This window comes from Lactuca saligna, chromosome 4 (assembly GCF_052625555.1).
Source record: "Lactuca saligna cultivar CGN05327 chromosome 4, ASM5262555v1, whole genome shotgun sequence".
NCBI lineage: Eukaryota > Viridiplantae > Streptophyta > Magnoliopsida > Asterales > Asteraceae > Lactuca > Lactuca saligna.
The window spans coordinates 81,253,489-81,325,577 of NC_136420.1; the positions used below are offsets into that span (position 1 = coordinate 81,253,489).

Here is a 72,089-nt window from a genome sequence, read left to right on the forward strand (position 1 = left end):
ACAGACCGGGACAGGATAATCCGTTAAAAATTCATAACTTCTTCATCCGACGTCCGTTTTGGTCAGTCTTTTTACCGTTGTACTACTATTGACGAGAGCTTCGATTCTCGTTTAGGTTGTGTCGGCTAAATTTCGCTTGGTCTTAAATTCGAGTATTTTGGCTGTCTACTGCTAAGCTAAAACATAGAAAAATCATAACTTCCTCATACGAAGTCAGATTTGGGCGTTCTTTTTATCGAACTTCTCGGTTTAATGAATACTACGACTTTAGTTTAGATTGTTAAGGCTAAAAAGAACTTTATCGTAATATTTACTTTTTACACTTCCCGGTGCCGTGTCGGTTTTGTCACGAAACTTCGACAGGTCATAACTTCTTCGTTATAACTCGGATTTCGACGTTCTTTATATCTTCGGAATCCTTGTTTCAGCCACTACAACATTCTTAAAAGATATCGGCTTTTTGTAATATTTATTTTAAATGCTTATTATTATTAATTAATTAATTAAATCACAATAATTAAGCAAATAAGCATATAATTCACATAATATTCACATAATTCCTCTTTATTAATTCAAAATGAGTTACAAAGGTTGACCTAGACTATTAAAACTTTATTAATGCTTTTAGCCCAGAAACACGGACGTTACAATTCTCTCCCCTTTAGGATGATTCCGTCCTCGGAATCACACATCAGCAAACAAATACGGGTAGCGACTCATCATGTCACTCTCCGTTTCCCATGTAAGATTTGGCCCATTCGTATGTTTCCATTGCACAAGCACTAAATCGACCATCTTGCATCGCAACTTTTTAGTCTTACGGTCAACGATTGCCTCTGGTTCTTCGATTAACCTCTTGCTTTCATCCAATCTTAACTCAGATATTGGAATTATGTCGGGAATATCTCCTGTGAACTTCCTTAAATAACACACGTGGAAAGTGTTATGAATACCATCTAGTTCTTCTGGTAGTTCTAGCTTGTAAACTTGATTCCCAATCCTATGAAGAACTTTAAATGGTCCAATAAACCTTGGACTCAACTTTCCCCTTTTACCAAATCTTATAAGTCCCTTCCACAGTGATACTTTAAGCAAAACCAAATCACCAACTTTGAATGTTATCGGTTTTCTTTTCTTGTCAGCATAGCTCTTTTGACGATCCTGACCTGCTAACATCCTTTCCCTAATCATTTTTAATTTTTCAGCAGTCTGATGGACTATCTCAGGTCCCATAAACTGCTTTTCTCCAGCTTCAAGCCAACAAGACGGCGTACGACACTTCTGTCCATACAAAGCTTGATAAGGTGCCATCTTTATGCTCGAGTGGAAACTATTGTTGTAGGAAAATTCTACTAAAGGTAAATGTTCATCCCAGTTACCTTGGAATTCCAGGGTACATACTCTCAGCATATCTTCAAGTGTTTGTAATGTTCTTTCGCTCTGACCATCAGTTTGTGGATGGTAAGCTGTACTTAAACACAACTTGGTACCCATTTCCTCTTGTAGACTTTTCCAAAATCGTGACGTGAAACGACTATCACGATCTGATACAATTGTTAGAGGAACACCGTGAAGTCTCACAATTTCCTTCACGTAAGCATTTGCAAGCTTATCCATAGACCATTTTTCATTGGCTGCTATGAAGTGTGCACTCTTGGTGAAACGATCCACGACCACCCAAATCATGTCGTGACCGTTCTTTGTTCTGGGTAGTTTAGTCACCAAATCCATGGTGATGTCTTCCCATTTACCCATGGGTACAGGTAAAGGTTCTAAACTCCCATATGGTTTCTAATGTTGTGCCTTAACTCTTGCACATGTCACACATTCGGCCACATACTTAGCAACATCGAGCTTCATCGTTGGCCACCAGTAATAGGGTTTTAAATCCCTATACATTTTCGTACTTCCGGGATGAATCGAGTACATGGTCTTGTGAGCTTCTTCCATCAAAACATCTCTTACTCCTCCTGTCTTAGGTACCCAAATCCTATCTTGGAATACCTTCAACCCTTGGTTGTTTATACCGAATACTAATGTTTTGCCCAAACGTTCTTCTTTTCGGTCATTCTTCCCTAAAGCTTCTTCCTGAGCTTTCTTTATACTGTCCACAATTGTTGACACAACCTCAATTCTCAACGCTCTTGGCCTTTTCTTTTCAAGGTTCACTTTCCGATTGAGAGCATCAGCAACAACATTTGCTTTACCAGGGTGATAAAGTATCTCACAGTCGTAGTCTTTGAGTAATTCCAGCCAGCGTCATTGCCTCATATTCAGTTCCTTCTGATTAAAGAGATACTAGAGACTCTTATGATCAGTGAAAAGTTTGCACTTCGTACCATAGAGGTAATGTCTCCATATTTTTAAAGCGAAAACTACCGCTGCCAAATCCAAATCATGAGGAGGGTAGTTCTTTTCATGCTCCTTCAGTTGTCTTGATGCATATGCTATCAATTTATCTCGCTGGGTCAGAACACAACCTAACCCAACTCCAGATGCATCACTATAGACTACAAAGTCTTCAACTCCTTCGGGTAAAGAAAGAATTGGTGCTTCACATAATTTCTTCTTCAACTTCTCAAAGGCTTCCTTATGCTTTTCACTCCAAGTATAAGTAGCTCCTTTGTGGGTCAAGGCTGTCAATCGAGCGGCTATCAAAGAAAAGCCTTGGATAAATCTTCGGTAATTTCCAGCTAATCCTAAAAAGCTTCGAATCTCCGTAGGACTTTTTGGTTGTTCCCACTTTATTACAGCTTCAATCTTTGCTGGATCAACCATTATTCCTTCTTGGTTAATCACATGACCTAAGAATTGGACTTCTTGAATACAAAATTCACATTTGGAGAACTTTTCATACAACTTCTCCATTTTCAGAACTTCTATCACTTCACGTAGATGCTTTTCATGCTCCTCTTTGTTTTTCGAGTAGATGAGAATGTCGTCGATGAACACTATCACAGATTTATCGAGGAATGGTTTACAAACCCTATTCATCAAATCCATGAATGCTGCAGGAGCATTAGTTAGCCCAAATAACATAACCAAAAACTCATAGTGTCCATATCTCATTCTGAATGCAGTCTTTTCGATATCCTGCTCTCTCACCTTTAGTTGATGGTATCCCGACCTAAGATTGATATTCGAGAAATAGCTCGAACCCTGTAACTGGTCGAACAGGTCATCGATCCTTGGCAACGGGTACATGTTCTTTATCGTTTCTTTCTTCAGCTCTCTGTAATCAATACACATTCTCATGCTTCCGTCTTTCTTCTTTACGAATAACACCGGAGCTCCCCAGGGCGATGAACTAGGTCGAATGAAACTGCTGTCCAACAGCTCCTGAAGTTGCGTCATGAGCTCCTTCATCTCCGTTGGTGCTAATCGGTAAGGTGCCTTTGCTATCGGTGTTGTTCCTGGTAACAAGTCTATACGAAACTTCACTTGCCTATCAGGTGGTAATTCGGGAAGAAATCCGGGAAAGATTCTTCTGGATAATCACATACAACCGATATATTCTGCACCTCTTTCTTCTCCTTCTTAGCATCAATTACGAATGCCAAGTATGATGCACATCCTTTGGATAAACATTTCCTGGCTTTTATCAGGGAGATAATTCCAGAATTCACTCTGCGTTTGTCCCCGTACACCATAAATGATTCGCTTTCGGGTGGGTTCACCCTTCCAATCTTCTTTTTGCAAAGAATCTCAGCATCGTTGGCGCTAAGCCAATCCATACCCAAAACGATGTCGAAACCGTTTAACTCTATGGGTAATAGCTCTTCGTGGAATTGGTTTCCGTTTAGGTCAATGACGATGTTCCCAATATGATTACTAACAGGTACGAATTTGCCACTGGCAACTTCTACAATCAGGGCATTATCAAGTTTTTCTACAGGTAATGCTAATTTCCCACCAAATTTATGTGACACAAAGGAGTAGTTGGCTCCAGAATCAAATAGTATGTTTGCAGGCAAACCATTTACAAGAAAGGTACCTGAAGCGACGTCTGCTGCCTCCTTTGCAGCCTCAAGCGTCATCTGGAAGGCTCTCGCCTTCGGTTTTGGTGGTATGTTGGGTCTTCCTACCTCCTTCTTCTTTGGGCAATCTTTTGAAATGTGCCCCTCCTCGTTGCACTCATAACAGACCTTCTTAGTGAATTTGCATTCGTTGGCATAGTGCCTAGGCTTTCCACATTTGAAACAAGTGACCCCTCCATCACACTTCCCAGAGTGCTTCTTCTTACACTTGTCACACCACTTCGCTTCTGATCCTCCTCCTCTCGAACCAGACTTCGAGAATCTACTCTTCTTGTTGGACTTCGAGGATCCATCGAACTTCCGTTTTTCACCAACCTCAGCCCTTTCTAGACCTCTTTCCTTTTGTTGGGTCTCCACATTCTTAGCTGCTCGAACGGCTAATTTCAGAGTGGTTGCCATCTTGACTGTTAGGCCAAAGTCAGCCGGCAGTCCGTTTGCGAACTTCTCAACTTTGGAAAGTTCGGTTGGCACTAGGTATGGAAACAACTTCATCTTTTCCGTGAATGCAACAGCATAGTCATCGATGCTCATTTTCCCCTTTTTCAAATTTTGGAACTCATTGTTCAGATCAATGAGATCTATCTCTGAACAGTAGTGCGCCTTCAGTTGTTCCAAGAACTTATCCCACGACATTTTCAGAGCTTCTCCTCGCGGCATTGTATCTGCCAATAGCTTCCACCAGCTCAAGACTCCAGTTTTCAATTGTCTCACAGCGAAGACAGTCTTCTGCTTCTCACTACAGTCGCAACTTTCAAACACCATTTCCATCTCGGAGATCCAGTCCATGATCTCAACAGGCTTTGGGCTTCCTGAGAGACTTGGTGGTTTCGCACCCAAGAAATTTTTGTACATCCGCCCATCCTTGTTGTTTCTCCCTTCTGGGCCATCCCTTTGCTCACCTTGAGTCCCTATTTGACTCACTTGGCGGTTGTAGTTCCATTCCTCGGATTGCTCGGGAATTGGCTCCATCGGTTCAACATGTATGGTAGATTCGTCCCTATTCTCGTGGAGAATTCGTCTCATTTCTTCCCTTTGTTCAGCTAGCATAGCTTGAATTACGGCTTGAACTCCAGCCATGGTGACTGGCTCAGGTGCAACTTCTTCAACAACAGGTATTTGCTGAACCACTGGGGGTTGGTTCCTATCTCCATTTGCGTTTACGTTTCTGCTACGGTTCTTTGCAATCTTGATCTATACACCGAATAAGGTGAATTTAGATCTTTATTCACTATAGACTCTGAAACGTTTACATGCTAGTTCTAATATCGTAATCATACGCTTAGAATTCTAAGTTTAAGTCTATGAATCCTACAAATTCCTAGTTCGCTTAAACTAATGCTCTGATACCAACTGTGACATCCCCAATTTCACGGCCAGAAAAGACCGGTTTTGTTTATACTTTATTTCAAAATCAGAGTAACCTTTTAATAAAAGAATTGCGGAATTTGTCCCAAAACAATAATATGATAAAGATTTATCAAAAGCATTTCCTTAGAAATGTATTTCATTAAAAGACTTGGGATGTCATGTTCGATACAGTACATAAGTATAAACAGTACATTATAAGCCTTACAACTGTTATTTACAACTAATGGCCTATAATCCAAAAGTCCCTCATCATCATCATAATTATGCTCCGAGTCCACTACCTGTAAAACAGTTTGCTGAGTGGGTCAGGCTTGGGAGCCTGGTGAGCATATAGGGTTTTCAACCCACAAATAATAATAAATTTATTAATTTCATCGATCAACAATAAATTTATTAATTTCATCAACCAACAATAACCCTGATTACCCATTCCCGTTATCCTGACTTTACGTCCCTAAACACCTATACAAGGGACCTAGTCTAAGGATTTAATCATCGGGATGGACACTACTGCTAAGAGGGTTCCTCAACAATAAATGTCCTAAAGGCAACCATGAGGGGGATGGAGTACACCGGTGAACACATCGTTCACAACACCTACAGGTTGCGAGCCTGCTAGCGTTCCACTGGACTGTCTAGAAGAGTCCGTGGTCGTCATCCATACTCCGCTAGATGACTGGAACAACAACAACATCGAGGCCTCTCATCATTTTAACACACATCAACTATTTTGTCTACCCATGTTCTACCCAACATATTTGTAGATAAAATACATATACAGTTTATTACTTGTATAAAACATTGTATTCAACAATCATCTCAAATAAACAATCAATATAATTACACATAACACGTATTTTATAGAATACTTCGTATCTATGTGTAAGATGAAAGTGACTATACACTCACCTGATTTGATGATAATCGGGCATCAATTCGTTCCTTAAAATGATCGTTTCTTATAAAGCCGAGAGTTTTATTGAGAAACTGGGCTCTGCGAGAGTTGGAGCTTCAAAACCGAAAAGATAAAATTTTCCGGGTTTTCGGGCACTTCGGGATGTATTCCGGGCTTTAAAAATGATATCGGGGCTTCGGGGAAAGTCAAAATAGTCAAAATATAAGTTTAGGGGTGTAAAATGACAATTTTTCAAAAGTAGTCGGGAGATCTCGCAGCCCCCCTATTTATAGGGTGCGAGGCCGAGGTCTCCGTGGTTGAGAAGCTTCCACGTAGCTCCTGCGAAGCTCGGATACGAAGGGAGGCGTGGCTGCGAGGGAGCGAGGCATGGAGGCAAGGCGCGTCGGAAGAGGATAGGTCGTGAGGCTGGTCGAATCCGGAAGCAACACGCGTCGGATGCAACGAAGGCCAGCGAGGCTCGGATGCGAAGGGCGCGTCGGAGGATGCGAAGGCGAGACGTGGCTGCTTCGGATTCTTCCACGGAGGTGACACGCGCTTGATTCCGGCTGGACCTCGGCTTCGGCCTATCAGAAGCTGGCACGCGTCGATCTCGGATTCGGTCACGACTCGGCGACGCAGTAGCTTCGGCCTCGATGACGTGTCCGGTTACTGTTCGTGCGAAAATTTTCGAATTTTGAGCCCCGTATTTCTAAAATACATAACTTCCGCATGTGAGCTCCATTTTTGACGTTCTTTATATGCACGCGTAGCTAAAATCATGCTCTACAACTTTCGTTTAGACTTCGTCGGCTAATTTTGACTTTATTTTAATATTATTATTTTTAACAGACCGGGACAGGATAATCCGTTAAAAATTCATAACTTCTTCATCCGACGTCCGTTTTGGTCAGTCTTTTTACCGTTGTACTACTATTGACGAGAGCTTCGATTCTCGTTTAGGTTGTGTCGGCTAAATTTCGCTTGGCCTTAAATTCGAGTATTTTGGGTGTCTACTGCTAAGCTAAAACATAGAAAAATCATAACTTCCTCATACGAAGTCAGATTTGGGCGTTCTTTTTATCGAACTTCTCGGTTTAATGAATACTACGACTTTAGTTTAGATTGTTAAGGCTAAAAAGAACTTTATCGTAATATTTACTTTTTACGCTTCCCGGTGCCGTGTCGGTTTTGTCACGAAACTTCGACAGGTCATAACTTCTTCGTTATAACTTGGATTTCGACGTTCTTTATATCTTCGGAATCCTTGTTTCGGCCACTACAACATTCTTAAAAGATATCGGCTTTTTGTAATATTTATTTTAAATGCTTATTATTATTAATTAATTAATTAAATCACAATAATTAAGCAAATAAACATATAATTCACATAATATTCACATAATTCCTCTTTATTAATTCAAAATGAGTTACAAAGGTTGACCTAGACTATTAAAACTTTATTAATGCTTTTAGCCCAGAAACACAGACGTTACAATTCTCTCCCCCTTAGGATGATTCCGTCCTCGGAATCACACATCAGCAAACAAATACGGGTAGCGACTCATCATGTCACTCTCCGTTTCCCATGTGAGATTTGGCCCATTCGTATGTTTCCATTGCACAAGCACTAAATCGAACATCTTGCATCGCAAATTTTTAGTCTTACGGTCAACGATTGCCTCTGGTTCTTCGATTAACCTCTTGCTTTCATCCAATCTTAACTCAGATATTGGAATTATGTCGGGAATATCTCCTGTGAACTTCCTTAAATAACACACGTGGAAAGTGTTATGAATACCATCTAGTTCTTCTGGTAGTTCTAGCTTGTAAACTTGATTCCCAATCCTATGAAGAACTTTAAATGGTCCAATAAACCTTGGACTCAACTTTCCCCTTTTACCGAATCTTATAAGTCCCTTCCACAGTGATACTTTAAGCAAAACCAAATCACCAACTTCGAATGTTATCGGTTTTCTTTTCTTGTCAGCATAGCTCTTTTGACGATCCTGAGCTGCTAACATCCTTTCCCTAATCATTTTTAATTTTTCAGCAGTCTGATGGACTATCTCAGGTCCCATAAACTGCTTTTCTCCAGCTTCAAGCCAACAAGACGGCATACGACACTTCTGTCCATACAAAGCTTGATAAGGTGCCATCTTTATGCTCGAGTGGAAACTATTGTTGTAGGAAAATTCTACTAAAGGTAAATGTTCATCCCAGTTACCTTGGAATTCCAGGGTACATGCTCTCAGCATATCTTCAAGTGTTTGTAATGTTCTTTCGCTCTGACCATCAGTTTGTGGATGGTAAGCTGTACTTAAACACAACTTGGTACCCATTTCCTCTTGTAGACTTTTCCAAAATCGTGACGTGAAACGACTATCACGATCTGATACAATTGTTAGAGGAACACCGTGAAGTCTCACAATTTCCTTCACGTAAGCATTTGCAAGCTTATCCATAGACCATTTTTCATTGGCTGCTATGAAGTGTGCACTCTTGGTGAAACGATCCACGACCACCCAAATCATGTCGTGACCGCTCTTTGTTCTGGGTAGTTTAGTCACCAAATCCATGGTGATGTCTTCCCATTTACCCATGGGTATAGGTAAAGGTTCTAAACTCCCATATGGTTTCTGATGTTGTGCCTTAACTCTTGCACATGTCACACATTCGGCCACATACTTAGCAACATCGAGCTTCATCGTTGGCCACCAGTAATAGGGTTTTAAATACCTATACATTTTCGTACTTCCGGGATGAATCGAGTACATGGTCTTGTGAGCTTCTTCCATCAGAACATCTCTTACTCCTCCTGTCTTAGGTACCCAAATCCTATCTTGGAATACCTTCAACCCTTGGTTGTTTATACCGAATACTAATGTTTTTCCCAAACGTTCTTCTTTTCGGTCATTCTTCCCTAAAGCTTCTTCCTGAGCTTTCTTTATACTCTCCACAATTGTTGACACAACCTCAATTCTCAACGCTCTTGACCTTTTCTTTTCAAGGTTCACTTTCCGATTGAGAGAATCAGCAACAACATTTGCTTTACCAGGGTAATAAAGTATCTCACAGTCGTAGTCTTTGAGTAATTCCAGCCAGCGTCATTGCCTCATATTCAGTTCCTTCTGATTAAAGAGATACTGGAGACTCTTATGATCAGTGAAAAGTTTGCACTTCGTACCATAGAGGTAATGTCTCCATATTTTTAAAGCGAAAACTACCGCTGCCAAATCCAAATCATGAGGAGGGTAGTTCTTTTCATGCTCCTTCAGTTGTCTTGATGCATATGCTATCAATTTATCTCGCTGGGTCAGAACACAACCTAACCCAACTCCAGATGCATCACTATAGACTACAAAGTCTTCAACTCCTTCGGGTAAAGAAAGAATTGGTGCTTCACATAATTTATTCTTCAACTTCTCAAAGGCTTCCTTATGCTTTTCACTCCAAGTATAAGTAGCTCCTTTGTGGGTCAAGGCTGTCAATGGAGCGGCTATCGAAGAAAAGCCTTGGATAAATCTTCGGTAATTTCCAGCTAATCCTAAAAAGCTTCGAATCTCCGTAGGACTTTTTGGTTGTTCCCACTTCATTACAGCTTCAATCTTTGCTGGATCAACCATTATTCCTTCTTGGTTAATCACATGACCTAAGAATTGGACTTCTTGAATACAAAATTCACATTTGGAGAACTTTTCATACAACTTCTCCATTTCAGAACTTCTAGCACTTCACGTAGATGCTTTTCATGCTCCTCTTTGTTTTTCGAGTAGATGAGAATGTCGTCGACGAACACTATCACAGATTTATCGAGGAATGGTTTACAAACCATGTTCATCAAATCCATGAATGCTGCAGGAGCATTAGTTAGCCCAAATAACATAACCAAAAACTCATAGTGTCCATATCTCATTCTGAATGCAGTCTTTTCGATATCCTGCTCTCTCACCTTTAGTTGATGGTATCCCGACCTAAAATTGATATTCGAGAAATAGCTCAAACCCTGTAACTGGTCGAACAGGTCATCGATCCTTGGCAACGGGTACTTGTTCTTTATCGTTTCTTTCTTCAGCTCTCTGTAATCAATACACATTCTCATGCTTCCGTCTTTCTTCTTTACGAATAACACCGGAGCTCCCCAGGGCGATGAACTAGGTCGAATGAAACTGCTGTCCAATAGCTCCTGAAGTTGCGTCATGAGCTCCTTCATCTCCGTTGGTGCTAATCGGTAAGGTGCCTTTGCTATCGGTGTTGTTCCTAGTAACAAGTCTATACAAAACTTCACTTGCCTATCAGGTGGTAATTCGGGAAGATCTTCGGGAAAGATTCTTCTGGATAATCACATACAACCGGTATATTCTGCACCTCTTTCTTCTCCTTCTTAGCATCAATTACGAATGCCAAGTATGATGCACATCCTTTGGATAAACATTTACTGGCTTTTATCAGGGAGATAATTCCAGAATTCACTCTGTGTTTGTCCCCGTACACCATAAATGATTCGCTTTCGGGTGGGTTCACCCTTCCAATCTTCTTTTTGCAAAGAATCTCAGCATCGTTGGTGCTAAGCCAATCCATACCCAAAACGATGTCGAAACCGTTTAACTCTATGGGTAATAGCTCTTCGTGGAATTGGTTTCCGTTTAGGTCAATGACGATGTTCCCAATATGATTACTAACAGGTACGAATTTGCCACTGGCAACTTTTACAATCAGGGCATTATCAAGTTTTTCTACAGGTAATGCTAATTTCCCACCAAATTTATGTGACACAAAGGAGTAGTTGGCTCCGGAATCAAATAGTATGTTTGCAGGCAAACCATTTACAAGAAAGGTACCTGAAGCGACGTCTGCTGCCTCCTTTGTAGCCTCAAGCGTCATCTGGAAGGCTCTCGCCTTCGGTTTTGGTGGTATGTTGGGTCTTCCTACCTCCTTCTTCTTTGGGCAATCTTTTGAAATGTGCCCCTCCTCGTTGCACTCATAACAGACCTTCTTAGTGAATGTGCATTCGTTGGCATAGTGCCCAGGCTTTCCACATTTGAAACAAGTGACCCCTCCATCACACTTCCCAGAGTGCTTCTTCTTACACTTGTCACACCACTTCGCTTCTGATCCTCCTCCCTTCGAACCAGACTTCGAGAATCTACTCTTCTTGTTGGACTTCGAGGATCCATCGAACTTCCGTTTTTCACCAACCTCAGCCCTTTCTAGACCTCTTTCCTTTTGTTGGGTCTCCACATTCTTAGCTGCTCGAACGGCTAATTTCAGAGTGGTTGCCATCTTGACTGTTGGGCCAAAGTCAGCCGGCAGTCCGTTTGCGAACTTCTCAACTTTGGAAAGTTCGGTTGGCACTAGGTATGGAAACAACTTCATCTTTTCCGTGAATGCAACAACATAGTCATCGATGCTCATTTTCCCCTTTTTCAAATTTTGGAACTCATTGTTCAGATCAATGAGATCTATCTCTGAACAGTAGTGCGCCTTCAGTTGTTCCAAGAACTTATCCCACGACATTTTCAGAGCTTCTCCTCGCGGCATTGTATCTGCCAATAGCTTCCACCAGCTCAAGACTCCAGTTTTCAATTGTCTCACAGCGAAGACAGTCTTCTGCTTCTCACTACAGTCGCAACTTTCAAACACCATTTCCATCTCGGAGATCCAGTCCATGATCTCAACAGGCTTTGGGCTTCCTGAGAGACTTGGTGGTTTCGCACCCAAGAAATTTTTGTACATCCGCCCATCCTTGTTGTTTCTCCCTTCTGGGCCATCCCTTTGCTCACCTTGAGTCCCTATTTGACTCACTTGGCGGTTGTAGTTCCCTTCCTCGGATTGCTCGGGAATTGGCTCCATCGGTTCAACATGTATGGTAGATTCGTCCCTATTCTCGTGGAGAATTCGTCTCATTTCTTCCCTTTGTTCAGCTAGCATAGCTTGAATTACGGCTTGAACTCCAGCCATGGTGACTGGCTCAGGTGCAACTTCTTCAACAACAGGTATTTGCTGAACCACTGGGGGTTGGTTCCTATCTCCATTTGCGTTTACGTTTCTGCTACGGTTCTTTGCAATCTTGATCTATACACCGAATAAGGTGAATTTAGATCTTTATTCACTATAGACTCTGAAACGTTTACATGCTAGTTCTAATATCGTAATCATACGCTTAGAATTCTAAGTTTAAGTCTATGAATCCTACAAATTCCTAGTTCGCTTAAACTAATGCTCTGATACCAACTGTGACATCCCCAATTTCACGGCCAGAAAAGACCGGTTTTGTTTATACTTTATTTCAAAATCAGAGTAACCTTTTAATAAAAGAATTGCGGAATTTGTCCCAAAACAATAATATGATAAAGATTTATCAAAAGCATTTCCTTAGAAATGTATTTCATTAAAAGACTTGGGATGTCATGTTCGATACAGTACATAAGTATAAACAGTACATTATAAGCCTTACAACTGTTATTTACAACTAATGGCCTATAATCCAAAAGTCCCTCATCATCATCATAATTATGCTCTGAGTCCACTACCTGTAAAACAGTTTGCTGAGTGGGTCAGGCTTGGGAGCCTGGTGAGCATATAGGGTTTTCAACCCACAAATAATAATAAATTTATTAATTTCATCGATCAACAATAAATTTATTAATTTCATCAACCAACAATAACCCTGATTACCCATTCCCGTTATCCTGACTTTACGTCCCTAAACACCTATACAAGGGACCTAGTCTAAGGATTTAATCATCGGGATGGACACTACTGCTAAGAGGGTTCCTCAACAATAAATGTCCTAAAGGCAACCATGAGGGGGATGGAGTACACCGGTGAACACATCGTTCACAACACCTACAGGTTGCGAGCCTGCTAGCGTTCCACTGGACTGTCTAGAAGAGTCCGTGGTCGTCATCCATACTCCGCTAGATGACTGGAACAACAACAACATCGAGGCCTCTCATCATTTTAACACACATCAACTATTTTGTCTACCCATGTTCTACCCAACATATTTGTAGATAAAATACATATACAGTTTATTACTTGTATAAAACATTGTATTCAACAATCATCTCAAATAAACAATCAATATAATTACACATAACACGTATTTTATAGAATACTTCGTATCTATGTGTAAGATGAAAGTGACTATACACTCACCTGATTTGATGATAATCGGGCATCAATTCGTTCCTTAAAATGATCGTTTCTTATAAAGCCGAGAGTTTTATTGAGAAACCGGGCTCTGCGAGAGTTGGAGCTTCAAAACCGAAAAGATAAAATTTTCCGGGTTTTCGGGCACTTCGGGATGTATTCCGGGCTTTAAAAATGATATCGGGGCTTCGGGGAAAGTCAAAATAGTCAAAATATAAGTTTAGGGGTGTAAAATGACAATTTTTCAAAAGTAGTCGGGAGATCTCGCAGCCCCCCTATTTATAGGGTGCGAGGCCGAGGTCTCCGTGGTTGAGAAGCTTCCACGTAGCTCCTGCGAAGCTCGGACACGAAGGGAGGCGTGGCTGCGAGGGAGCGAGGCATGGAGGCGAGGCGCGTCGGAAGAGGATAGGTTGCGAGGCTGGTCGAATCTGGAAGCAACACGCGTCGGATGCAGCGAAGGCCAGCGAGGCTCGGATGCGAAGGGCGCGTCGGAGGATGCGAAGGCGAGACGTGGCTGCTTCGGATTCTTCCACGGAGGCGACACACGCTTGATTCCGGCTGGACCTCGGCTTCGGTCTATCAGAGGCTGGCACGCGTCGGTCTCGGATTCGGCCACGACTCGGCGACGCAGTAGCTTCGGCCTCGATGACGTGTCCGGTTACTGTTCATGCGAAAATTTCCGAATTTTGAGCCCCGAACTTCTAAAATCCATAACTTTCGCATACGAGCTCCGTTTTTGACGTTCTTTATATGCACGCGTAGCTAAAATCATGCTCTACAACTTTCGTTTAGACTTCGTCGGCTAATTTTGAATTTAATTTTAATATTATTATTTTTAACAAATCGAGACAGGATAATCCGTTAAAAATTCATAACTTCTTCATCCGACGTTCGTTTTGGTCAGTCTTTTTACCGCTGTACTACTATTGACGAGACCTTTGATTCTCGTTTAGGTTGTGTCGGCTAAATTTCATTTGATCTTAAATTCGAGTATTTAGTTGTCTACTGCTAAGCTAAAACATAGAAAAATCATAACTTCCTTATACGAAATCAGATTTGGGCATTTTTTTATCGAACTTCTCGATTTAATGAATACTACAACTTTAGTTTAGATTGTTAAGGCTAAAAAGAACTTTATCATAATATTTACTTTTTACGCTTCCCGGTGCCGTGCCGGTTTTGTCACGAAACTTCGACAGGTCATAACTTCTTCGTTATAACTCGGATTTCGACGTTCTTTATATCTTCAGAATTCTTTTTCCGGCCACTACAACATTCTTAAAAGATATAGGCTATTTGTAATATTTATTTTAAATGCTTATTTTTATTATTAATTAATTAAATCACAATAATTAAGCAAATAAGCATATAATTCACATAATATTCACATAATTCCTCTTTATTAATTCAAAATGAGTTACAAAGGTTGCCCTAGACTATTAAAACTTTATTAATGCTTTTAGCCCAGAAACACGGGCGTTACATTTAAAAAAAAAACAGTTTATGTAATTTAATTCGTTCCACGTTAAGACCAAATGACCTTTTTTTCCCAGCTTGTCCAGGGTATTTGAGTTTTCAGGACCGACCCTATATATATATATATATATATATATATATATATATATATATATATATATATATATATAGGGTTAGGTTCATTTGAGACCATCTATATTTTGTAAGACCGTGAGACGCATTTTTTTATTTTTTTATTTATTTATTTTTCATTTTTTTTAGTTAATTCATGTTCCGAAAATAATATTTAAAAAAATAATTTTTTCATTTTTCCATTTATTTTGCATTTTAAAATTATTTTTAGAATATGTACAGTGTAATATTCTATTTAGAATATTTCACGGATTTTTCAAAAAAAAATAGAATTTTTTTAAATTTTTTATTTTTTTATTTTTTTTAGTTAATTCAAGTTCCGAAAATAATATTTAAAAAAAGAATTTTTAGATTTTTCCATTTATTTTATATTTTAAAATTATTTTTTATAATATGTAAGTGTAATATTCTATTTAGAATATTTCACGTATTTTAAAAAAAAAAACGGAATTCTTTTTTTTTTTTTTTAGTTAATTTATGTTCCGAATATAATATTTAAAAAAAGAATTTTTTGATTTTTCCATTTATTTTGCATTTTAAAATTATTTTTAGATTTGATCTCACGGTCTCACAAAATTAGAATGGTGTCAAATGAACCTGAACATATATATATATATATATATATATATATATATATATATATATATATATATATATATATATATATATATATATATATATATATATATATATATATAAATTTTAGAAGACGCGCCTTAAAAAAGTAGAATGGTCTTTACTTAATTTTATAAAACTTATCTACTAGAAAAGAAAATTATTTATATATACACCATTTACTAATCATATTAGTTAATTTTTATATATAAAAAGTAAGAGAGAATATTGTAAATTGAATCTCAAATCGCAAATGTGATTATTATATTTTTAAAACCGAATGGTATAGTTATTTTTGTGGTGTCTTATGTGATTTTTTATGTGGTGTGTATTTTAATGAAATAGATTTGATTTTATACATATTAGACAAAAAAAATATAAAATTTTAGCGATGGCTCCTTCTACTCACCGATTTTTATACATATTATATTTTTGATCCCAAATTATATGTTGAAGCTCTGTCCGTGTGTATATATATATATATATATATATATATATATATATATATATATATATATATATATATATATATATATATATATTACACTGCACTTATATAAGACACATATAATACTAATACACAATATATACACACACTACATTTTTTTATTTGAACAAAACCCACATATTGTAATACACACGTTACACAAAGTATTAAAATACATAAAATACACGATATAAGACGAGAATAAATAATGAGGAAAAATTAGAAATTTTGATTATGCTGCTCAAACATACTGCTTCATCCCTCTTTTTTTAAGTAACTATTATATTAAAAATGGAAATAATACAATATTATGTAACTATTTAAAGTATTCGGTATGGTTTAGTTATTTTCGGTTTTTATACAAATAAAATTGTATTGCACAAAAAATATTCCGTTTTTATAAAATTAAAATCGCACTGTCGGTTTTAGTTTCAGTTTCGGTATGTGCCGATTTTTAATTCCAATGTGGCGAGGCATAAAAAAAAAAAAAAAAAAAAAAAAAACCCTTAACTAAAACAAACATTATGGATTGTTGATGCTTCGGTATAGTCTCAAATACTCAAGGGACTGTTTCTGTAATTAGCTCGAAGACAACATTTTGACCTTTTCTTATTGGAAAATATCACCCAAATATTCAATCAAGGTTTTGTTAAGGTCCTGTTCCAAAATCGCAACTGAAGAGATCTCAAAACTCTCCCCTTCACATGATTTGACTCTAATTTGATATTCTCTCCTGAGATCGACGAGTATTTGTTTTCTGGTGAGTATTCTTTCATTTAAATTTGCCATAGCCTTCTTCTTGCTGCAGTATTCGCACATCTCTTTCTAGTTTCCAACTTAATACTGGACGAAAACCTCGGAACTTTTCAATTTCATTTGATTCTGTGATTTTTTGGCATGATTGAAGTAATTGAGTTGGCAGTTTAGCATTAGGGTTTCATGAGCTAGTGATCGGGTGCGGATTTTCAAAACCTCAATATCGAACTGAAATTAACAAGTTCTTCGATTAGAGCTCAGCCCTAATGCAGTGTCAGCTATGAAGCCCGAAAATTCGGGCGCTTGTTTTCCCGTATATGAAAGAACTGATGATTTCTTCCTATCTAGGAGAGATGCAAAGTTCTATGAAGAATTAAAATTGTAATTTAGGGTTTCTGATTGCAATCCTACAGCTAAACTACCCTTACACCCACAGCTACATTTTCCCCCAAATTTGGGCATGAACAATCTATATGCCATTTATGAGCATCAGATTGAAAACACAACATTCACTTATTACCATTCTAACATCACATTTCTTGAAAATTTCTGTCTTACTACAATAGCATTGCATATTCTAACTCATTGTTGCATATTCAGAATCAATCCACACACTACATTTCATGGGCACTTCTTCAGGATCTCATTTCAACAATCAACCTTCACCAACAATGCTACCTCCACGTCAGCAAGTAAGATCCACACCTCTTCACACCTCCTTATCACTCATTCCACTTCCAACAGATGCTTCCGGATCACCAAATCTTCAAGAACGCGGCTCAAATTCCGATCAAATCCGCGAATCACCAACCGAAAGTGCAAGCTCCCGTGACACCTGGCCCGACCCTTTAATCCCATCCAAAAAAGAAAATGACAATACCACCCCTGAGCCCTCTGTCATCCGCCGTATCTCAGGATCAGATAAAATGTCCATCAGAGATGTATGTAGGGAAAGAGTGGATCTAATTTCAGAAAGAATGCAGAATCTACCTTACGAGTTCTTAGAGAAGCTAAAGAACGATCTTCGAGTTCTTATTGAAGGATCCGGTGGTCTTCAACACCGAGAAGAATACATTTCTCTTCAGAAAACGGTTCTGGGTCGAGGTGATTTGACCGAAAAGACCCTCACAATAGCTCACAGAGGCCAACTAGAGATTCTAGTTGCTGTCAAGACTGGAATACAAGCATTTTTACACCCAACTGTAAGTCTCTCACAAGCTTCCCTCATAGAAATCTTTTTATACAAAAGGTGTAGGAACATCGCGTGTGGGACCCAAATTCCAGCTGACGATTGTTCTTGTGAGATTTGTACTAAAAGAAACGGGTTTTGTAACCTTTGTATGTGTGTGATTTGTACAAAGTTTGATTTTGAGGTGAATACATGTCGATGGATTGGGTGTGATGTGTGTTCTCATTGGACACACACAGATTGTGCTATAAGAAACGGGCAGATTGGTGTGGGCCCGGGTAGAAACGGGGCAGGATCCGGATCCGGGTCCGGGTCCGAGGAGATGCTCTTTAGGTGTCGGGCATGTATGAGGACTTCTGAGTTATTCGGGTGGGTGAAAGATGTGTTTTATCAGTGTGTTCCTTTGTGGGATCGTGATGCTTTGATTAGAGAACTTGAATATGTTAGAAGAATATTTCATAGAAGTGAAGAAGTTAAAGGGAGGAAACTTTATTTCAAATGTGAAGAACTTTTGGAAAAATTGAAAACCGGGTTAGGTGAAGGTGTAGCTTGTAAATCCATATTGTCATTTTTTCAAGGTAATTAAATCAATAATCAATAATAGTTAATAAAACAAATAAACAAAAGTACATTGCTATTTCATACATTTAACCGTTTCATAAATTATCTATAGAAATGGACACGGGGTCCCCACAAGAAACCGAAGAAGGGCGATTAATCCCACCACAAGAAGCTTTCAATCGAATAGCCGATGTAGTCCATGAAGCAATTAAAAAAATGGAAATGGTAGAAGAAGAAAAAATACGATTAGTTAAAAAAGCGCGATTAGCCCTAGAAGCATGTGATCAAGAACTCAAAGACAAATCCCGTGAAATGACATCACTTAACATGGAAAGACAAAAAAAGAAGCATCAAGTGGATGAGCTTGAAAGCATTGTGAGACTTAAACAAGCGGAAGCGGACATGTTTGACTTAAAAGCTAGTGAAGCTAGAAGAGAAGCCGAGAGACTTCAAAGGATTGCTCTTGCCAAAACGGAAAAGTCGGAGGATGATTATGCAAATAGGTATTTGAAACAACGGTTGCATGAGGCGGAAGCTGAGAAACAATATTTATTTGAGAAAATAAGGTTGCAAGAGAGTTCATCGAGGGTGTCACAAGGTGGTGATCCGATGTATAATAAGATCCAAGATTTGCTTAAGAACATGTATACCGCACCTTCCAAAGGAGACTGACTGTTTGTTTCTTTTTGACTTAATGGACTTAATACAGACAGATGTAATCGGGTTTTTTTTTTTTTTTTTTTTTTTGTGTGTGTGTGTGTGTGTGTAAGAGTATGGATGGATGATGTTGTTGAGATGTAATGTTTATGTTTGAGTTATCTTAGCATATTGTTGTGTTGGGTTTTGGTTATTTAGTTTTATCTTTGTGTGCATGTTAGTCATTATCTACTTATTTTTGTCGATGATTTCTTTTAGAACTATTTCTTAAAATGAATAATTTTCAAATCATTTTCTTTTATTCTCATGCGTATGATGCATAAATTTTGTTGTCTTCTATGTAACCAGTCATCCTATCTTTGGGCGAATGTATGACTTTATAGTTTTTGATGTAGTTTGTATAAATATTACTTTTGTAATTTTGACTTAATTGATTTAACAAAGACATGATTTAATATATATAGGTGGTTTCAAATGAACCTTACCCTATATATATATATATATATATATATATATATATATATATATATATATATATATATATATATATATATATATATATATATATATAGGGTCGGTCCTGAAAACTCAAATAACCTGGACAAGCCGGGAAAAAAAGGTCATTTGGTCTTAACGTGGAACGAATTAAATTACATAAACTGTTTTTTTTAAATGTAACGCCGGTGTTTCTAGGCTAAAAGCATTAATAAAGTTTTAATAGTCTAGGACAACCTTTGTAACTAATTTTGAAGTAATAAAGAGGAATTATGTGAATATTATGTGAATTATATGCTTATTTGCTTAATTATTGTGATTTAATTAATTAATAATAAAAATAAGCATTTAAAAAAAATAGCGAAAAAATCAGTCCTATACAATCATATTCGCCAAAAAAATAGCGAAAAAATGTACATATACGACTGGTCCATAAGTGCATTTTTTACGAACTTTGTTAAATTTCGATATTTGTGCACATATACACCTGTAGTACATGGGATTTTTTTTTAGGATTTTTTTTTTTGAAAATATACTTCTAAAAACCCGATTCGATGCATTATGACACTTTTTTTTGAAAAAAAAAACGCATTTTAAGAGTGGTTTCCGGAAAATATAGATTCACAAAAGATCTTGACTATATATATATATATATATATATATATATATATATATATATATATATATATATATATATATATATATATATATATATATATATAATGTGCATATTATATGCCCGACGTTCACATCTGATGCCTTGTCTACGAAGAGCCTACACTGCACGTTCTAGCTTCCTTGTATGGTCTGAAGGCGTCCATGTTGCTCCATCCGAGGGTCGGCATCTGTCCACTACGCCCAGCGTACTCCGAGGAGTACACCCATCATTCTGAGGAGAGGGCGCCTATAAAAGGGCTGCGAGGGCAGCCGGCCAATTCACACCAAATCCATTCTCTCTCTCTCTCTCTCACTACTTTCTCTCTCTAACCAACTCCAACCCCCTATACCTTAGGGAACCCCATAGCACCCGAAGGAAGCCCCAAGGCTCTCGGAGTATCGAGAAAAAGGGTCTTTCGGTTCGGAAACGCTGCTCCGAGCTGTAAGTGAGCTACGCTTACGCTATTTTTAATATAGCTTCTATTTAGTTATAGTAACGTTATTAGGAACTTATAATAAGTACTTGGGCTATTATTATGGGTTATATAAGTATTGTTTAATGCTTATATAATAGTAATAATAGCTAGACTATTAATTAGTCTCGGTGAATGATGGACTAAACCATAGTGGTAATGATACTAGGTTTTGATGAAGGAAATTGTTTCAAGAGTAATGAAGCACTATCTAAGTTCGAAATCACCACCTTGACAGGTGAGTGCATGGTCCCTTTCATCTTACACATAGATATGAAGTATTTTATCTAAACTACATGCTATGTGTGCATATTATCTGTATACTTGTTATCTATACTGGATGAACAAGATCCAATCCATGTATGATAATTAAGTATGGACCTTGTTTAATCATACTCCTGGTCCAAAGACAGTAGGTTGTAAATGAATCTTCAAGAAAAATACCGACATGGATGGTAATGTATAGACCTTTAAGGCAAGGTTGGTTGCAAAGGTATTTACTCAAACCCAAGGGGTTCACTATGATGAGACCTTTTGTCGGTTGCCAAAATCAATTCAATTAGGGTAATGCTTTCCATAACATCTTTTCATGATTATGAAGTATGTTAAATGGATATTAAAACTTATTTCTTTAATGAGAAACCAAGTGAGGATGTTTACATGTCTCAACCAAAAGTTTTGAACATGCCAAATTCCCTAATAAGGTGTGAAAGCTTGAGAAGTCTATCTAAGGACTTAAACAAGCATCTCATAGTTATAATCTTTGCTTCCATGAAAAGGTCAAAGAGTTTGGATTTTATACAAGTGAGGATGAGTCTTGCATATATGTCGAAGCTGGTGGGAGTGTAGTGACCTTTGTAGTTTTGTATGTTTATGGAATACTCTTTATAGGAAACAATCTTCCAACTTTGCAAGAGGTGAAGTCTTGGCTTGGAAAATATTTTTCTATGAAGGATCTAGGTGAGGAAACTTACATTATTGGAATAAGTATTTATAAAGATAGGCAGAGGTGTTTGGTTGGTCTTAGCCAGAGTATTTACCTAGACAAAATATTGAAACAATTTAATATAGAGTATTTCAAGAAAAGGGATATACCTATCCATCATATTGTTAAATTGAGCAAGGCTCGATGTCCCGGTAGTGATAAGGAAGTAGATGCGATGAGTAGATTACCATAAGATTAGACTATAGGCTCGATTATATATGTTATGACATGTACTCAACTTGATGTGCCTTATGCTTTAAGCATGGTTAGCGGATATCAGGGAAATCCCGGCACAACCAATTGGACAGCAGTGAAAAACATACTTAAGTATTTGCAAAAGACAAAAGATATGATCTTAGTTTTTTACACGAATATGAACTTAAAGTGGGTGGTTATAGTGACACCAGTTTTCAAATAAATCGGGATAATAGTTATTCATAATTTGGATGAGTTTTTCTATTGAATGGTGGAGCAGTAACTTGGAAGAATTCCAAGCAGCAAATGGTGGTTGATTATACTTGTGAATCAAACAACAAGCGATGTGGAAAAGGAAGCGACATAGTTAAAGAGTTTTATTAGAGATCTTGGAGTTGTTTCATCAATCCAAGAGCCCATAGATATTTTATGCAACAACAAGGTGTGGTTACTTTGATCAAAGAACCAAAGAATCATAGAAGATCAAGGCACATTGAAAGAAAATACCATTATATCCTACATCAAGTTGAAAAAGTAAAGCTTGTGGTGAATCGTGTATCATCAGAGGAGAATCCTATTGATCCTCTCAAAAAGGGCGTAAGGAAGATCAAGCACATCGAGCATTCTAAGAGCATTAGGCTAAGAGATGATATTAGATTTAGATTTTAGTTGTTAGTTGATAGTTTTGAAATAATGTAAAAACAATAAATTATCAATGAATAGTGATTAAGTAATAGAGATTTATTCATGTTCAAGGTTTGTGATTCCATAGTCAATTCATTTAAAATTATGTTTCATTTTGCATGTTTCGCTTCGTGAATATTAATTTATTCAAAATGCCACAGTGGGTTATACTTTAAGGAGTAGGTATTAATTTAAGACTGACATGGAATATGTGTAGATTGTCTATGATGATTGGACATTGCGTAGGGGTTGTTGTAACATTTATGAGTATTTAGAAAATGGGTATTTGAAGTATTGGTTAAACCTGCACTTAGAGATTACTTCATGGATTCAATCATAAGTAATTCTAAGACGATAATATCTTATATTCTTAAAATAGAGATATATAATTCATAGTTTGCAAATTTGTTGTCAACTGTTTTGCATCATCAGATCCGTAACTAGATGTCATAATCTATAATTCCATGTATGACATGATGAGTAAAAGGTATGATTATATAGTAAAAATTTATTCGTTCCTTTTGCATATTAAGGAAAAGTGATATCTTTGGGCCCCTCAGTGATTTGATGTTGACATTATAGTGTTGGGGCCAGTCAGGACTAAATTAATGTGTTTAGTTTGCAGTCTAATGACGTCATCACAAATTGGGAAATAGAGAAATAGAATCTTGGACCATGAGATTGATTTGTATCCATGTCTCATGTCCATATGATATCTTGAATAACAAATGAATAGGTGATCACTTATCTTAGAGCTAACATTTGATTTAATTAGAGTTTCACATTTTCTTTGGAAATCACTCTTTACTGGTTATTCAAAGACTTATACTTGCAATTGTAGTTGATGACTTATCCAAGTGAGAGACTATTGGATTAAGTGTCTAAGGTCTTAACTAAATTATTATAATCTTAGTGAATAAAAGTAAAGTTATTTTTGGGTTGCCCTCATAATCAGGAAATGGCTTGGATTGATATTGAGAGAGAGAGAGAGAGAGAAATAATTTAAAATACTATATGATTATTATATTAATTAGAAATAGTTAATAGTTAATTAAGAGTTAATCATAATTAGTTGGAATTATTTTTGGGTTACTTAGAGTTAAATAAAAGGTGTAAGGGTTAAATTAAAATTGTTTAATAGTTGTGCAAGAAAGATAAATTCTAGTTCTATCCTACGGGTGGACTGTTTCAAGGAGCTTAGGAAGGGTTCTTGAAGCCTCGTAAATCAGATAAGGAAATGTATTTGAATCAGATTAAAATACTATTATTTTAATATTCAAATCCAGGATTTTAGGGTTATCTAGCAGCTATATAAAGGGTTATACCCCTTGTGAAAATCGATCCCTTACCCTCTCATAAGCAAAAATCAGATTCAATTATCCCCTCTATCCTAAATATTGATCCTAGGGTTTCATATAGTTTTGGGTGTGACACATTAGAGGCTACCACACTATTGGAGCTACGCTTTCTAAAGAGATCCACAAAAAGATTTCTAGCATCAATTGTTTGTTACTAATGGTATCCTTATAACCCTAGTAAATCTCAATTTTAATAGATTAGATGTTATTTCATAAAGTATGTTGTTATAATAGTTAACATGTCATAAATTTCTAGGTTGATGTGCCCATAAGATTTTATGTGTAAAAATCTGTTGTGCAATTTTTTTTTTTTTGTAATCTAGAAAACCCATCAGAGGTAACAATATATAAATAAAGGAGAAAGAAACATTATATATGAGGTTAAATTAGATAAACAAAGAAACAAAAATATACTTTCAACCAGGTAATCTAATGAGTTGGGTTACTTGGATCAAATTTTAGGTTTTATAAATTTTACTATAAATTTATGTTTTATATTATTTTATATATTAATATCTACAGGGTCGGGTCCAGAGTCGGGAGTAGAGGTATCCACATCCTCATTCTCATCCTCACTTTGTTATTTGTGGATTTCTCATCACCGATCAAATTGGGGATTCCGCAACCAAATTGGGTGCGAGTTTCGAGTTCTCCATTGGGTATGATTTTTTTTCCAACCCTAGTATTATGAGACTAGTTATTAGGTAATTTACTCGATCAAATAAAAATCTTTTTGCCACATGTCACATGCACGCTCATTGATTTCGCCACATATCATTTTGTGGTTATTTTGAATTAAATTTTTTCACATGACATTTTGTGGTTGTTTTCATTTTTACTAAATTTCATATAATAATTAATTAAATGTATTAATTACAATAAATATAATAATAATTTCATATCAGTTTCATTAATTGACTTTCTTTCTAATTTCTAAATTAAAACTCGACTAGTTTCCTTTATTTATTTATCTGAATTATTTGTTTAAATTTAAAAAAGAAAAAACAATTTAATTTTAATAATTCAATATTTTTCTAATTTTTATAAATTCAAACTTCTTAAATGTTTAGAATTTCGTATTTAATTTTTTTTAAATGAACTCGTGTAATATATAGGTCTTACAACCTAGTGAATATATAAATAAGGATCTCAAATGTAATAAAATTATTTAATGTTAAAAAAACTTTAATGTTGGTATTGGACGGGTATGATGCAATGAAGGGTGATCGAGAGAATAGATATCTCCTTAGTCTTCAAGTGAGCTTTACACAAGCACCTGTATGGGGATATTTTTTTTAAATTTAGTATTTTAATGATAGATTCTTTAATATGATATAATTGCATAAAGCAATTCTCTCATCTATACAATAGTTGTACATTGGTATAAGGAGAATGAAACAAACCCACTAATGTCGGAGAATGAAAACACTCACGTTAGTAAGTGAGTATGGGGTTCCTACTTGTACGAGGGACCCATATGCCATAGATACATGTAACTTGTAAGGCTAAGTGTGTTATTTGTTCTTCTCGTAAATAATTGAAGTGTCTTTTGCTAACCTACCTGAGGTTAGATATGAAATAAATAAGGTATGATTTGAGTTGAAAATTGAAATTCCTTTGTATGATATTTCATTATATTGTTATTTAATTAAATATTTTATATTGGAATGTATTGGATGTCATTTTACATTTTAAGTCTTGTATATCCCATAAGACAATGTTTGTCTTATGAATTACCTTGTTTAACATTATCCCATGAACACTTATGTATTTTGCTTGGGTTGAGGAAAATGGAAGAGCATAAAAGTTATGTTAACAAGGAAGATATTTGTAAGTAACACATGTGTTAGTTGTGTTGTAATAGTTTAGTAATCTTGAGTCTGGACGGGTTCAAACTTCAACGTGGTTAACATTTTTTTTAATATAACACCTCATTAGTATGTGCAAACTACTATTTACAACAACACATACTTTAGATATAAAATGATAAAATCTTATCACTAAACTTATAACAAAATTCATTTATATTGATATTTTGAAAGGAAAAAAAAAATAGTAAAATTGGTATTGAATCATGTTGTCTTAACTTGTAAACATGTCGAGGACTTATACTTAACTTTTTGCCATCTCATGCCACTTTATCTTCATCCATGAATTTCAAACTTGCAAGAGCCATGACCTATCATCCGTATAAAACACTACATTAATAATCTCATATATTATAAAATAAAATGTATAATCTTTAAAACATAACTTAATACAAGAGTACTCCCACTTGTTAAATTTAATAAGCTCATAGGATAATAGGATAATATGACTCTTTTAGGAATGAATACACAAAAATATTAAAGACAAAGGTCCCTTGAATATTGAAATGACTTATATGCATTCAATGTATTTATTTTCCATTTTCTTACAAGATTTAATATCTATTAAATGATTTTTATAACTAAAAATAAATAGGGCCCACCTCCCTCTTTCTCTCCCTCTCCCTGTCCCTCTCTACGTATATTTTTCTGCAAAATTTAAAGCTAAATTTCATTATTTACCTCTGTTACTCATTATAACTGATTAATGATTTTGAATTTTATGAAAAAAGAACTATCTTGGCATGTTTGATTGATGATCTCCCTGTTTTAAGCATAATAGAATGGCAAGTTGCTTTACACCTCGAAGAGGTGTCGTTCTATGGATAAAAAAACGATTTTTCAACCTCCCAGATTAGGTATTTCAGGAGCAAATATAGTAACTTAGATTCTATTTTCCTGGCGCCTTCAAGAGAAGCTATCCCCCAATCGCGATCAGGTTTTCCTGAAACCTCACACTTAATGAAGGTATGGTTTTCTCAATTTCTTCTTTTGCTTTACAAACTTGGACTGAACATGCTCACTGAAATTCCTTATAGAGAAATATCACATGTTAACTCCACAATTGCTTTCATTAATGAAGAATCCATTCCAATTTATGATCTTAAACTTTTTTTATTAGATGCGGAGAAATGTAGGAGAAGAGTGCCATAAATGGCCTCATTAGGATGAATCATTCATGACCATGCATCAAATGAGGCCAACATCACCATTTTTCAAAAACAGTTTGGTAAACCTGATGCAAATTCATCAAAATAGGAACGAAGCCCTTCTTGTAAACGATAGGCCTATACTTCACTACCCTCTACCTGTTGTTGTTGCTTAAGTTGTATAGTAAAACAAGTATGAACATGTTCAAAACATATTCAAAGATGTAAATGTGAGTGTGAATGTGAACTCACTCTCACACATACACACATACACACACACACACACTCTCTCTCTCTCTCTCTCCCTCTCTCACTACCATCGCCTTCTTCATTCTCCTTTCTCAAATCAACAAGAACATCCTCAAAAACACCCTTTTTAGCCTCACTTTTCTCCCCAATCAAGGAAAATCTTCCTTGAAATCCAGGCTCATCATCACTCAGACCTTCAGCCTCACCATGATTAGTACATCCATTCATTCATATGTAATTAAGGGCAGCAGCCAATGATTGTTGCGATCAAGGAACGCTTCTTTGGTGTAAACGACGGCTTGTGGTTGTATGTTATAGGGAAGAGATGTCGTAGAGCTTCTGCCTTTTATAGAAGTTAGTTTATGAGTTGACAATGATGACAAAGGTGAGGATTTTGATACACGAGAAGAACTATGTTGTTTATTTGGGTTAGAAGGGAGGCTTCGAGAGATTGGAGTAACAATGTTCGTAGATTCGTCATCCGCAAAGAAAAGGAGACTAGGTTTCTTAGATTTTGGAGTGGATGTGGCGGGTTTTTATTGTGGTATTTTGATGATGGTGGTGGGGGTTTTTTTGTCATCTTCATCATCGTTGTCATCCTCCTCTGCTCGAAAAAAAAAAGTTTCTTATGTTGTGTAACATCCCGAAATTTGCAGGTATTTTTAGATTCCTACCTTTTATTATTATTTATCATTTTTAGTCCTTTGGGATGGAAGAGTATAGCCATGAGTTGCCCTAATGGCTAATATTGTAATTTTCGGATCAGGAGGAGTATGTTGAGCGTACATAAGGGTACGTTGAGTATACTAGGCATTCCCTAGTACTCTAGGCGTACACTTGTGTATGTTGGGCGTACTCACGTCAGGTGAAAACCCTAATATTTAGGGTTTGGTTGGTATATAAGTAACTTTATAGCTCATTTCTCCAAACACGTTCAGCCTCCCTACTGTTGAGACATTTTCCAAATCCTAGCCTTATGTGTCTGTGAGTTTGAGTGTGTGATAGTTCCTTAGGTTGAGAAGAAGAAGAAGAAAAATAGGAGACTCCTTGAAGAGCATTGGTGTAGATTCAAGCTTTGGATATGTGATCTTCATCCCTTGGGGAAGCTCCAGAAGGCAAAAAAAAAAAACCTTTACCTTTACTTGTAGTTCCCCATAGATCTTACATGGAAGTTTTATGAGTAAATGAGTCGTTTTTCTTGGTCTTGGTGAGTTAAGCTACTCTAAGACCAAAGAATCCACCATTTCAAAAGATTTAAAGTGTTTTGAACCATAAAAATGCTATATTGTCCCATTTGGTAGCTTCATGCAAGCTATAAAGGTCTTAAATGGTTAAGACAAACAAGGGTTTTGAGTTTATGGACTTATAAGGCATGCATAACCATAAAGTTGGAAACTTTATGGTTTGGGACATCCTTTTAAGTATAGATCTAACTTGGGACGTCTGGACGAGGTGTATTAAGAACTTAATGAAGTTTTGCATGGCCACAGTATACGTTGGTCGTACCAAGGCGTACACCGAGCATAGGTGGTCAGTGTCTCGTTTTCTGGTCAAGGCATTTACACCAAGCGTACAGCTGAGTACGCCTCGCGTACTCAGCATGTTGGCCTTCGCTATTTTGGGCTTCCGGTATTGGGTCATCTATTGGGCCTTGATGCTTGGGCCCTCCTGGATCATCTAGATAAGTATAATTATGGACTAGTTAGAGGACCGGATCTTTGGGTAAGGCCCAATAAGGGATTTGGGCCCAATTTGGAAATTTGGCTAATTACGGGCCTTGTATATTGGGCTTTTGGATTTAAGGATTTGAAGTTGGGCCTTGGCTCAAATTAAGGAAATGATATAGAATTGACTATTACTCTATGTTGGACCCTTGGTCAAGATTGATATTGAAACTCTTAACTTAGTATTCGTTATTTTGGATAGTTCGAGACTTTTGGTGAGACAGCAGTCGGAGACTTTCAGTCCAGTTCAGCACTACTTGTGAGGTGAGTTTTCCTCATTGTACTAAAGGGTCGAAGGCACCAAGGTCGGCCCTTTGTATTATTATCCTGGTTATAATATGATTGTATCTAGTTATGATCTGTTAGATTGGTATCCTGGTAGATAGGTTGTTGTTATGCTATTATGATATGTTAGGTCGGTATCCTGGTAGATAGGATGATGATATGCTTAGTGATATGTATGATATGTTCTTGTTTGTTGATTATTTATGTGTTATGAGTATGTCGACATATATGTGTGTATGGTTGGGTTGAGTCAGTCTTTTATTGTGTTGAAGGTGTTGGATAAGGTGTCTAAGTCCATAACTATTTCTGGTATGTACTTGACCCGACCCGGCATGGTCCATTTGGGTTGCATGGCACCATGCAATTGGATAGACTAAAAGAGAGAAATAACGCTTGGAGATTATTAATATATTATAAGTTCTAATATATTAATAATATTATTTGATTAGTTTGATCAAGAATTAATTTAGAATTAATTAAGTGATCAAAAAGATAACTAATTAAATATATGGGTTGATTAAGTAAATCATCCATATCTTGTATAGTGGGCTAAAAGGCTCCATGGATCATCAAGTTGGGTTCCACCCATAGGATGCTCCATGGATGCTCCATGGGAGTTACAAACCCATGGGTCATGGAAATGAAGAGTCATGACACATTAGGGTTTAACCCTAGGTGTGTCAACACTATATAAGTAATATGATCTCCTCCCAAATCGGCTACACACTAAGAATATAGAGGGCTTGGCCAATTTTGTGAAGTGAGTATTCTCTCATAAGTTCTTCCAAGAGCATTTGGTGTTGTGTGAAGCATTTGAGGCATCACACTTGGGGTGCTAGGCTCACAAGGTTTCAAGGAACACAAGCAACAACAAGGTAAGTTATTCTATCTATACTTTATGTTAAAATTGTTCCCCATGTATGCTAGATAGGAATATAACCTTGGAAATCAACTTTGCATGACAAATTAGACAAACATAGATCCAAGGTTATTAGGGTTGCATGTACACTTAGGAAGTGTTAGAATGCTCAAAACCCATCAGTGGTATCAGAGCCTAGGCTTGTTTGTTCTTATTTGTGCTTAAAAGTTGAAAACAGAATCGAAAATTTGCTGTCTGCGAACGGAATCGTCGAGTCCATAGGGGGGACTCGTCGAGTCCATGTGTATCTTCAACCAACTCGGCGAGTCATGTTCTTGCACTCGGCGAGTAGGGTCGAATGAGTGCAGAATTTCGATTCAGTTGCTGGAAAATGAATTAGAAACATTACCCTAAACTGTTTTAGTAAATGTAAACTTGTTTTTGGTGGTGTAATGTCTTGCTAATTCATTTACAACAACTAGTTATCAAAATTACAAAGTTTTATGTAATTTTTGATTGTGTACATATTCATGTTCTTGTTCTTATGATGTTTTAGATGATCATAGGAATTATTTGTAACCTATTTGGTAGTTTAATTCTTGATCATAATGTGTTTTAATGGAGTTCATAACTTATCCTTAAGTTATGGAAAACCAAGAGTCACACTTGAGTTAAAACCATTAAGAAAACACAAGAGTTGTAAAAATGAAGAGTCTTCATTTTATGACTCTATTAAACTCATAAGTTACAAGAAATGAAAAGTTTTGAAAGTTACAAAACTTGCCCTCAAGTTTTGGAACAAGTAAAGTTAAGTTAAAACTTTAGTTCCAACCCCTAGAATTTTAAAAGTTAAAATTCAACCTTTATACTTATATTATGATGATTTAATAATTATATATATATGTATAAGAACAAGTCGTCTTACCGCTAGTACGCCTCATTCACGAAGCCGGTCTATAAGGTGGGTATAAGGTTGTTGCCTATAAAATGGTGGCTTAATGGGTGTATATTCTCACCCACCGCTTGCTTGACTGGTGGAGGGTTGTTAGCCGAACGGGTAAGACAAGGACTTATAAATTCTCATTCAAAGTATGATGAATATATGAAGTAACTAAATGTTTATTAAATTCCCAATCTTAGTTACTTTAGGAAAAATGTGAATAAGGTGCTAATCCATGAAATTACACTTTACACTTTGTCTGAGTCGTTGGTGGAGCGTGTGTGGTTAACCGGCACACTAACTTGGACTTAACAAGGTAGGTAAAGGGTGACTTAAGGTTTATTATAGTATCGGTGGAGCGTGTGTGGTTTACCGGCACATCGATTGAGTGATAAACTTTAAGGGTACCAAGTGATTTGCATGGTTACTTCACACCTCGTTTTGTGATCCTCGGCATCCCAGTCACAAAACCTGGAGGGCACTCCCGAGATTGAAACATGCCTTTGAAAAGTTCATTGGATCTCAAAGAATCTAGGAATTTCTAAAACCAATAAAAACTAAATATTTAATATTTCGGTTTTCGTGGTGGAAATTGGTGAATCGTCATTCACCTACCTTTCAAATATGGTATAGCTTAGATTACGGCATACCTCTTCTAAGTTATATTATATTGTGATTGGATCCTAGCCTTAATATTACATTTGGGTGTTTTATTAAGGACTCTCTTAAATCTAAACTAAACTTGTTCTTCTTTTTCAGATGTCTTCAACTAATGCTTCTGGCTCGAATCCTAATGGCTCCTTTACTCTTATGAGTCTATGTGGGAAAGTCACCTTTGATGGATCCAACTTCAATAAGTGGATCAGAAACATCAGGATGATTACCCGCTACGAGGACAAAGAATATGTCCTTGACAAGGAGCTTAAGGAAATTGACGAGTCCACTGCAACTCCCCAGGAGATCGCTGACTTTCATACTCATGAAAGAGATGCAACCAAGGTGGCTTGCATCATGTTAGCCACCATGACAGCTGAACTCCAAAAGTCTTACGAAGACTTCTACCCTTATGAAATGCACCAAGATTTGATGGAAAGATACCATCAAAGTGCACGACAAGAGAGGTACGAAGTCATCTGCTCCATGATAACAACCATGATGAAGGACGGAGAGTCCGTCACGAGCCACATGCAGAAAATGCAAAGGTATGTGGATCGGTTGCTGAAGCTCAATGTGAACTTCCCTGAGGAGCTTGCAATAGATATCATTTTGCACTCCTTACCATCGTGCTATGATCAATTCCGCATGACATATCACATGAACAAGGAAGAGGTCACCCTCAGCAAACTTCAGGGACTTCTCAAGACCGCAGAAACAGGTCTTAAGGGGAAGTCGGTTGCTATCACTCCTACTCCAGACTCAACTCCGGTCTTGGCAATCGGGCAAAGTCGAGGGAGGAAGAGAAAGAGATCTTCAAAGGGTACCAAGGCTCGGACCCTTGATGGCTCTTCTTCAAGTGGAACCAAGAAAGGTTTCATTACTCCTTCTTCTGACCCAAAAGAGGCTGAATGCTTCTATTGCCATGAAAAAGCTCATTGGAAGCGGAACTGCCCAAAGTACCAGCAAGATGTAAAGGATGGGAAAGTCAAACCCAACCATGCAGGTATTTACACTATCATTTCTAATAACTCATCCCATTCGAAATCTTGGGTCCTTGATACAGGTTGCGGTATTCATATTTGTTGTGACTTGCAGGGACTAGGAAGAAGTGAGAATGTGGAGCAAGGAAGAATAAACTTAATCATGGGGAATAGGAAAGTTACACCTGTCACCAAGATTGGAGTTTATACTTTATCGCTAAGTAGTGGGTTAAATTTAGATTTGAATAAATGTTGTTATTCGCCAGAAATGGCTAGAAATATTATTTCCTTTCATGCATTGTACAAACAAGGTTTCACCTTTTCGTTTGATAATGAAGTTGGTTCGATTAATGCTTTCTTTAATAATGTACTTTATTTTAAAGCATTACCTTGTGATGGTGTGTATGAAGCTGTATCTATTGTAGATAACTTAGGAAATAATGTTTTGTGTATTGATTCTACTAATAATAATAACTTGGATAAAGCATCATTATGGCATTGTCGTCTTGGACATATAAGCAAGAAACGCATAGGCCAACTCCAAAAGGATGGAGTCTTGGAGTCGTTTGACCTAAAGTCAAACGATAGTTGCGAATCATGCTTACTTGGAAAAATGACAAAGTCACCCTTCACAGGCTCATGTGAAAGGGGTGAAGGTTTGTTGGACCTTATACACACGGATGTGTGTGGACCATTCAAACATGCCACAAGGGATGCTAATCGTTATTATTTGACTTTTACCGATGATTACAGTAGATATGGATATGTCTACTTAATCAAGCATAAGTCAGAGACTTTCGAGAAGTTTAAGGAATTTAAACAGGAAGTCGAGAATCAATTGGGCAGGAACATTAAGATGCTTCGATCCGATCGAGGTGGTGAGTATCTTAGTTCAGAGTTCCTCGACTATCTAAAGGAATGTGGGATTGTCTCACAATTGACACCTCCCAGGACACCGCAGTTGAATGGTGTGGCTGAGAGGCGTAATCGAACCTTGTTGGACATGGTTCGTTCCATGATGAGTCGAGCTTCGCTACCAATCTCATTCTGGGGGTATGCCTTAGAGACTGCCGCCCATATCCTCAATCTAGTCCCTACAAAGAAAGTTGCCAAAACTCCTCACGAGATGTGAACTGGTAAAGTACCTAAACTAGACCACATCAAGATTTGGGGCTGCGAGGCTTTCGTGAGACGCGAGACTCATGATAAGCTCGAACCCCGAAGCGAGAGGTGTATTTTCATCGGCTACCCACAGCAATCCTTTGGTTACCTCTTCTACAGACCTAGTGACAATGTGGTCTTTGTAGCAAGAAGAGGAGTCTTTCGAGAAAGAGAGTTTATAAGCCAAGGAGACAGTGGGAGGCAAGTTGATCTTGAAGAAATTCAAGAGTCAAGTGGTGAAGGAACTTCAAACTCTAGCCCTCAACTTGAGGAGGAAACTCCTGTTGAGCCAATTGACGAATCTGTACCTCTGAGGCGTTCCACGAGAGTTAGGAGTGCACCTGAGCATTACTATGGATTTCATATTACTGCAGAAGGTGAGACACTTATTAGTGATGAGACACTAGTAAGTCAAGATGACCCTAATAGCTACGAGGAAGCCATGGCGGGCCCCGAGTCTGCCAAATGGAAAGAGGCTATGGATAGCGAGATACAATCCATGTATGACAATCAAGTTTGGAACTTGGTTGAGAATGTACCAGGTCGAAAGACTGTAGGGTGCAAATGGGTCTTCAAAAAGAAGACCGACATGGATGGTAAAGTACACACTTACAAGGCTAGACTGGTTGCAAAGGGCTTCTCTCAAATTCCTGGAGTGGACTATGATGAGACCTTTTCTCCGGTAGCCAAGATTAAGTCTATTCGGGTTCTGTTAGCCATAGCCGCATTTCATGACTATGAAATTTGGCAAATGGATGTCAAAACCGCTTTCCTTAATGGGAAGTTGGCTGAAGATGTTTACATGAGTCAGCCAGAGGGTTTTGTCAGTAACGAGTACCCTAATAGAGTGTGTAAGCTTGAGAAATCCATTTATGGATTAAAGCAAGCACCTCGCAGATGGAATCTTTGCTTTGATGAAAAGGTCAAGGAATTTGGCTTTTCTAGGAGTGAAGATGAATCTTGTGTATATGTCAAGGCTAGTGGGAGTATAGTTAGCTTTTTGGTATTGTATGTGGATGACATACTACTCATAGGAAACGACATTCCAACCCTGCAGGAAGTAAAGTCCTGGCTTGGAAAGTGTTTCGCTATGAAGGACCTTGGTGAAGCTGCCTATATTTTGGGGATAAGGATCTTGAGAGATCGGAGTAAAAGACTAATTGGACTTAGTCAAAGTACCTACTTGGAGAATATTCTGAAGAGATTCAGAATGCAAGACTCCAAGAAAGGAGAGTTGCCCATCCAGAGTAGCGCCAAGCTGAGTAAGACACAAAGCCCTAGCACTGAGGCTGAGATAGCATAAATGAGTCGAATACCTTATGCTTCAGCTGTAGGTTCGATCATGTATGCTATGACGTGTACTCGACCTGATGTAGCCTTTGCCTTGAGCATGGTTAGCAGGTTTCAGGGGAACCCTGGCAAGGCACACTGGATTGCGGTAAAGAATATTCTCAAGTACCTACGAAGGACTAAGGACTGGGTCCTTACCCTCGGTGGGAGTGATAACTTGAGAGTTGTAGGGTATAGTGATGCTAGCTTTCAGACTGATAGGGATAACTTCTGCTCTCAGTCGGGCTGGGTCTTTACCCTAAATGGAGGAGCAATTTCTTGGAAGAGTTCCAAGCAAGAGACAGTGGCAGATTCTACTTGTGAATCAGAGTATATTGCAGCTAGCGAAGCGGCAAAGGAGGCGTTATGGCTGAGGAACTTCATTGGAGACCTTGGAGTTGTACCAGCTATTAAAGAGCCGATGGAAATTTTCTGTGATAGTGAAAGTGCTGTTGCCTTAGCCAAGGAACCAAGGGATCACGGGAGATCCAGACACATCGACAGAAAATACCATTTCATCAGACATCGGATCGAAGAAGGACTCCTCGTGGCAAAGAGGGTATCATCAGATGAGAATCCGGCAGATCCTCTCACGAAGGGACTGACTCGGATTAAGCATCTCCAGCATGCTCGGAGCATAGGGCTGAAGGATGATATTAGATTTAGTAGTTAGATAATCTCGAAATTTGTAAAGTGTAATTGACATTTGATGATGAATAAAAGTGTTTTATTTATGAGTAAAGTGTTGCTATCTCTTGTCGATCGTTTACTATATTTCTTTTGCATGTTTTGACTTCCAGAATAATTTTGTTTGGAATAACACATTATTCAAACCTCCACAGTCGGTTATATGTCGGAAGTAGGTATGAATCAAGACTGTCATGTTTGGTTGTAGAAGGTCTGGGACAAGGCTACAACAATCATGAGTGCTCATAAGTTCTGAGCATTGGACTCAACCCACGCTCACTGGAATCACTTCATGGAATTCTATCTCGAGTGATCGTGAGACGGTAATATCATATAAGTCTTTAAACCTAGAGATATGATTTGTTACTTACAAGTTGGTTAGGCATTGATTGTACGAAAAACGCATTGGTAACTCGATGTTATAAAATCGTGCTCTTATGTGTAATTCAATGAGTAGTAGAACAAACATATGAGTCGAAGTTTATCTGTTCCTTCTTGGATTAGAAGCTGATATCTGGGCCCCTCGATGATTTTGTTTTGACCTATGTACCGGGCCCGGTCAGAACTAAATTGATGTGTTCAATGAAGTTCTTTGTCAAACAAATCGGAAATCGGGAAACAAATGTTGGACAATAAGTAAGACATTGTTCCATGTATTTGTCCGACTGATATCTAGAACAGAGGATTATATGATCACTTATCTTAAATGGCGTACCATCATCTTCTCAAGTTTCGAGAAACCTTGTAAAGAGCTACGATTGCCGATCGGTTCCTGAAGTCATACTTGCAGTAATAGTTACTAGACTTATCCAAGTGGGAGACTGTTGGATAAGGTGTCTAAGTCCATAACTATTTCTGGTATGTACTTGACCCGACCCGGCATGGTCCATTTGGGTTGCATGGCACCATGCAATTGGATAGACTAAAAGAGAGAAATAACGCTTGGAGATTATTAATATATTATAAGTTCTAATATATTAATAATATTATTTGATTAGTTTGATCAAGAATTAATTTAGAATTAATTAAGTGATCAAAAAGATAACTAATTAAATATATGGGTTGATTAAGTAAATCATCCATATCTTGTATAGTGGGCTAAAAGGCTCCATGGATCATCAAGTTGGGTTCCACCCATAGGATGCTCCATGGATGCTCCATGGGAGTTACAAACCCATGGGTCATGGAAATGAAGAGTCATGACACATTAGGGTTTAACCCTAGGTGTGTCAACACTATATAAGTAATATGATCTCCTCCCAAATCGGCTACACACTAAGAATATAGAGGGCTTGGCCGATTTTGTGAAGTGAGTATTCTCTCATAAGTTCTTCCAAGAGCATTTGGTGTTGTGTGAAGCATTTGAGGCATCACACTTGGGGTGCTAGGCTCACAAGGTTTCAAGGAACACAAGCAACAACAAGGTAAGTTATTCTATCTATACTTTATGTTAAAATTGTTCCCCATGTATGCTAGATAGGAATATAACCTTGGAAATCAACTTTGCATGACAAATTAGACAAACATAGATCCAAGGTTAATAGGGTTGCATGTACACTTAGGAAGTGTTAGAATGCTCAAAACCCATCAGAAGGCAATAGACCCATGGTGGCCCGGTAGACTGAAGGCCATGCGAGGCGGTCGAGTCAGGCCGAAGGCCCGACCAGCGGTCCGGATAGGTTGTAGGCTCTGCGAGGCGGTCCAGACGTGCCGAAGGGTCGGGAGCGGTCCAGATAAGTTGTAGGCCCTGTGAGGCGGTCTAGTCAGTCTGATGGCTCAGTATGCGTGTTGTTATGTTATTTATTTGGGTGTTGGTACTTTGGGGAAACTCACTAATCTTCGGGCTTACAGTTTAGTTTATGGTTCCAGGTACTTCAGAGAATCGTGGGAAGGCGAACGCTAGATCGTTCACATCCACATATATTGTGTTATGATTTATGAGAATTACTCTGATTACAAACTATTTTGAAAACAATTTGTAATAAATGGTGTTTTTAGATGTTTGAAAAAGTTTAAATTTTTTATGAAATTTATGGATGTTACAAGTTGGTATTAGAGCCTTGGTTTGAGTGAACTGGAGGAACACTCGTGTGAATCCAGTCTCAAACTAAGGAAACGATTTTCAAAATTATTTATCATAGGAAACTTTTGGATTCTTATATATATATATATATATATATATATATATATATATATATATATATATATATATATATATATATATATATATATATATATATATATATATATATATATAGCTTTGTGATAGAAGTTTAGTAGTTGACAAGTGAAATATATATATATATATATATATATATATATATATATATATATATATATGTATCTATATATATATATAACTCTATGATAGAAGTTTAGTAGTTGACAAGTGAAATTTATAAATATAATTCAAAGGTTATGAACGGTATTTTGGTCTATGGTATCATAACACATACAAATAATCTCTAAAAAATAAACTATTGCAAATAATCTTTAATATATATATATATATATATATATATATATATATATATATATATATATATATATATATATATATATATATATGTGTGTGTGTGTGTGTGTGTGTGTGTGTGTGTGTGCGCGCGCGTGTGTGTTAGGTTCCTTTGCGAAGCCATATTTTTTGTGAACCACTCTAAAAATGCGAACTTTCTAGTGTGATATTTTTTTTAAAAAAAAAGTGAAAAAAAACAGCAAATCGGTCCTATACAATCATATTCGCAAAAAAAATAGCGAAAAAATGTACATATACGACTGATCCATAAGTGCATTTTTTACGAACTTTGTTAAATTTCGACATTTGTGCACGTATACACCTGTAGTACATGGGATTTTTTTTTCAAGATTTTTTTTTTTTTGAAAATATACTTCTAAAAACCCGATTTGATGCATTATGACACTTTTTTTTGAAAAAAAAAATCGCATTTTAAGAGTGGTTTCAGGAAAATATAGATTCACAAAAGATCTTGAATATATATATATATATATATATATATATATATATATATATATATATATATATATATATATATATATATATATATATATATATATATATAATGTGCATATTAAGAAGAAATTAAAAAAAAAAAAAATTTAGTATATGTTACCATTTTGCTCAAGCTTGAGCACATATTATGTTTGGACTTCGAAAAACCAAGCTTATATATTTTTCGTTTTATCAAAGTAGTTCCAATTCCAAAAATAAGAATTCTTGAAATATATCAAAAAATAAAAATAAAAATAAAAATAAATTACCAGCATACCATAATTCTTTTTGGAAAGGCTCAAGAATCATACAGCGTGGAATGTTATATGCTAAGAATAAGATTTAAACTTATGACATTTAGGTTGCATAAAGATTTATTATGTTTTATAATTATAATTAATGCATACCATTTATCAAGATATTGATTCTCCATTTCAAATTTCAAATTTCTCATTCTAATTAAATTAAATTAACAACATTAGAATAAAAATTAAAATAAAATTAATACAATTATACAGTGATATAATCTTATATATTTATTTAAATTAATGATTATATTTTTATATAACTAAAAAAAACCCCTCTTAATTAATAATTTATTTAAAAAAAGTTATCAATAATTTTAAATTTTAACTATTAAAGTTTAATTAATTTTATAAACACGATTCCCATGGGTTATAAACTAATATATATATATATATATATATATATATATATATATATATATATATATATATATATATATATATTAGAATTTTTTATAGATACCCAATATGATTGATTAAGATCGTGACCTCATGTCTCATAAAATATGATGGTCTTTTATATATATATATATATATATATATATATATATATATATATATATATATATATATATATATATATATATATATATATATATATATATATATATATATATATATATATATATATATAACCATCATATTTTATAAGACATGAAGATACAATCTTAATCTATCATACTGGGTTCAACAAAAAAAATTCAAAAATACAAAAAATTAAATAAAGTGAAAAACAAATATTTTCCATTATTTTTGTCATTTTTATAGAAAAAAAACTAATAAAAAAATCACATCACCATGAAAATTCGTTCAATATTCTACCAAAATTGTCTATTAGAATATTATTCATATATGTGTTTATGTGTGTTATTCTACTAAAACTAGAATATTATATTTTTTATTTTTTATGAAAACTCTAAATAATTCTAATAAAACATTGCATATATTATTCTAATCTGGTATGTTTAGAATTTTTCTTTTGCTGATATATATATATATATATATATATATATATATATATATATATATATATATATATATATATATATATATATATATATATATATATATATATATATATATATATATATATATATAGGTTCAGATTCATTTGAGACCATTCTAATTTTGTGAGTCCGTGAGACCAAATGTAAAAATAATTTTAAAATGCAAAATAAATGGAAAAATCCAAAAATTCTTTTTTTTAAATATTATTTTCGGAACTTGAATTAACTAAAAAAAATATAAAAAAATATTAAAAAAAATTCCGTTTTTTTTTTTTTTTGAAAATACGTGAAATATTCTAAATAGAATATTACTCTGACATATTCTAAAAAATAATTTTAAAATGAAAAATAAATGGAAAAATCTAAAAATTCTTTTTTTAAATATTATTTTCGGAACTTGAATTAACTAAAAAAAAATAAAAAAAATTCTTTTTTTTTTTTGAAAAATACGTGAAATATTCTAAAAACAATATTACACTGTACATATTCTAAAAATAAATTTAAAATGCAAAATAAATGGAAAAATCAAAAAATTCTTTTTTTAAATATTATTTTCGGAACATGAATTAACTAAAAAAATAAAAAAATAAAACATATAATAAAAAAAAAAATGCATCTCACGGTCTCACAAAATATATGTGGTCTCAAATGAACCTAACCCTATATATATATATATATATATATATATATATATATATATATATATATATATATATATATATATATATATATATACCATGAAGGATATATAAGCTTAGGTATCTAAACTCACTATACTACATCGTTTTGTATCATGCATACATTGTAATTGTCCAATGTTCTTATAATTCAACTTGTAACTTGATTTACTTCCAATATTTTATCAATTTCACATTTATATTCCTCTTAAATAATTTTTATTTTCAACTATAATATATATAGCCTAGTAGGTGTTCGGCAAAAAGATGTAATGTAAGAGGAAGATATTAATAAAATTTCGAAAATTTTGAAAGTAAATCAAGTTAAGGGTTGAAGTTTAAGAACATTATAATGAATATATTAAACAAAATAATGTATTATAATGGGTTTGGGTACTTAAGCTTATATACCTTTAAGGGTATATATATATATATATATATATATATATATATATATATATATATATATATATACATATATATATACATATATATATATATATATATATTAATTTTTAATAAAAAATCTAAAGTAAAAAAAAAGTGGAAAATAAAATTAAAAAAAAATATTTTTTATTATCTTCATCATTTTACATTTCCAAAAAAAAAATAATGATAAAACATTAAAATAAATAAAATTTAGATCATATTGGAAACTCATTCAATATTCTAATAGAATATTTTATAAGAATATTACTCAACTAGATATGTATATGTATGTGTATTAATCTATTAGATTATTATAATTTATAGTCTCTTATGAAGTTTTAGAATATTATAAAAGAATACTAATGTGTGTATATATATATATATATACACACACACACACACATGACATCTTGTTACGCAAAATGCAAAGATTCAAACTGTGGAAGAATAATATGCTTACTTGGATCAAGATCAGTGACAAGAGCAGCTGCATTGAAATAGCAAGTGGCTCCATGTGCTTTCATCCTTTGAAAATAGCTATTAAATACAAAAGATGCATGATCCTTGATTGTATTTGGCAGAAAACAAGGCTGGTTTGGTTGAATCTTGCTACAATTTGCACCATTTTCACATGCCCAAACAACTGCCCTTTGCAATTCTTCATCTGGGGTTTGCTCATCAGCTACACACCAATCATCAAATTGCCCATCTATACTCATCAAGAAACAATAACATCACAAAACTAAACCAACATCATAAAAAAATGTGGGTTATTATTTTGATAATATATATATATATATATATATATATATATATATATATATATATATATATATATATATATATAACTACAAGTAATTAATGGGTTTATGTGTCGTTCAAAAAACAAAGTAAATGGGTAAATGAAGTTAAATCATAGTGTCCTCATAATTCATAAGTAAGGTGATACGATGATGGTTACCTGATTTATGTATTGAGAAAATGGTGATAAGAAGAAGCATTTTGATGAAAGCTTGTGCCATTAATTGGTAGTTTTTGAATTGTGAAATCTTTGTGCTTTGTGTGATGAAGGTTAAGAAGAGAATGATTGTTGTGTGATCCTTTTTAAATGAGAAAATGAGAAGAGAGTGAGGGAATATTTGGTGTTCAATTTGAACCCTCATTGCTTTAGTTTAAAATGTGTCGTATACACTTCCTGATAAATTCCATTGGGGTGTTTTTCCTTTTGACAACAATGAAGGTTACAAAAGATGAAGGTAAAAGATAATGCGATATAATGAGATGAACATCAAAAAGTGTTTAATATTGTACCAAGGGTTATTCAACAAGATATATAATTTAAATATATGGTTAAATGTGTGTCTATGTAAACACATTTTCACATTGTAACAAGTATATGGTTATATAGTTACTTTTGTCTATATAAAAATTAAAAAAATCATTGTATAAACAAGCATTTAACCATTAAAATACATCAAGAGTGAACTTTATGTATGGTTTTAATTTTATAAAGTAAGGAAATATAATGATGATTGTTGTGACTACAATCATCATTCATTCCCACCATCATCTTCAAGGAAAGCCTAAAAGTAAGCAATAAAGAAGATAAGATATTCTTTACTTCCCCAATTTTCCTCCCAATCACCATGTGTAACTCACAAGCCTCCTACAATTTCACACAAATAATAATGAAAGAAAAAAGAATACTACAATCTGCTTTATTTTCTTGAAATCAAAACAGAAAAATCCTTGCTTTTACACAAAAATCCCATTAACTCGCAACTTTTTATGAAAATATTCCCGATTTATATATATGCCTGAATTAAATCATGTCTTTGTTAAATCAATTAAGTCAAAATTACAAAAGTAATATTTATACAAACTACATCAAAAACTATAAAGTCATACATTCGCCCAAAGATAGGATGACTGGTTACATAGAAGACAACAAAATTTATGCATCATACGCATGAGAATAAAAGAAAATGATTTGAAAATTATTCATTTTAAGAAATAGTTCTAAAAGAAATCATCGACAAAAATAAGTAGATAATGACTAACATGCACACAAAGATAAAACTAAATAACCAAAACCCAACACAACAATATGCTAAGATAACTCAAACATAAACATTACATCTCAACAACATCATCCATCCATACTCTTACACACACACACACACACACAAAAAAAAAAAAAAAAAAAAAAACCCGATTACATCTGTCTGTATTAAGTCCATTAAGTCAAAAAGAAACAAACAGTCAGTCTCCTTTGGAAGGTGCGGTATACATGTTCTTAAGCAAATCTTGGATCTTATTATACATCGGATCACCACCTTGTGACACCCTCGATGAACTCTCTTGCAACCTTATTTTCTCAAATAAATATTGTTTCTCAGCTTCCGCCTCATGCAACCGTTGTTTCAAATACCTATTTGCATAATCATCCTCCGACTTTTCCGTTTTGGCAAGAGCAATCCTTTGAAGTCTCTCGGCTTCTCTTCTAGCTTCACTAGCTTTTAAGTCAAACATGTCCGCTTCCGCTTGTTTAAGTCTCACAATGCTTTCAAGCTCATCCACTTGATGCTTCTTTTTTTGTCTTTCCATGTTAAGTGATGTCATTTCACGGGATTTGTCTTTGAGTTCTTGATCACATGCTTCTAGGGCTAATCGCGCTTTTTTAACTAATCGTATTTTTTCTTCTTCTACCATTTCCATTTTTTTAATTGCTTCATGGACTACATCGGCTATTCGATTGAAAGCTTCTTGTGGTGGGATTAATCGCCCTTCTTCGGTTTCTTGTGGGGACCCCGTGTCCATTTCTATAGATAATTTATGAAACGGTTAAATGTATGAAATAGCAATGTACTTTTGTTTATTTGTTTTATTAACTATTATTGATTATTGATTTAATTACCTTGAAAAAATGACAATATGGATTTACAAGCTACACCTTCACCTAACCCGGTTTTCAATTTTTCCAAAAGTTCTTCACATTTGAAATAAAGTTTCCTCCCTTTAACTTCTTCACTTCTATGAAATATTCTTCTAACATATTCAAGTTCTCTAATCAAAGCATCACGATCCCACAAAGGAACACACTGATAAAACACATCTTTCACCCACCCGAATAACTCAGAAGTCCTCATACATGCCCGACACCTAAAGAGCATCTCCTCGGACCCGGACCCGGATCCGGATCCTGCCCCGTTTCTACCCGGGCCCACACCAATCTGCCCGTTTCTTATAGCACAATCTGTGTGTGTCCAATGAGAACACACATCACACCCAATCCATCGACATGTATTCACCTCAAAATCAAACTTTGTACAAATCACACACATACAAAGGTTACAAAACCCGTTTCTTTTAGTACAAATCTCACAAGAACAATCGTCAGCTGGAATTTGGGTCCCACACGCGATGTTCCTACACCTTTTGTATAAAAAGATTTCTATGAGGGAAGCTTGTGAGAGACTTACAGTTGGGTGTAAAAATGCTTGTATTCCAGTCTTGACAGCAACTAGAATCTCTAGTTGGCCTCTGTGAGCTATTGTGAGGGTCTTTTCGGTCAAATCACCTCGACCCAGAACCGTTTTCTGAAGAGAAATGTATTCTTCTCGGTGTTGAAGACCACCGGATCCTTCAATAAGAACTCGAAGATCGTTCTTTAGCTTCTCTAAGAACTCGTAAGGTAGATTCTGCATTCTTTCTGAAATTAGATCCACTCTTTCCCTACATACATCTCTGATGGACATTTTATCTGATCCTGAGATACGGCGGATGACAGAGGGCTCAGGGGTGGTATTGTCATTTTCTTTTTTGGATGGGATTAAAGGGTCGGGCCAGGTGTCACGGGAGCTTGCACTTTCGGTTGGTGATTCGCGGATTTGATCGGAATTTGAGCCGCGTTCTTGAAGATTTGGTGATCCGGAAGCATCTGTTGGAAGTGGAATGAGTGATAAGGAGGTGTGAAGAGGTGTGGATCTTACTTGCTGACGTGGAGGTAGCATTGTTGGTGAAGGTTGATTGTTGAAATGAGATCCTGAAGAAGTGCCCATGAAATGTAGTGTGTGGATTGATTCTGAATATGCAACAATGAGTTAGAATATGCAATGCTATTGTAGTAAGACAGAAATTTTCAAGAAATGTGATGTTAGAATGGTAATAAGTGAATGTTGTGTTTTCAATCTGATGCTCATAAATGGCATATAGATTGTTCATGCCCAAATTTGGGGGAAAATGTAGCTGTGGGTGTAAGGGTAGTTTAGCTGTAGGATTGCAATCAGAAACCCTAAATTACAATTTTAATTCTTCATAGAACTTTGCATCTCTCCTAGATAGGAAGAAATCATCAGTTCTTTCATATACGGGAAAACAAGCGCCCGAATTTTCGGGCTTCATAGCTGACACTGCATTAGGGCTGAGCTCTAATCGAAGAACTTGTTAATTTCAGTTCGATATTGAGGTTTTGAAAATCCGCACCCGATCACTAGCTCATGAAACCCTAATGCTAAACTGCCAACTCAATTACTTCAATCATGCCAAAAAATCACAGAATCAAATGAAATTGAAAAGTTCCGAGGTTTTCGTCCAGTATTAAGTTGGAAACTAGAAAGAGATGTGCGAATACTGCAGCAAGAAGAAGGCTATGGCAAATTTAAATGAAAGAATACTCACCAGAAAACAAATACTCGTCGATCTCAGGAGAGAATATCAAATTAGAGTCAAATCATGTGAAGGGGAGAGTTTTGAGATCTCTTCAGTTGCGATTTTGGAACAGGACCTTAACAAAACCTTGATTGAATATTTGGGTGATATTTTCCAATAAGAAAAGGTCAAAATGTTGTCTTCGAGCTAATTACAGAAACAGTCCCTTGAGTATTTGAGACTATACCGAAGCATCAACAATCCATAATGTTTGTTTTAGTTAAGGGTTTTTTTTTTTTTTTTTTTTTTTTATGCCTCGCCACATTGGAATTAAAAATCGGCACATACCGAAACTGAAACTAAAACCGACAGTGCGATTTTAATTTTATAAAAACGGAATATTTTTTGTGCAATACAATTTTATTTGTATAAAAACCGAAAATAACTAAACCATACCGAATACTTTAAATAGTTACATAATATTGTATTATTTCCATTTTTAATATAATAGTTACTTAAAAAAAAAGGGATGAAGCAGTATGTTTGAGCAGCATAATCAAAATTTCTAATTTTTCCTCATTATTTATTCTCGTCTTATATCGTGTATTTTATGTATTTTAATACTTTGTGTAACGTGTGTATTACAATATGTGGGTTTTGTTCAAATAAAAAAATGTAGTGTGTGTATATATTGTGTATTAGTATTATATGTGTCTTATATAAGTGCAGTGTAATATATATATATATATATATATATATATATATATATATATATATATATATATATATATATATATATATATATATATATATATATATATACACGGACAGAGCTTCAACATATAATTTGGGGATCAAAAATATAATATGTATAAAAATCGGTGAGTAGAAGGAGCCATCGCTAAAATTTTATATTTTTTTTGTCTAATATGTATAAAATCAAATCTATTTCATTAAAATACACACCACATAAAAAATCACATAAGACACCACAAAAATAACTATACCATTCGGTTTTAAAAATATAATAATCACATTTGCGATTTGAGATTCAATTTACAATATTCTCTCTTACTTTTTATATATAAAAATTAACTAATATGATTAGTAAATGGTGTATATATAAATAATTTTCTTTTCTAGTAGATAAGTTTTATAAAATTAAGTAAAGACCATTCTACTTTTTTAAGGCGCGTCTTCTAAAATTATATATATATATATATATATATATATATATATATATATATATATATATATATATATATGTTCAGGTTCATTTGACACCATTCTAATTTTGTGAGACCGTGAGATCAAATCTAAAAATAATTTTAAAATGCAAAATAAATGGAAAAATCAAAAAATTCTTTTTTTAAATATTATATTCGGAACATAAATTAACTAAAAAAAAAAAAAAAAAAGAATTCCGTTTTTTTTTTTAAAATACGTGAAATATTCTAAATAGAATATTACACTTACATATTATAAAAAATAATTTTAAAATATAAAATAAATGGAAAAATCTAAAAATTCTTTTTTTAAATATTATTTTCGGAACTTGAATTAACTAAAAAAAATAAAAAAATAAAAAATTTAAAAAAATTCTATTTTTTTTTTTAAAAATCCGTGAAATATTCTAAATAGAATATTACACTGTACATATTCTAAAAATAATTTTAAAATGCAAAATAAATGGAAAAATCAAAAAATTATTTTTTTAAATATTATTTTCGGAACATGAATTAACTAAAAAAAATGAAAAAAAAATAAATTAAAAAATTAAAAAATGCGTCTCACGGTCTTACAAAATATAGATGGTCTCAAATGAACCTAACCCTATATATATATATATATATATATATATATATATATATATATATATATATATATATATATATATATATATATATAGGGTCGGTCCTGAAAACTCAAATACCCTGGACAAGCTGGGAAAAAAAGGTCATTTGGTCTTAACGTGGAACGAATTAAATTACATAAACTGTTTTTTTTTAAATGTAACGCCCGTGTTTCTGGGCTAAAAGCATTAATAAAGTTTTAATAGTCTAGGGCAACCTTTGTAACTCATTTTGAAGTAATAAAGAGGAATTATGTGAATATTATGTGAATTATATGCTTATTTGCTTAATTATTGTGATTTAATTAATTAATAATAAAAATAAGCATTTAAAATAAATATTACAAATAGCCTATATCTTTTAAGAATGTTGTAGTGGCCGGAACAAGGATTCTGAAGATATAAAGAACGTCGAAATCCGAGTTATAACGAAGAAGTTATGACCTGTCGAAGTTTCGTGACAAAACCGGCACGGCACCGGGAAGCGTAAAAAGTAAATATTACGATAAAGTTCTTTTTAGCCTTAACAATCTAAACTAAAGTTGTAGTATTCATTAAACCGAGAAGTTCGATAAAAAAATGCCCAAATCTGATTTCGTATGAGGAAGTTATGATTTTCTATGTTTTAGCTTAGCAGTAGACAACTAAATACTCGAATTTAAGATCAAGTGAAATTTAGCCGACACAACCTAAACGAGAATCGAAGGTCTCGTCAATAGTAGTACAACGGTAAAAAGACTGACCAAAACGAACGTCGGATGAAGAAGTTATGAATTTTTAACGGATTATCCTGTCTCGATCTGTTAAAAATAATAATATTAAAATTAAATTCAAAATTTGCCGACGAAGTCTAAACGAAAGTTGTAGAGCATGATTTTAGCTACGCGTGCATATAAAGAACGTCAAAAACGGAGCTCGTATGCGAAAGTTATGGATTTTAGAAGTTCGGGGCTCAAAATTCGGAAATTTTCGCATGAACAGTAACCGGACACGTCATCGAGGCCGAAGCTACTGCGTCGCCGAGTCGTGGCCGAATCCAAGACCGACGCGTGCCAGCCTCTGATAGACCGAAGCCGAGGTCCAGCCGGAATCAAGCGTGTGTCGCCTCCGTGGAAGAATCCGAAGCAGCCACGTCTCGCCTTCGCATCCTCCGACGCGCCCTTCGCATCCGAGCCTCGCTGGCCTTCGCTGCATCTGACGCGTGTTGCTTCCAGATTCGACCAGCCTCGCGACCTATCCTCTTCCGACGCGCCTCGCCTCCGTGCCTCGCTCCCTCGCAGCCACGCCTCCCTTCGTGTCTGAGCTTCGCAGGAGCTACGTGGAAGCTTCTCAACCACGGAGACCTCGGCCTCGCACCCTATAAATAGAGGGGCTGCGAGATCTCCCGATTACTTTTGAAAAATTGTCATTTTACACCCCTAAACTTATATTTTTACTATTTTGACTTTCCCCGAAGCCCCGATATCATTTTTAAAGCCCGGAATACGTCCCGAAGTGCCCAAAAACCCGGAAAATTTGATCTTTTTGGTTTTGAAGCTCCAACTCTCGCAGAGCCCGGTTTCTCAATAAAACTCTCGGCTTTATAAGAAACGATCATTTTAAGGAACGAATTGCTGCCCGATTATCATCAAATCAGGTGAGTGTATAGTCACTGTAACAACCCGTTATTTCATGTCAGTAAAGATCGAGTCATGTAACCTCCTTGAGAAAGGAAATAGAATATGAAGTATTCAAAAACTCTATTTGGAGTACACTATGTGGTAGTTATCATCTTAAGGTTTCCAAACATATAAATAACACAAAAATCCGAGTTATTACGAAGAAGTTATGCTCATTATAAGTTTTTCCGACAAAAACCAGCAATACAAAGTTACGTAAAAACGCAAAGTTTCAATAAAACATTTTCTGACCTTAGGTATCTAAATGAAAGTGATAGATATCGTTAAACTACAAACATGCATAAAAAGAACGCTCAAATCGGACATCATATGAATAAGTTATGAATTTTTAAAGAAATTCCTTAAACACGTCACTTTAATAAATAAATAATAAAAATAATTTCGGAATTTGCCAACGGAATCTAAATGAAAGTTCTAGATCGTAGTCTCACCTTCGCGGGGATATAAAGAACGCCGAAAACGGAGTTCGTATGAGGGAAATATGAATTTTTGAAGTTTGATAATTAATTTATATATAATTTTTATTCAAAATTCGGTATTATCCGAAGAGGAGTCAGCCTAAGGCTATAGTACGCGCCGCGTACCCTAGTACGCCCCGCGTACTGAGAGGCCACGGCCTCGGATCATCCACGTCGCACGATCCGGAGAACCCGACCCGCTGTCCCATCCGACCCGCGTGCCAGCGACCCGTCCCATCCGACCCGCGAACCCAGGGATCCGTCCCATCCGAAGCCGAGGCAGTCGAGGCCTCGGTCATGCGTGACGTACGCGTACGCGCTGCGTACTAGCGTACGCCCCGCGTACTGAGGCAGACTAGCCTCTCTATAAATAGCATACGAAGGTTTCCAAAGAAAGGGCTCATTCTCTCTCATTTCTCTTGCGTTTTTCCTCGTTTTCCGTGCTCGTACTACCCCGAAGCCCTGGTCGCTTCGTACAAGATCCGAAGGTCGATTTTCTCCCGAGGAATCTCGAGATTTCCGAGAAAAATCCATTTCCCGAGACGAAACTCTGCCGTTTTTCCATCTCGCTATCTTCAAGTTGTCAAGTGAGTTCATACCCCTCTCTAACACACTTTAAATACATTTTTAAATACTTTTACACTCTTTTAGGGGGGGGGGGGAATACAAGTAAACATACGGTTATTATCGTGTATGTTATAAAGTTTCACTTCACTTATATTATCAAATAAACCACTTGGAACTCATTACTATTATGGAAAACTCTTGTCATACTTTGTGTGCATTAGACTTATACGAAACATATAATGATCTTTCATTGTTAAATCGTTTTATACATTCTAAAAACTTATGATTTTGCTTTATCAAACATTTTGAAAAAGGATAAACTTTGCATACAAAACTATCACTTTAATATAGACTTAATTGAGAATCCATGAGACGCATACATCTTCAAACGTTACTTTTCTTTATTAGAAAGTACTGCAGTAAGTCCTGTCTATAACCAGAATCTCCCGCGACGAGAACGTGTCAAATGTGTATAGATCTATACGGGAAGTCATGATCCCGCACCCTGACTGTTAGCTACAGTCCGTCTTTTGGGGTGACAGTTGTCATAGCACTGCGATGCCTGAAGAACGTCGTTACAGGAATATTATGTTTAGTATGGTTATAGAAACTCATCGGATATACAATTATTATGATATTCAGTTTTGATGAGCGAGTAGTTATTTAAACTATTCTTCATCCAACCGGTTCGATCTTCGCGTAGTTTTATTATATATAAAACTATGACACACTTACGAGAAACGTCGGTTTCTTGCAAATTTTCGGTCTTAGAGACTGGCATTATGTGTGAGGAAAATAAGGGTTTTTCCTGCATACAAACCAAATAACTAATCGGAAAATAAGGGATTTTCCCGGTGCAATCATTTACAACTTATAACATGAACAACTATATACATCTCATACTTTTATAAGAAAATACGAGTTTTTCTTGGAAAACACAACAAATCATATTTCAACTATTAAGGAAAATATGGGATCTTCTGGAGCTAATGCTTTCATTTCCAACACCACAAATCACAACTCTTTGCATTTTGAAACGCTACGTTTACTGGAAAACATACACCCATTTTGGAATCGCATCCAATTTTTCTAAACTACTTATGGACTCACCAACTTAATTGTTGACACTTTTTCTTTGAAATAACTTGTATTCTCAGGAAATCGCTAAGCAGGTTGGGAATCAACTTTTGGGATTAACGCGCTGGCGTTAATTACTTCATTTTGAATGATGTTTATGTACCTTTATTTTGAACATGTAATGAATACAACTATGTAAACATCTTGCAAACTTATTATATATGGTGGTGTGTACTTTCCTTTCTATGAACTGTTATGATATTGAACATGATGTCCTCCGCCCCCGAACGTTTCCGCCGTTCTGGTTTGGGGGTGTGACAGATTGGTATCAGAGCATTGTTTATAGGGAATTAAGTATATCAAAACCATTTCTTTTTGGTATACAACTATAAACTCAACTGGGTAAAAACACTCTGAGTAAGAGTCATACTTTTAAAAATTTTAATTTTTATTTAGTTTTTGTAAAGTAGGCATGCATTCATTTCATATCAACAACATGGTCATTACCATAGTTAAAACAACATCGAAGTATTATATATCGATTGTGCAGTGCAGGTATGCCTTGGGACATGTAATCGGAACTGGGAAGGATATAGCCTGATCAACTATATTTGTCCAAGAGCCGACTAAACATATGCCAAGGAGTGTCTGTAATGGACAACAAATTTTAAAAATTCCCAAAAGCATAAAGAATATTGAGGGTGTATTCGAGTGCCATCAACCATTAAACTCGAAAGTAAGTTTCATGTGCTCTAACTTATAGTAAACTTTTAACCCTATTCTCGTACAGTCTAAATGGCGGGATTCCATCACCCCAATGACCCCTACTACCCCAACCAAGGTAATGGTGGGTGGATCGAAGCAGATTCTGAAGAAGACGAAGAGCCTATAGATTTGGAGGCATGGGATGACTCTGGCACGGATTCGGAGCCAGAAATTATAAATCCACTAGTCCTACAACCTCCCGTCCACGTGAGGAATTTCCAAGGACCCACTCCAGTGTGGGGAAGTCACCTCCATCATTGGAGCCAACAACAAAGCTTACGCCCTCCTTACGGCATGTGCCGAGACTTCTATGATGTGAGAGGCGGGGGATCAGCCGATCGCGCACTTCCGGTCATGGTTGGCAAACTCGCCAACCAGTGCTATCAATCTGGAGTGCAAGCCAACCGAATCCGAGAGATCAATGTGGATGTGCAAATTCACACGGCCGATATCAACCGCCTAGAGTTGATGCAGAACGACATCCACATTCGCGCCGAAGCGTTTCAAGCACAAGCAAACGCGGCCTTCGCAGAATTAAGAGAACAACAAGCTGCGTTTGATAGACGCCTCATGGGGTCGAAGCAGTCCGACACAGAGTCGAGCTCTAAACGCAAGGCGCACCGCAAGTAGTACTTGCCCAACTCTCAAATTTTGTTATAAACTAGGACTTCGGATAAAAGTATTACTTTCTTTAAAATTTTCCGTAACCGGAGGCCTTTAGAGAGGCCAAGAAATTTTGTCTAGACCCCGCTGTAACACAACTATATGTTTAATATATATAAGGGTATACCGCTTTTCTTACCGTTGTTAATCATGCGCAAATAGTTCGATTCATTGGTGCACCTATTCAAACTTTACTTTCAAGCTTAAAACATTGTGTCAATTAAACTCAACTTCCTAGAACTATTAGAAGTTCATTCAATATCATTCAACTTTGAACTGCCAAAACTTATAATTTTCTTCCATATTTTTCTTTTGGCAGCAAGATGCCTCCTCGTCCAAACCTAAGGCCCAGGCCGGGCACGGCACCACCACCACCTCCACCACCAGCTTATGATCCGGCCATGGTTCAGGCTGCTATCACAGCAGCAGTAACTGCAGCCCTCTCGCAAATAAACTCCCAAGGGAATGGAGGGGCGGGAAGCAGCACGAATCATCCAAATCATGGCACTGGTCATGGCCAAGGAAGAGAATGTACCTACAAGGAGTTCTCTAACGCTAAGCCAAAAACTTTTAATGGAACCGGAGGAGTCATTGCACTAATGCAATGGTTCGAAAAGACCGAAACGGTCTTCGAGATCTGCTCATGCCTAGAAGCAAGCAAAGTCAAGTTCGCTGCCTGCACCTTTGTAGATCGAGCCCTCACTTGGTGGAAAAGCCATGTGAATTCAGTGATGCTCACTGTCGCCAACGCCATGAGTTGGGACGACCTAAAGGTTCTACTACTGGAAGAATACTGCCCAAGGGGCGAAGTACAAAAGCTTGAGCAGGAGCTCTGGAATCTGAAAATGACTGGGTCTGACCTAATCACCTACACCACTAGGTTCAACGACCTCGCTGCACTGTGCCCTACCATGGTCAACCCAGAATCAAAGAAGGTTGAAAGGTACATTTGGGGGTTGTCACCCCAGATTCAAGGGCATGTCCTAGCTTCCGGCCCTGCTACCTACAACAGTGCTAAGCGCCTGGCCCAGCGACTCATCGACCATGGAGTAAAACCCGGTATCATTTCGACAACTGCAAATCCACCTAGAGAAACTCAGGGCCAGAGTAAGACTTGGAACAAAAGGAGGGGACAAACTCTCCAGGAAAACCCCAGGAAACAACAAGTGATAGCGACACACGCTATTACTGTACCTACGAACCCTTCCCCCACAAGCTCATACATTGGGAAACTTCCTAAATGCAACCGATGCAGTTTCCACCACCACGGTCCTTGCCCCAATCTTCAATGCACCAACTGTAATAAAAAGGGACATACAGCCCGCTATTGTAAAGGGCCGATCCAACCATCCGTTCCCACCACTAATACCGGGGTAAACCGCGCCTGCTTCGAGTGCGGGGTAAACCACTAATACAGGGCACTACCGCAAGTACTGCCCAAGGGTAAACAACCGGAATACCGGTGGAAGGGGCCGAGTTTTCGCAATGGGACAGGATGAAGCCATTGCGGACCCTACAGTTGTTACGGGTACGTTCCTTCTCGATAACTCGTATGCATGCATTTTGTTTGATAGTGGCGCGGAAAGGAGTTTTGTGAGTCACGGCTTTAAAGGCCTGCTGAAATCAATACCACAGTCATTGAGTGAACCATTCATAGTAGAAATGGCCAACGGGAAAACCGAAGGCACTAAGGAGATATACTTAAATTGCACCCTAACTTTAAATGATCATCCATTCTCAATCAACCTCATGCCAGTCTCGATTAAGAGTTTTGATGTCATCATTGGCATGGATTGGCTGAGTTCTCATCATGCGGACATTCTATGTTACGATAAGGCCGTTCGCCTTAATCTTCCAACCGGCGAAACTTTCGTTATCTTGGGCGACAAACCAAGTACTGCTCTTCGTATCATCTCAAGTATCCAAGCTCAGAAATGCCTACGCAAGGAGTGTCACGCGTTCTTAGCACATGTTGTGGATGTGAAACGCAAAGTCCAAGATATCAAGAGTGTGCCCGACGTACGCGATTTTCCTGATGTTTTTCCCGAGGACCTTCCAGGAATACCACCTGCGAGGCAAGTGGAGTTCTGAATCGATCTGGTTCCTGGAGCTACCCCAGTAGCCAAAGCACCCTATCGATTAGCCCCGGCAGAAATGCAAGAGCTATCCAGCCAACTGAATGAACTACTGGGAAAAGGATTCATCAGACCGAGCTTCTCACCATGGGGAGCACCTGTACTGTTCGTGAAAAAGAAGGATGGATCATTCAGAATGTGCATCGACTACCGAGAACTCAACAAACTTACCATCAAGAACCGATACCCCCTACCCCGAATCGATGACTTGTTCGACCAACTCCAAGGAGCCAACTACTTCTCCAAGATCGATCTAAGGTCGGGATATCACCAGCTGCGAGTCCTGGAGAGTGATATCTCCAAGACGGCTTTCCGAACACGATACGGACATTACGAATTCGTAGTGATGCCGTTCGGGCTAACCAATGCCCCGGCCGTATTCATGGATCTAATGAATCGGGTATGTCGTCCATTCTTGGATAAATTCGTGATAGTATTCATAGACGACATACTCATTTATTCAAAGAATAAAGAAGAGCATGGTCAACATCTGAGGCAAGTGCTAGAGACATTACGGACTGAGAGACTGTATGCAAAATTCTCAAAATGTGAATTTTGGATTAGAAAGGTGGACTTTCTCGGTCACGTGGTCAGCAAGGAAGGGATCCACGTGGATCCATCGAAAATTAAGGCTATCAAAAACTGGTCGGCGCCAACTACACCAACAGAAATTCGCCAATTCCTAGGCCTGGCTGGTTATTATCGACGGTTCATCCAGAATTTCTCCAGCATCGCAAAGCCTCTTACCGCCTTAACCCAGAAAGGGGTGACCTACAATTGGGGAGAAAAGCAAGATTCTGCATTTCAGACTTTGAAACAGGCCCTTTGCAGTGCGCCCATCCTTTCTCTCCCAGAAGGGACCGAAGATTTTGTAGTATATTGCGACGCTTCGAAGCAAGGGCTGGGCTGTGTACTAATGCAGAGGGGAAAGGTTATTGCATATGCCTCACGACAACTAAAAGCGCATGAGGTCAATTACACCACTCATGATTTAGAGCTTGGGGCGGTGGTCTTCGCTCTTAAAATCTGGAGACACTACCTATATGGTACCAAATGCACTATCTTTACAGACCACAAGAGCCTACAACACATCTTCAACCAGAAGGAGTTGAACATGAGGCAGCGACGTTGGGTCGAATTACTCAACGACTACGAATGTGAGATTCGCTATCACCCAGGAAAGGCTAATGTCGTGGCAGATGCCCTTAGCCGTAAGGAGTACTCTGGCCGAAGAGTGAAGTCATTAGCCATGTCAATCCATTCGCACCTGTCGACACAGGTCAAGGAAGCTCAGATAGAGGCCCTAAAACCCGAAAACGTGACAAGTGAAACCCTTAGGGGAATGGACAAGAATTTAGAAATCAAGAGTGACGGAGCACGCTACCTCATGAACCGAATATGGACGCCCAAGTTTGGTGGACTTAGAGAGGTAGTTATGAACGAGGCACACAAGACTCCATACTCCGTACACCCCGGGTCAGACAAGATGTATCAAGATCTCAAACAACTCTACTGGTGGCCAAACATGAAAGCAGAGGTCGCTACATATGTGAGCAAGTGTTTGACTTGCGCCAAGATCAAAATAGAACACCAGAAACCCTCAGGACTACTCCAACAACCTGAAATTCCTGAGTGGAAATGGGAGCAGATTTCCATGGACTTCATAACGAAACTGCCCAAAGCTCAGGGTGGCCAAGATACTATTTGGGTAATCGTCGATAGATTAACCAAGTCCGCTCATTTCCTACCGATCAAGGAAACTGATAAAATGGAAAAGCTATCGAGAATCTACATCCGAGAGATCGTACGACTCCATGGAGTGCCAATGTCTATCATCTCGGATAGAGACAGCAGATTCACATCTAGGTTCTGGCAATCATTGCAAAAATCCATGGGAACAAGATTGGACATGAGTACAGCCTATCACCCCCAAACTGACGGACAGAGCGAAAGAACGATCCAAACCTTGGAAGACATGTTGCGAGCATGTGTAATCGACTTTGGTAAAGCATGGGATGTTCACTTACCTTTGGTTGAGTTCTCTTATAACAATAGTTATCATACCAGTATCAATGCTGCTCCATTTGAAGCCCTTTACGGCCGTAAGTGCAGATCACCTCTGTGCTGGACGGAAGTAGGCGACACCCAACTAGCAAAAGGTCTAGTCCCTGATAGCACCCTCACTGGTCCAGAGATCATCAGAGAAACTACTGAAAAGATCGTGCAAATACGAGAGCGACTGAGATCCTCGAGGGATAGACAAAAGAGCTACGCCGACAAAAGACGTAAACCATTGGAATTCCAGACTGACGATCGAGTACTACTGAAAGTCTCACCCTGGAAGGGAATGATACGCTTTGGAAAGCGTGGGAAGCTGAATCCTAGGTACATTGGACCCTTCGAAATCATTTCAAGGGTCGGTCCAGTAGCCTACAAACTCCAACTTCCAATAGAGCTTAACAAAGTACATCCAGTATTCCACGTATCAAACCTGAAGAAGTGTCTGTCCGATGAAACACTTGTAATTCCACTCGATGAGATCGAACTAAATGAAAATCTTAACTTTGTGGAAGAACCCGTCGAGATCATGGATAGGGAAATTAAACGAACTAAACAGAGTCGCATTCCAATAGTAAAGGTCCGATGGAATGCTAAGAGGGGACCCGAGTTCACGTGGGAACGAGAGGACCAAATGCAACAGAAGTATCCACATCTCTTCCCCAGCCCCTAAGACTCTTCTTTTGTATTAAAAAAATTTCGGGACGAAATTCCCTCTAACGGGGGGATGATGTAACAACCCGTTATTTCATGTCAGTAAAGATCGAGTCATGTAACCTCCTTGAGAAAGGAAATAGAATATGAAGTATTCAAAAACTCTATTTGGAGTACACTATGTGGTAGTTATCATCTTAAGGTTTCCAAACATATAAATAACACAAAAATCCGAGTTATTACGAAGAAGTTATGCTCATTATAAGTTTTTCCGACAAAAACCAGCAATACAAAGTTACGTAAAAACGCAAAGTTTCAATAAAACATTTTCTGACCTTAGGTATCTAAATGAAAGTGATAGATATCGTTAAACTACAAACATGCATAAAAAGAACGCTCAAATCGGACATCATATGAATAAGTTATGAATTTTTAAAGAAATTCCTTAAACACGTCACTTTAATAAATAAATAATAAAAATAATTTCGGAATTTGCCAACGGAATCTAAATGAAAGTTCTAGATCGTAGTCTCACCTTCGCGGGGATATAAAGAACGCCGAAAACGGAGTTCGTATGAGGGAAATATGAATTTTTGAAGTTTGATAATTAATTTATATATAATTTTTATTCAAAATTCGGTATTATCCGAAGAGGAGTCAGCCTAAGGCTATAGTACGCGCCGCGTACCCTAGTACGCCCCGCGTACTGAGAGGCCACGGCCTCGGATCATCCACGTCGCACGATCCGGAGAACCCGACCCGCTGTCCCATCCGACCCGCGTGCCAGCGACCCGTCCCATCCGACCCGCGAACCCAGGGATCCGTCCCATCCGAAGCCGAGGCAGTCGAGGCCTCGGTCATGCGTGACGTACGCGTACGCGCTGCGTACTAGCGTACGCCCCGCGTACTGAGGCAGACTAGCCTCTCTATAAATAGCATACGAAGGTTTCCAAAGAAAGGGCTCATTCTCTCTCATTTCTCTTGCGTTTTTCCTCGTTTTCCGTGCTCGTACTACCCCGAAGCCCTGGTCGCTTCGTACAAGATCCGAAGGTCGATTTTCTCCCGAGGAATCTCGAGATTTCCGAGAAAAATCCATTTCCCGAGACGAAACTCTGCCGTTTTTCCATCTCGCTATCTTCAAGTTGTCAAGTGAGTTCATACCCCTCTCTAACACACTTTAAATACATTTTTAAATACTTTTACACTCTTTTAGGGGGGGGGGGAATACAAGTAAACATACGGTTATTATCGTGTATGTTATAAAGTTTCACTTCACTTATATTATCAAATAAACCACTTGGAACTCATTACTATTATGGAAAACTCTTGTCATACTTTGTGTGCATTAGACTTATACGAAACATATAATGATCTTTCATTGTTAAATCGTTTTATACATTCTAAAAACTTATGATTTTGCTTTATCAAACATTTTGAAAAAGGATAAACTTTGCATACAAAACTATCACTTTAATATAGACTTAATTGAGAATCCATGAGACGCATACATCTTCAAACGTTACTTTTCTTTATTAGAAAGTACTGCAGTAAGTCCTGTCTATAACCAGAATCTCCCGCGACGAGAACGTGTCAAATGTGTATAGATCTATACGGGAAGTCATGATCCCGCACCCTGACTGTTAGCTACAGTCCGTCTTTTGGGGTGACAGTTGTCATAGCACTGCGATGCCTGAAGAACGTCGTTACAGGAATATTATGTTTAGTATGGTTATAGAAACTCATCGGATATACAATTATTATGATATTCAGTTTTGATGAGCGAGTAGTTATTTAAACTATTCTTCATCCAACCGGTTCGATCTTCGCGTAGTTTTATTATATATAAAACTATGACACACTTACGAGAAACGTCGGTTTCTTGCAAATTTTTGGTCTTAGAGACTGGCATTATGTGTGAGGAAAATAAGGGTTTTTCCTGCATACAAACCAAATAACTAATCGGAAAATAAGGGATTTTCCCGGTGCAATCATTTACAACTTATAACATGAACAACTATATACATCTCATACTTTTATAAGAAAATACGAGTTTTTCTTGGAAAACACAACAAATCATATTTCAACTATTAAGGAAAATATGGGATCTTCTGGAGCTAATGCTTTCATTTCCAACACCACAAATCACAACTCTTTGCATTTTGAAACGCTACGTTTACTGGAAAACATACACCCATTTTGGAATCGCATCCAATTTTTCTAAACTACTTATGGACTCACCAACTTAATTGTTGACACTTTTTCTTTGAAATAACTTGTATTCTCAGGAAATCGCTAAGCAGGTTGGGAATCAACTTTTGGGATTAACGTGCTGGCGTTAATTACTTCATTTTGAATGATGTTTATGTACCTTTATTTTGAACATGTAATGAATACAACTATGTAAACATCTTGCAAACTTATTATATATGGTGGTGTGTACTTTCCTTTCTATGAACTGTTATGATATTGAACATGATGTCCTCCGCCCCCGAACGTTTCCGCCGTTCTGGTTTGGGGGTGTGACAGTCACTTTCATCTTACACATAGATATGAAGTATTCTATAAAATACGTGTTATGTGTAATTATATTGATTGTTTATTTGAGATGATTGTTGAATACAATGTTTTATACAAGTAATAAATTGTATATGTATTTTATCTACAAATATGTTGGGTAGAACATGGGTAGACAAAATAGTTGATGTGTGTTAAAATGATGAGAGGCCTCGATGTTGTTGTTGTTCCAGTCATCTAGCGAAGTATGGATGACGACCACGGACTCTTCTAGACAGTCCAGTGGAACGCTAGCAGGCTCGCAACCTGTAGGTGTTGTGAACGGTGTGTTCACCGGTGTACTCCATTCCCCTCATGGTTGCCTTTAGGACATTTATTGTTGAGGAACCCTCTTAGCAGTAGGGTCCATCCCGATGATTAAATCCTTAGACTAGGTCCCTTGTATAGGTGTTTAGGGACGTAAAGTCAGGATAACGGGAATGGGTAATCAGGGTTATTGTTGGTTGATGAAATTAATAAATTTATTGTTGATCGATGAAATTAATAAATTTATTATTATTTGTGGGTTGAAAACCCTATATGCTCACCAGGCTCCCAAGCCTGACCCACTCAGCTTTCTGTTTTACAGGTAGTGGACTCAGAGCATAATTATGATGATGATGAGGGACTTTTGGATTATAGGCCATTAGTTGTAAGGCTTATAATGTACTGTTTATACTTATGTACTGTATCGAACATGACATCCCAAGTCTTTTAATGAAATTCATTTCTAAGGAAATGCTTTTGATAAATCTTTATCATATTATTGTTTTGGGACAAATTCCGCAATTCTTTTATTAAAAGGTTACTCTGATTTTGAAATAAAGTATAAACAAAACCGGTCTTTTCTGGCCGTGAAATTGGGGATGTCACAGTTGGTATTAGAGCATTAGTTTAAGCGAACTAGGAATTTGTAGGATTTCTAGACTTAAACTTAGAATTCTAAGCGTATGATTACGATATTAGAACTAGCATGTAAACGTTTCAGAGTCTATAGTGAATAAAGATCTAAATTCACCTTATTCGGTGTATAGATCAAGATAGAAAAGACCCGTAGCAGAAACGTAAACGCAAATGGAGATAGGAACCAACCCCCAGTGGTTCAGCAAATACCTGTTGTTTAAGAAGTTGCACCTGAGCCAGTCACCATGGCTGGAGTTCAAGCCGTAATTCAAGCTATGCTAGCTGAACAAAGGGAAGAAATGAGACGAATTCTCCACGAGAATAGGGACGAATCTACCATAATGTTGAACCGATGGAGCCAATTCCAGAGCAATCCGAGGAAGGGAACTACAACCGCCAAGTGAGTCAAATAAGGACTCAAGGTGAGCAAAGGGATGGCCCAGAAGGGAGAAACAACAAGGATGGGCGGATGTACAAAAATTTCTTGGGTGCGAAACCACCAAGTCTCTCAGGAAGCCCAAAGCCTGTTGAGATCATGGACTGGATCTCCGAGATGGAAATGGTGTTTGAAAGTTGCGACTGTAGTGAGAAGCAGAAGACTGTCTTCGCTGTGAGACAATTGAAAACTGGAGTCTTGAGCTGGTGGAAGCTATTGGCAGATACAATGCTGCGAGGAGAAGCTCTGAAAATGTCGTGGGATAAGTTCTTGGAACAACTGAAGGCGCAGTACTGTTCAGAGATAGATCTCATTGATCTGAACAATGAGTTCCAAAATTTGAAAAAGGGGAAAATGAGCATCGATGACTATGCTGTTGCATTCACGGAAAAGATGAAGTTGTTTCCATACCTAGTGCCAACCGAACTTTCCAAAGTTGAGAAGTTCGCAAACGGACTGCCGGCTGACTTTGGCCCAACAGTCAAGATGGCAACCACTCTGAAATTAACCGTTCGAGCAGCTAAGAATGTGGAGACCCAACAAAAGGAAAGAGGTCTAGAAAGGGCTGAGGTTGGTGAAAAACGGAAGTTTGATGGATACTCGAAGTCCAACAAGAAGAGTAGATTCTCGAAGTGTGGTTCGAGAGGAGGAGGATCAGAAGCGAAGTGGTGTGACAAGTGTAAGAAGAAGCACTCTGGGAAGTGTGATGGAGGGGTCACTTGTTTCAAATGTGGAAATCCTGGGCACTATGCCAACGAATGCACATTCACTAAGAAGGTCTGTTATGAGTGCAACGAGGAGGGGCACATTTCAAAAGATTGCCCAAAGAAGAAGGAGGTAGGAAGACCCAACATACCACCAAAACCAAAGGCGAGAGCCTTCCAGATGACGCTTGAGGCTGCAAAGGAGGCAACAGACGTCGCTTCAGGTACCTTTCTTGTAAATGGTTTGCCTGCAAACATACTCTTTGATTCCGGAGCCAACTACTCCTTTGTGTCACATAAATTTGGTGGGAAATTAGCATTACCTGTAGAAAAACTTGATAATGCCCTGATTGTAGAAGTTGCCAGTGGCAAATTCGTACCTGTTAGTAATCATATTAGGAACATCGTCATTGACCTAAACGGAAACGAATTCCACGAAGAGCTATTACCCATAGAGTTAAACGGTTTCGACATCGTTTTGGGTATGGATTGGCTTAGCGCCAATGATGCTGAGATTCTTTGCAAAAAGAAGATTGGAAGGGTGAACCCACCCGGAAGCGAATCATTTATGGTGTACGGGGACAAACGCAGAGTGAATTCTGGAATTATCTCCCTGATAAAAGCCAAGAAATGTTTATCCAAAGGACGTGCATCATACTTGGCATTCGTAATTGATGCTAAGAAGGAGAAGAAAGAGGTGCAGAATATACCGGTTGTATGTGATTATCCAGAAGTCTTTCCCGAAGATCTTCCTGAATTACCACCTGATAGGCAAGTGAAGTTTCGTATAGACTTGTTACCAGGAACAACACCGATAGCAAAGGCACCTTACCGATTAGCACCAACGGAGATGAAGGAGCTCATGACGCAACTTCAGGAGCTGTTGGACAGCGGTTTCATTCGACCTAGTTCATCGCCCTGGGGAGCTCCGGTGTTATTCGTAAAGAAGAAAGACAGAAGCATGAGAATGTGTATTGATTACAGAGAGCTGAACAAAGAAACGATAAAGAACAAGTACCCGTTGCCAAGGATCGATGACCTGTTCGACCAGTTACAGGGTTCGAGCTATTTCTCGAATATCAATCTTAGGTCGGGATACCATCAACTAAAGGTGAGAGAGCAGGATATCGAAAATACTGCATTCAGAATGAGATATGGACACTATGAGTTTTTGGTTATGTTATTTGGGCTAACCAATGCTCCTGCAGCATTCATGGATTTGATGAACAGGGTTTGTAAACCATTCCTCGATAAATCTGTGATAGTGTTCATCGACGACATTCTCATCTACTCGAAAAACAAAGAGGAGCATGAAAAGCATCTACGTGAAGTGCTAGAAGTTCTGAAAAAGGAGAAGTTGTATGAAAAGTTCTCCAAATGTGAATTTTGTATTCAAGAAGTCCAATTCTTAGGTCATGTGATTAACCAAGAAGGAATAATGGTTGATCCAGCAAAGATTGAAGCTATAATGAAGTGGGAACAACCAAAAAGTCCTACGGAGATTCGAAGCTTTTTAGGATTAGCTGGAAATTACCGAAGATTTATCCAAGGCTTTTCTTCGATAGCCACTCCATTGACAACCTTGACCCACAAAGGAGCTACTTATACTTGGAGTGAAAATCATAAGGAAGCCTTTGAGAAGTTGAAGAAGAAATTATGTGAAGCACCAATTCTTTCTTTACCCGAAGGAGTTGAAGACTTTGTAGTCTATAGTGATGCATCTGGAGTTGGGTTAGGTTGTGTTCTGACCCAACGAGATAAATTGATAGCATATGCATCAAGACAACTGAAGGAGCATGAAAAGAACTACCATCCTCATGATTTGGATTTGGCAGCGGTAGTTTTCGCTTTAAAAATATGGAGACATTACCTCTATGGTACGAAGTGCAAACTTTTCACTGATCATAAGAGTCTCTAGTATCTCTTTAATCAGAAGGAACTGAATATGAGGCAATGACGCTGGCTGGAATTACTCAAAGACTACGACTGTGAGATACTTTATCACCCTGGTAAAACAAATGTTGTTGCTGATGCTCTCAGTCAGAAAGTGAACCTTGAAAAGAAAAGGCCAAGAGGTTTGAGAATTGAGGTTGTGTCAACAATTGTAGAGAGTATAAAGAAAGCTCAGGAAGAAGCTTTAGGGAAGAATGACCGAAAAGAAGAACGTTTGGGCAAAACATTAGTATTCGGTATATTTTTTTATATTTTTTTTAGTTAATTCAAGTTCCGAAAATAATATTAAATTTTTTTTTTTGGATTTTTCCATTTATTTTTCATTTTAAAATTATTTTTAGATTTGATCTCACGGTCTCAGAAAATTAGAATGGTGTCAAATGAACCTGAACATATATATATAACTTTTAGAAGACGCGCCTTAAAAAAGTAGAATGGTCTTTACTTAATTTTATAAAACTTATCCACTAAAAAAGAAAAATTATTTACATATACACCATTTACTAATCATATTAGTTAATTTACGTTTTATATATAAAAAGTAAGAGAGAATATTGTAAATTGAATCTCAAATCGCAAATGTGATTATTATATTTTTAAAACCGAATGGTATAGTTATTTTTGTGGTGTCTTATGTGATTTTTTATGTGGTGTGTATTTTAATGAAATAGATTTGATTTTATACATATTAGACAAAAAATATAAAATTTTAGCGATGGCTCCTTCTACTCACCGATTTTTATACATATTAAATTTTTGATCCCCAAATTATATGTTGAAGCTCTATCCCTATATATATATATATATATATATATATATATATATATATATATATATATATATATTACACTGCACTTATATAAGACACATATAATACTAATACACAATATATACACACACTACATTTTTTTTATTTGAACAAAACCCACATATTGTAATACACACATTACACAAAGTATTAAAATACATAAAATACACGATATAAGACGAGAATAAATAATGAGGAAAAATTAGAAATTTTGATTATGCTGCTCAAACATATTGCTTCATCCCTCTTTTTTTAAGTAACTATTATATTAAAAATGGAAATAATACAATATTATGTAACTATTTAAAGTATTCGGTATGGTTTAGTTATTTTCGGTTTTTATACAAATAAAATTGTATTGCACAAAAAATATTCCGTTTTTATAAAATTAAAATCGCACTGTCGGTTTTAGTTTCAGTTTCGGTATGTGCCGATTTTTATAAAATACTAATGTTTTTCCCAAACGTTCTTCTTTTCGGTCATTCTTCCCTAAAGCTTCTTCCTGAGCTTTCTTTATACTCTCCACAATTGTTGACACAACCTCAATTCTCAACGCTCTTGACCTTTTCTTTTCAAGGTTCACTTTCCGATTGAGAGAATCAGCAACAACATTTGCTTTACCAGGGTAATAAAGTATCTCACAGTCGTAGTCTTTGAGTAATTCCAGCCAGCGTCATTGCCTCATATTCAGTTCCTTCTGATTAAAGAGATACTGGAGACTCTTATGATCAGTGAAAAGTTTGCACTTCGTACCATAGAGGTAATGTCTCCATATTTTTAAAGCGAAAACTACCGCTGCCAAATCCAAATCATGAGGAGGGTAGTTCTTTTCATGCTCCTTCAGTTGTCTTGATGCATATGCTATCAATTTATCTCGCTGGGTCAGAACACAACCTAACCCAACTCCAGATGCATCACTATAGACTACAAAGTCTTCAACTCCTTCGGGTAAAGAAAGAATTGGTGCTTCACATAATTTATTCTTCAACTTCTCAAAGGCTTCCTTATGCTTTTCACTCCAAGTATAAGTAGCTCCTTTGTGGGTCAAGGCTGTCAATGGAGCGGCTATCGAAGAAAAGCCTTGGATAAATCTTCGGTAATTTCCAGCTAATCCTAAAAAGCTTCGAATCTCCGTAGGACTTTTTGGTTGTTCCCACTTCATTACAGCTTCAATCTTTGCTGGATCAACCATTATTCCTTCTTGGTTAATCACATGACCTAAGAATTGGACTTCTTGAATACAAAATTCACATTTGGAGAACTTTTCATACAACTTCTCCATTTCAGAACTTCTAGCACTTCACGTAGATGCTTTTCATGCTCCTCTTTGTTTTTCGAGTAGATGAGAATGTCGTCGACGAACACTATCACAGATTTATCGAGGAATGGTTTACAAACCATGTTCATCAAATCCATGAATGCTGCAGGAGCATTAGTTAGCCCAAATAACATAACCAAAAACTCATAGTGTCCATATCTCATTCTGAATGCAGTCTTTTCGATATCCTGCTCTCTCACCTTTAGTTGATGGTATCCCGACCTAAAATTGATATTCGAGAAATAGCTCAAACCCTGTAACTGGTCGAACAGGTCATCGATCCTTGGCAACGGGTACTTGTTCTTTATCGTTTCTTTCTTCAGCTCTCTGTAATCAATACACATTCTCATGCTTCCGTCTTTCTTCTTTACGAATAACACCGGAGCTCCCCAGGGCGATGAACTAGGTCGAATGAAACTGCTGTCCAATAGCTCCTGAAGTTGCGTCATGAGCTCCTTCATCTCCGTTGGTGCTAATCGGTAAGGTGCCTTTGCTATCGGTGTTGTTCCTAGTAACAAGTCTATACAAAACTTCACTTGCCTATCAGGTGGTAATTCGGGAAGATCTTCGGGAAAGATTCTTCTGGATAATCACATACAACCGGTATATTCTGCACCTCTTTCTTCTCCTTCTTAGCATCAATTACGAATGCCAAGTATGATGCACATCCTTTGGATAAACATTTACTGGCTTTTATCAGGGAGATAATTCCAGAATTCACTCTGTGTTTGTCCCCGTACACCATAAATGATTCGCTTTCGGGTGGGTTCACCCTTCCAATCTTCTTTTTGCAAAGAATCTCAGCATCGTTGGTGCTAAGCCAATCCATACCCAAAACGATGTCGAAACCGTTTAACTCTATGGGTAATAGCTCTTCGTGGAATTGGTTTCCGTTTAGGTCAATGACGATGTTCCCAATATGATTACTAACAGGTACGAATTTGCCACTGGCAACTTCTACAATCAGGGCATTATCAAGTTTTTCTACAGGTAATGCTAATTTCCCACCAAATTTATGTGACACAAAGGAGTAGTTGGCTCCGGAATCAAATAGTATGTTTGCAGGCAAACCATTTACAAGAAAGGTACCTGAAGCGACGTCTGCTGCCTCCTTTGTAGCCTCAAGCGTCATCTGGAAGGCTCTCGCCTTCGGTTTTGGTGGTATGTTGGGTCTTCCTACCTCCTTCTTCTTTGGGCAATCTTTTGAAATGTGCCCCTCCTCGTTGCACTCATAACAGACCTTCTTAGTGAATGTGCATTCGTTGGCATAGTGCCCAGGCTTTCCACATTTGAAACAAGTGACCCCTCCATCACACTTCCCAGAGTGCTTCTTCTTACACTTGTCACACCACTTCGCTTCTGATCCTCCTCCCTTCGAACCAGACTTCGAGAATCTACTCTTCTTGTTGGACTTCGAGGATCCATCGAACTTCCGTTTTTCACCAACCTCAGCCCTTTCTAGACCTCTTTCCTTTTGTTGGGTCTCCACATTCTTAGCTGCTCGAACGGCTAATTTCAGAGTGGTTGCCATCTTGACTGTTGGGCCAAAGTCAGCCGGCAGTCCGTTTGCGAACTTCTCAACTTTGGAAAGTTCGGTTGGCACTAGGTATGGAAACAACTTCATCTTTTCCGTGAATGCAACAACATAGTCATCGATGCTCATTTTCCCCTTTTTCAAATTTTGGAACTCATTGTTCAGATCAATGAGATCTATCTCTGAACAGTAGTGCGCCTTTAGTTGTTCCAAGAACTTATCCCACGACATTTTCAGAGCTTCTCCTCGCGGCATTGTATCTGCCAATAGCTTCCACCAGCTCAAGACTCCAGTTTTCAATTGTCTCACAGCGAAGACAGTCTTCTGCTTCTCACTACAGTCGCAACTTTCAAACACCATTTCCATCTCGGAGATCCAGTCCATGATCTCAACAGGCTTTGGGCTTCCTGAGAGACTTGGTGGTTTCGCACCCAAGAAATTTTTGTACATCCGCCCATCCTTGTTGTTTCTCCCTTCTGGGCCATCCCTTTGCTCACCTTGAGTCCCTATTTGACTCACTTGGCGGTTGTAGTTCCCTTCCTCGGATTGCTCGGGAATTGGCTCCATCGGTTCAACATGTATGGTAGATTCGTCCCTATTCTCGTGGAGAATTCGTCTCATTTCTTCCCTTTGTTCAGCTAGCATAGCTTGAATTACGGCTTGAACTCCAGCCATGGTGACTGGCTCAGGTGCAACTTCTTCAACAACAGGTATTTGCTGAACCACTGGGGGTTGGTTCCTATCTCCATTTGCGTTTACGTTTCTGCTACGGTTCTTTGCAATCTTGATCTATACACCGAATAAGGTGAATTTAGATCTTTATTCACTATAGACTCTGAAACGTTTACATGCTAGTTCTAATATCGTAATCATACGCTTAGAATTCTAAGTTTAAGTCTATGAATCCTACAAATTCCTAGTTCGCTTAAACTAATGCTCTGATACCAACTGTGACATCCCCAATTTCACGGCCAGAAAAGACCGGTTTTGTTTATACTTTATTTCAAAATCAGAGTAACCTTTTAATAAAAGAATTGCGGAATTTGTCCCAAAACAATAATATGATAAAGATTTATCAAAAGCATTTCCTTAGAAATGTATTTCATTAAAAGACTTGGGATGTCATGTTCGATACAGTACATAAGTATAAACAGTACATTATAAGCCTTACAACTGTTATTTACAACTAATGGCCTATAATCCAAAAGTCCCTCATCATCATCATAATTATGCTCTGAGTCCACTACCTGTAAAACAGTTTGCTGAGTGGGTCAGGCTTGGGAGCCTGGTGAGCATATAGGGTTTTCAACCCACAAATAATAATAAATTTATTAATTTCATCGATCAACAATAAATTTATTAATTTCATCAACCAACAATAACCCTGATTACCCATTCCCGTTATCCTGACTTTACGTCCCTAAACACCTATACAAGGGACCTAGTCTAAGGATTTAATCATCGGGATGGACACTACTGCTAAGAGGGTTCCTCAACAATAAATGTCCTAAAGGCAACCATGAGGGGGATGGAGTACACCGGTGAACACATCGTTCACAACACCTACAGGTTGCGAGCCTGCTAGCGTTCCACTGGACTGTCTAGAAGAGTCCGTGGTCGTCATCCATACTCCGCTAGATGACTGGAACAACAACAACATCGAGGCCTCTCATCATTTTAACACACATCAACTATTTTGTCTACCCATGTTCTACCCAACATATTTGTAGATAAAATACATATACAGTTTATTACTTGTATAAAACATTGTATTCAACAATCATCTCAAATAAACAATCAATATAATTACACATAACACGTATTTTATAGAATACTTCGTATCTATGTGTAAGATGAAAGTGACTATACACTCACCTGATTTGATGATAATCGGGCATCAATTCGTTCCTTAAAATGATCGTTTCTTATAAAGCCGAGAGTTTTATTGAGAAACCGGGCTCTGCGAGAGTTGGAGCTTCAAAACCGAAAAGATAAAATTTTCCGGGTTTTCGGGCACTTCGGGATGTATTCCGGGCTTTAAAAATGATATCGGGGCTTCGGGGAAAGTCAAAATAGTCAAAATATAAGTTTAGGGGTGTAAAATGACAATTTTTCAAAAGTAGTCGGGAGATCTCGCAGCCCCCCTATTTATAGGGTGCGAGGCCGAGGTCTCCGTGGTTGAGAAGCTTCCACGTAGCTCCTGCGAAGCTCGGACACGAAGGGAGGCGTGGCTGCGAGGGAGCGAGGCATGGAGGCGAGGCGCGTCGGAAGAGGATAGGTTGCGAGGCTGGTCGAATCTGGAAGCAACACGCGTCGGATGCAGCGAAGGCCAGCGAGGCTCGGATGCGAAGGGCGCGTCGGAGGATGCGAAGGCGAGACGTGGCTGCTTCGGATTCTTCCACGGAGGCGACACACGCTTGATTCCGGCTGGACCTCGGCTTCGGTCTATCAGAGGCTGGCACGCGTCGGTCTCGGATTCGGCCACGACTCGGCGACGCAGTAGCTTCGGCCTCGATGACGTGTCCGGTTACTGTTCATGCGAAAATTTCCGAATTTTGAGCCCCGAACTTCTAAAATCCATAACTTTCGCATACGAGCTCCGTTTTTGACGTTCTTTATATGCACGCGTAGCTAAAATCATGCTCTACAACTTTCGTTTAGACTTCGTCGGCTAATTTTGAATTTAATTTTAATATTATTATTTTTAACAAATCGAGACAGGATAATCCGTTAAAAATTCATAACTTCTTCATCCGACGTTCGTTTTGGTCAGTCTTTTTACCGCTGTACTACTATTGACGAGACCTTTGATTCTCGTTTAGGTTGTGTCGGCTAAATTTCATTTGATCTTAAATTCGAGTATTTAGTTGTCTACTGCTAAGCTAAAACATAGAAAAATCATAACTTCCTTATACGAAATCAGATTTGGGCATTTTTTTATCGAACTTCTCGATTTAATGAATACTACAACTTTAGTTTAGATTGTTAAGGCTAAAAAGAACTTTATCATAATATTTACTTTTTACGCTTCCCGGTGCCGTGCCGGTTTTGTCACGAAACTTCGACAGGTCATAACTTCTTCGTTATAACTCGGATTTCGACGTTCTTTATATCTTCAGAATTCTTTTTCCGGCCACTACAACATTCTTAAAAGATATAGGCTATTTGTAATATTTATTTTAAATGCTTATTTTTATTATTAATTAATTAAATCACAATAATTAAGCAAATAAGCATATAATTCACATAATATTCACATAATTCCTCTTTATTAATTCAAAATGAGTTACAAAGGTTGCCCTAGACTATTAAAACTTTATTAATGCTTTTAGCCCAGAAACACGGGCGTTACATTTAAAAAAAAAACAGTTTATGTAATTTAATTCGTTCCACGTTAAGACCAAATGACCTTTTTTTCCCAGCTTGTCCAGGGTATTTGAGTTTTCAGGACCGACCCTATATATATATATATATATATATATATATATATATATATATATATATATATATATATATATATATATATATATATAGGGTTAGGTTCATTTGAGACCATCTATATTTTGTAAGACCGTGAGACGCATTTTTTTATTTTTTTATTTATTTATTTTTCATTTTTTTTAGTTAATTCATGTTCCGAAAATAATATTTAAAAAAATAATTTTTTCATTTTTCCATTTATTTTGCATTTTAAAATTATTTTTAGAATATGTACAGTGTAATATTCTATTTAGAATATTTCACGGATTTTTCAAAAAAAAAATAGAATTTTTTTAAATTTTTTATTTTTTTATTTTTTTTAGTTAATTCAAGTTCCGAAAATAATATTTAAAAA

General features: G+C 36.9%; 3 protein-coding genes across 3 annotated transcripts; 1 reads left to right on the plus strand and 2 right to left on the minus strand.

The window, feature by feature from the left end:
- Window positions 1-16,775: 16,775 nt before the first annotated feature.
- LOC145042207 (OBERON-like protein) lies at window positions 16,776-19,518 on the plus strand. The gene is made up of 3 exons (XM_078990590.1): window positions 16,776-16,922; window positions 17,519-18,685; window positions 18,781-19,518. The coding sequence occupies exons 2-3, from the start codon at window positions 17,542-17,544 to the stop codon at window positions 19,338-19,340; spliced, it is 1,704 nt and encodes a 567-aa protein (XP_078846716.1). The 5' UTR covers window positions 16,776-16,922; window positions 17,519-17,541; the 3' UTR covers window positions 19,341-19,518.
- Window positions 19,519-26,126: 6,608 nt separating this feature from the next.
- On the minus strand, window positions 26,127-42,602 carry LOC145038643 (glucan endo-1,3-beta-glucosidase 4-like). Its single transcript, XM_078986935.1, has 3 exons — window positions 42,449-42,602; window positions 41,948-42,196; window positions 26,127-26,351 (listed from the first exon to the last, which is right to left on the minus strand). The coding sequence occupies exons 1-3, from the start codon at window positions 42,507-42,509 to the stop codon at window positions 26,317-26,319; spliced, it is 345 nt and encodes a 114-aa protein (XP_078843061.1). The 5' UTR covers window positions 42,510-42,602; the 3' UTR covers window positions 26,127-26,316.
- Window positions 42,603-43,571: 969 nt separating this feature from the next.
- On the minus strand, window positions 43,572-46,314 carry LOC145042208 (OBERON-like protein). The gene is made up of 3 exons (XM_078990591.1): window positions 46,168-46,314; window positions 44,405-45,571; window positions 43,572-44,309 (listed from the first exon to the last, which is right to left on the minus strand). The coding sequence occupies exons 2-3, from the start codon at window positions 45,546-45,548 to the stop codon at window positions 43,750-43,752; spliced, it is 1,704 nt and encodes a 567-aa protein (XP_078846717.1). The 5' UTR covers window positions 45,549-45,571; window positions 46,168-46,314; the 3' UTR covers window positions 43,572-43,749.
- Between the last annotated feature and the right edge of the window lie 25,775 nt (window positions 46,315-72,089).

What these genes read in the sequence shown, in the direction of transcription:
- LOC145042207 (XM_078990590.1), top strand. Translation starts at nt 17,542, where the DNA reads ATGGGCACTTCTTCAGGATCTCATTTCAACAATCAACCTTCACCAACA. An exon ending in CATATTGTCATTTTTTCAAG is followed by an intron (nt 18,686 to 18,780) that starts GTAATTAAATCA and finishes AATTATCTATAG; the next exon opens with AAATGGACACGGGGTCCCCA.
- LOC145038643 (XM_078986935.1), bottom strand. Translation starts at nt 42,509, where the DNA reads ATGGCACAAGCTTTCATCAAAATGCTTCTTCTTATCACCATTTTCTCA. An exon ending in TTTCTCAATACATAAATCAG is followed by an intron (nt 42,197 to 42,448) that starts GTAACCATCATC and finishes TGATGAGTATAG; the next exon opens with ATGGGCAATTTGATGATTGG. An exon ending in TGTCACTGATCTTGATCCAA is followed by an intron (nt 26,352 to 41,947) that starts GTAAGCATATTA and finishes TACGGATGATAG; the next exon opens with GTCATGGCTCTTGCAAGTTT.
- LOC145042208 (XM_078990591.1), bottom strand. Translation starts at nt 45,548, where the DNA reads ATGGGCACTTCTTCAGGATCTCATTTCAACAATCAACCTTCACCAACA. An exon ending in CATATTGTCATTTTTTCAAG is followed by an intron (nt 44,310 to 44,404) that starts GTAATTAAATCA and finishes AATTATCTATAG; the next exon opens with AAATGGACACGGGGTCCCCA.